The sequence below is a fragment of the Lutra lutra genome, chromosome 2, assembly GCF_902655055.1.
Source record: "Lutra lutra chromosome 2, mLutLut1.2, whole genome shotgun sequence".
Lineage (NCBI taxonomy): Eukaryota > Metazoa > Chordata > Mammalia > Carnivora > Mustelidae > Lutra > Lutra lutra.
The window spans coordinates 69026826-69097861 of record NC_062279.1 but is presented as its reverse complement, the minus strand read 5'-3'; the positions used below and the strand labels follow the sequence as shown (position 1 = coordinate 69097861).

Sequence of the window (71036 nt, the reverse complement as noted above, 5' to 3'; positions counted from 1 at the left end):
TTCTTAAGATTTTATTTATTTATTTATTTGACAGAGATACAGAGAGAACTCAGGAAGAGGGAGCAGCAGGCAGAGGAAGAGGGAGAAACTGGCTCCCACCAAGCAAGGAGTCAGATGTAGGGCTCGATGCCAGGACCCTGGGATCACGACCTGAGCCTTAGGCAGACGATTCATCAACTGAGCTGCCCAGGCACCCTCACCATGACTCGCTTTGGCAACAAAATGTGGTAGAGGTCACACTGTATGACTTTGGGGCCTGGGCTTTATCCTCCTAGGAGCCCCTCTGTGTGAACAAGTGCAGCTGTGCTGCTAGACAGAGCCTGCGTGGCCAGGGACGAGCTGGGGGAGGGGTGGGGAGAGGAGGCAGCTCTGCCAGCCCCTGCTAAGATGCCAGACATGTTGGCCAAGCTACCTTCTCCCCTCCAGCCCCCATGAGGCTTCCCAGCCAAACCTGTGTACAGAAGAGGCAAGCCCTATGCCCAGGTCTCAGAAGTGTAATCAAATAAACATTTGTTGGCATTTTTCTGTCACTAAGTTTTGGCTGTTTTATTACATAATAATAACCAACTGAAACAACTCTCATCTCTCCTGGCTTGGCATCCCCCTCCCCAGCCCAGAGCTTGGTACATTGGCTTGGCACCTTTGATGCGTGGATTCAGGTGAGAGAGGGTGGGGGGAGATGCAAAATAGGAACATTTGAGTACTAAAACGCCTTGAGCACATGTGACATCTTTTCTTCATGTTGACTCTGTTACTCCACGTCACGGTACAGCCGAGGAAATGTCACACAGAGAAGATAACTAATTCTACCCAGGTCATTCACAGGGACAGAGCTGGGTTTCACACCCGGGCAGTCCAGCGCCCTTGTGCTCGACCCTTGGGTTATACAACCTCTCAGATTAACCTGATGGTGAAGATTAAGAAGGAGTCTGAATGCTGGCCCTTGACAAGCCCCTTCCTGAGTAAGTATAGAAAAGACCAGTATAGGCTAATTACCAGGGGGAGGGCCCGGTGATGGGAAGCCTGGGACCTGGTATCCAGGAGCCTAGCTTCCAAGGCAGTTCTGGGCACACAGCCCCCAGAGCAGCCCAGCTCCCCTGCACCTGCAGCCTCCTGGACACCCACACAGATTCTTCTGGAATTCAGGGTTTCTCATGGTTTACTCATGTAGGTGGGCTATAGAGGAAGGTAAAGAGGGAAACCAGCTTAACCCTGGTTTTAATTCTACATAAACACTATGTTGGGGACACGGTGAATATCCAGAGGCCTGAACTATCTAGCCCAGAGGTTGGCAAAATGAGGCCCATGAGCCAAATCTGGCCTGCCATGTGTTTGTAGGACGTGCAAGCTCAGGAGGTTTTTAAATGAAGGAATTTTTTTTTTTCAATGAGTGTTTTTAATTTTTTAACGGTTGGGAAAAAATTTGGTGTTTTCTTTTCAGTGAATGTTTTTCAATTTTTTTTAAAAGATTTTATTTAGGGACGCCTGGGTGGCTCAGTTGGTTAAGCGGCTACCTTCGGCTCAGGTCATGATCCCAGCATCCTGGGATCGAGTCCCACATCGGGCTCCTTGCTGGGCAGGGAACCTGCTTCTCCCTCTGCCTCTGCCTGCCTCTCTGTCTGCCTGTGCTCGCTCGCTCTCTCTCCCTCTGTCCCTGACAAATAAATAAATAAAATCTTTAAAAAAAAAAGATTTTATTTATTTGACAGACAGAGATCACAAGTAGGCAGAGAGGCAGGCAGAGGCAGAGGAGAAAGCAGGCTCCCCGCTGAGCAGAGAGCCCGACATGGGGCTCGATCCCAGACCCTGAGATCATGACCTGAGCCGAAGGCAGAGGCTTTAACCCATTGAGCTACCCAGGTGCCCGTTTTTCAATTTTTAATGGCTAAAAATTTCGAAAGAATAATTGTGGTTTGTGGCACATGCAAATCATACGAAATTCACATTTTAGTGCCCATTAATACAATTTTATTGGAGTACAGCCAAACGCTTCCATGTACTCACTTGTGTGGCTGCCTTCCTGCTGCAATGACAGAGCTGTAGAAGGTGTATGCCCCACAGACCAAGAAATATTTACAAAGTGGCCTTTTGGAGAGCCTGGGTGGCTCAGTGGGGTAAGTGTCCAGCTCTTGTTTCGGCTCAGGTCATGATCCCAAGGTCATGAGATCGTGCCCTGCCTCTGACTCTATGGTAGGCATGGAGCCTGCTTAGATTTTCTCCCTCTCTCTCCCTCTGTGCTTCTCCTCTGCCTTACCCCCTGACCCCCTTGCACCCACACATGCGCCCTCTCTAAACAAAACAAAAAACAAAGTGGCCTTTTATGGAAAATGTTTGCCAACCTTTGTTCCAGAGAACACTTCACGTGATAGGATCTCAGGGAGCCTATTTTCTATATAAATTGCTCAAAACATTATGGCTATGGACAAGGTCTATGGGTAGACAGGTTAGATATGAAATATCACTTTCCCTGGTATCAGGTTGGGGAGCTAAAGGCAAGGTTTAGAGGCTGAGCTAGGATACTGTTGCGTGACCTTGGCCAGATCTTTCAACCTCCCTTAGCTTTAGCGTCTCCTTCCCCAAATGGTTAGGGGGCAGGGCTGGTATTCAGCTATCTGCACAGGTGAAAGCAAAACAAGATGTCAAAAACAGAGACTTCTAAAAAATCTTAAAAACAAAACACAAAAAAACAAAACAAAACAAAAAACCCAGAGACTTCTGTATCAGTGAGTGAATAACTGAGTCTCCATCTGGTTCCTCTGCCCCCCACCCTCGCCCTTCCCTAACATCCTCCACCAACTCCCCAAGATTCAGCAACTAAGGGGTTAACCTTGGTCCTGCAGACAGAGCTCTCCAAGATCTCCTGCCACCCCTCTGGTTGTTCAGGGCCTGTGCCTTATGGGTCCTTAAGTATTTTAAATACCATCCCTCCTGAGGGCCCCATAGTGCAGTCTACCAGTAGGATACATCCATTTTGTTCTAAAAACACATTTTCAGTCCCTGGGCTTAAAATCGGTCTTCTGAAGCAGTCATAATCTTAAATCTCAGTCCCCTGGTGAGCCATTAAAATGAAAAGAATCTTCCAAAAGATGAGAAGGAAGGCAAGAGTGTGACAGTTCCTGGACTCCGCCCCTTGGATTTTGTGCCACACATGGCACCCAGGCTGAGAAGATAGAGCTGACGAAGCTCACTCCCCAGGATCTTCTCAGCTTGTTCCTCCAGACAACTCCAAGCTGATGCATCTTTGAGAACGTGCTTGCCTCCACCATAAGAATTCCCATAGGAACGGGAGTAGAAGACAAAAAAGTGGTCTTCACCAACACAGAGCATGGCCAGCCAGCTGCTGCTGGCCACAGATGGGCATATCCCCATCCGATCACCATATTGCACAAAGGCAAAGTGGATCCAGCCAGCCACCCCTCCCTCTGCAATTCCAGCCTGCTCAGGGACGGCAGCAACCTGGGGATTGCCTCGCCTGGGAACTCGATCTCCATTTTGTCTGAGTGCCCTCTTTGCAACACCATATTTTCAGGAATGGAGATGAACCTCTGTAGTAACTCTCTGAGTAGAAGGGGCCCACCTGGAGCCAAGAGACTTGGGTTCAAATCCAGATTCTGACACTTCAGCCAGGGAATTCACCCAACCTGCAGGAGACAGTGAATGCTTGTCCTACAACCACATAGATCTGTCTTAAGTCTTAAAAGAGATAAAGCAGTAAAAGATCCCGTAAACATAGAGCCTTCACGTTCCTTTGTCTTCCACATCCTCTCTCGTAGGCTGCATTTGGCTCCTTGGGAAGCAAGTCCCAGTTAAGGTTAGGCCCTTAACTGGAAAAGGAGAAAGGGAGGGAAGGCATTACCCATCTCCCTCTCCCTTCTAAATGATGCAAACTCAGAGCTCTGGTGACCATCTAGACAGAGGACAAGGCTGAAGCTAACAGCTCAGAGGAACCATAGTCAATCCTGTTTTTTTTTTTTTTTTCAATCTGTTTTTTAATTTGGGAAAAGTTTAATCATACTCAAAGGAATACAAATTTAAAACTCGAAGATGCAATCTTCCACCTTCATGCATTCCTTCTCTGAAGCTCTTTTATATGTAGATCCAGGTTTTTCATCTATATAAATTACCTTCTTTCTAAAGAACTTCTTTTAATGTTTCTTACGAGACAGGTCTCACGGCATTAAATTCCCCTAGTTTTTGTGTGTCCAAGAAAGTCTTTATCTCTCCTTACTTTTGAAGGCTAATTCCACAGGGGACAGAACTCTAGGTTGGTGGTTAATCTCTCTCAACACTTTATTTCAGGGCACCTGGGTGGCTCAGTTGGTTAAGCATCTGCCTTCGGCTCAGGTCATGATCCCAGGGTCCTGGGATCGAGCCCCGCATCAGATTCCCACAGCTCAGTGGAGTTTCTGCTTCTCACTCTGCCTGCTGCTCTGCCTGCTTGTGCTCTCTCTCTCAAATAAATAAGTAAAATCTTAAAAGAACACACACTTTATTTCATTCCCACTCTCTTCTTGCATGGTATCTGAGGAGAAGTCAGATGGAACTCTTGTTTTTGTTCTTCTGTAAGTAAGGTGTTTTATCCTCTGGCTCCTTTCAGGACTTTTATCTTTGATTTTCTGTGATTTGAAAATGATATGTCTAAGAGTAGTTTTTTGGTCATTTTTCCTGCTTGGTGTTCTCTGAGCTTCCTGAATCTGAGAGTGATTTGGGGAAAATCTCAGTCATTATTGTTCCAGATATTTATTTATTTCTCTCCTCTGGAATTCCCATTACACGTGTTACACATTTTACAGTTGTCCCACGGTCCTTGGATAGTCTGGTTTTGTTTGTTTGTTTGTTTGTTTGTTTTTTAATCCTAGTCTTTTTTTCTCTTTGCTTTTCAGTTTTGGAAGTTTCTATTATGCTGTCCTCAAGTTCAGTGATTCTTTCCCCAGCTGTGTCCAGTCTACTCAAAAACCCATCAAAGTCATCCTTCATTTCTGTTACAGTGGTTTTTATCTCTAGCATTTCCTTTTGGTTCCTTTTCAGGATTCCCATCTCGGTGTCATATTGCCCATCTGTTCTTGCATGCTGTCTACTTTATTATTACAGCTGTTGGTTTACTAATTATAGCTGCTTTAAATTCCTGGTCTGACAGTTACAACACCCTTGCCGTGTCTGAGTCTGGTTCTGATGCTCGTTCTGTCTCTTCCGATTACTACGTCTTATAGTTTTTCTCTGGATGGCTAGGCATGATCATTGGGTGAAAGGAACTACTTTAAATAGTCCTTTATCGTACCCAGTGGTGTGGTGAGGAGGTGTGATGTAGGGGAAAGGTTGCAAACTCCGGGGATTCTATCTCAGCGTTTTAGTGAGATCATGGCTCTGGATTCTGCTTCTCAGTTTACCCCCTTTAGGTGGAACGGGATGGCGGGATTCCCTTCCCCCAAGTCAGTTAGACTCTGATAAAATCCTTATTGGGTTAGGCTGCATTAACTAGTTTTCTCTCAGGGCAGGACTTATTAAGAGTAGAGCTTTGGCATATTTCCACAGTTCCTAGGGCTGGGGCATCTGAGTGGTTCAGTTGTTAAGGGTCTGCCTTCGGCTCAGGTCATGATCCCAGGGTCCCCACACTGAGTCCTGCACCAGGCTCCCTGCTCAGTGGGAAGCCTGCTTCACCCTCTCCCACTGCTTGTGTTCCCTCACTTGCTGTGTCTCTGTCAAATAAATAAATAAATTTTTTCTAAAAGAAACAAAAACCAAAAACCAGTTCCTTTTTATCCCCTGCACCCTGCAATGAGCACAAGAGGATATTCATTTATTCATTCATTCATTTAACAGTCACTGTGAAAACCTGGTAGAGCTCCAGGGAGTAAAACTCACCAGTCTAGGGCTCCCCATAGCTGAGTTCCCTCAGGGATTTTAACTCTCAGAGCTGTCCGCACTGAGCCTCCACCTGGTTCGTTACAGTTCAGATTTCCCTACCCCAGCACTGATGCTGATGAGGTCCCCACCCTCGAGGTTCTGTCTCTCCAATTTAAGGGGCAGCAGTTTGTCCTGTAACCTCACTTCTCTTATGGACCTAAGATGCATTGTTGATTTTCAAGGAACCTCTCGACACCGTGTGGGAGTCCCAGGTGCCCTACATTCTCAACCACACTTGGGAGGGTTAGCTCTTTAGGTCTAGCAGGTGCAAGGAGGGACAAGGATCATTCTCCCCACGGCTAACCTCTTAGGCTTTGGGCTCTTGTAGGAACTTTGGTGGCACCTACCCACTTTTCAATGGGGAGTCTCACAGCCTCCCATCTTGGTCACCGGCTGCGTCCTCACCTCCAACCTCAACTCCTCTGAGCCACTGGAAGCCTTGCTCTGATATGGGACTCATTTGTGCAAAGAACCTGACTTCCCCGTACCGAGGAATATGACCTGAAATCCTTTACAGATAAATGAATCGGGGCTTCGCAGACCCCGAAATCTGGCCTTCACCTGCCTTCCCAGCCTCATTTTCCTCAGCCTCCTCATGTACACCATGTCCCCTCTGCTTCCTTTGCTGTCCCTGCTGTCCTTCAGCGGCCCAGGGCAAGGGGGGCTGGAATTATTAACCTGAGGTCACCACTCTTATTTCATGGGATTAGTTGCTGCCAAAACCAGCTGCCCACCCTCTCCTCCTCCACTGGGTGTGAACGGTTAAACTCGATTCCACAACTAGTGTGAGCTGAACTCAGGGGCCCCGTGTGCTTTCGGGTGCTTTTGGAGGCGTGGTATTTGCCACATAACAATTAGTGTCCCTCACCCCTCTGCCCTCACATCTCCTGCTCCTCCCACGTATCTGCCAGATCCATCCTGAGGTAGGAATTAGGAAGTGACACTCCCTGGCTCTGTGTGTGTGTGTATGTTATTTTCAGCTCACAGCCCCCATTTTCCATGCTGCTCACCCTGCCTCCTTCCTACAGCTCTAACCAGCCCAGGCTTCTGTCTGGAAGCCGTGGGCACTATGAGAGCACGCCACGATGGGGACTGTGGTGAGCTGCTTGGGGCGGCTGGAAAGCGACAGGGCGCTGACCTCCGGTGGCCAGCCCTCACGGCCATGAGAATCTACCCTGCGGAAACCCCTGTCTTGGGCTGTCCCGGGGACCTCTCCAAAAGGGGTCTGGCTCTGGCTGCTCTGCTGGGATTCGAGCCAGAGACAAGGGCTGTTTTTCCCCACATGGCAGTTGCTGGGCCTACGTTCCAGGCTCCACAGGGGAACTGCTGGGAGACCCCAGCATCATTTATGGGGCCCTTGCTGAAAGCAGTTCTAGAGATGCTCTCCCAACTCCCACAGAGCCCTGGGTCAGGCTCCCAGGGGAACGCCTAATCGGGCTGCACATGGGAGGAAAAGGAGGCCCAGGGAAGATTAGTGTTTGTGGTGCCAAGTCCTATGACCTAGATCTCAGGGGATGGCTTTGAAAGTCACCTCTCTTTCTAACAGGTAAGCTTGATGAACCTAGGCGGGGCTCACAAGACAGAGTCTGAAGAGTGTGTCCCAGAGTGTGGTCCTATAAACACTCTCCATTCCTTATCTTAACCTAGTTATCTCTGCAACGCACCTGTGTCCATATAAGGTCACACATTCTGAGGTTCTGAGGGTTAGAAGTTCAACATATGTATTCTGGGGGGCACAATTCAACCCCCAACACCAGGATTTCCCACACACTCCCAGGCTGGTAAAACCACCCCCCATAGTCCCCTTTGAAACTTCCTGAAACTTGGGTGTCACCGGAGGCTCTGCAACCCCTTTGAAATGCCCACTCTAAGCAACAAGGCCACACTGCCCTCCAGATTAAAGAAGGAAAGACCAATTCTCCCTTGATCCTCAGCAGCCCCTGGGCATTCAGTGTCCCACATTTAAGGGGAGCTGAGGCTCTGACACACGCAGAAATGTGTCATTTGTTTGGAGCATGACTTTGACACTGTCTGGTGGGAGTGACATACGGAAGTCACTGAGCAGTGAGCAGACCTCACAAAGCCCTTGCGGCAAGAGTATTTCAGTGGGTTTTCTCCCTCTTCCCCACACGCTCTGCGGAAGTGATCAAGGCTTTCTTGGGGAAGAATGGCCCTGTTGGAGCTCTCTCTTCTGACTATCCCAAAGAGCAGAGGAGAAATAGAAGGTTTCTTATTAAAATCGTGTGCCCAGCTGGCCCTCAACAAATCAGCCAAGTTGACATGAGCATCTTATTAACTAGAGGCTCACTCAAATGCCACAGTAGGGAGACTGTCCTGAGATATTACTGGCACAAAAAGTCACATTGAAAGGGTCTGGAAGGGTGGCATTTAGATGAGCCCAGAGAATCAGCGAGGTGAGAAGAGGAGGAGGGAACTTCCAGTTTGAGACATGAAAATCTAAGAAAGAATGTTCTTGAAATCTAAGAGATTATAGACATCTCAGAGCAGGAGAACATTCTGGAATACTCAAAGGAAGAAGTATTTCTTCGGAGCTTAGAAAAAGTCATTGTAGGACAAATCAAAGCAAATACTACTTTTAGAGGAGGTGGTAAACAAAGAATTCACTAGCTCACGATGCAATACAAGCTGATATTATAAATAGGTTTAAAGAGTGTAAATCATGATCTCAGTCATGCAAGTAAACATAGCTAAGTGAGGGATAATTGGGGTTCGAACTGTTCCGTGGGAACTGGTTTAAAATCTCACAAGCCAGCACTGAGCCCAAAGCCCAGTGCAAATCCTTCATATTTACCAACATGGTTCTAGTTTTAAAAGATCCTTCTGCTTTCCTGCTCTAACTCTTTTATCTTCTCTATACAAGTAACCACTGCAGTATAATATAATGAAAAAGAGGGTCACAGGCTTAAGAACCAGAGGGTCAGCTAATTTCTGGTTCTACTTCTCTTAGGGGTAAATGAGGTGAATTATTCAGTTTTATTTTTTACTTATGTAGGTAATTTCTACACCCAACATGGGGCTCGTATGCAAGACCCCAAGATGAAGAGCCACACGTTCCTCCTACCCCCAGCCAGGCAACCCTAGGTGAATCACGGAACTTCATTCTGTCCAAAAAGGGTAATGTCATCAACTAGATTTTTATGGATTATAAATGATCAGTGTGAAAGTTTATGTAAAGTGCTTGGCACGTGGTAGATGCTCAATAAAATTAGCTCCTTCCTCCTCGTCAGGATTCTCTCCTGAGGATTCTAGAGTACAAATGAGCTTTTCCCGGGGCAGGACAGACAAAGCACAGATGCTGGCTAGATGGAGTGATAGAGAAAGTTCATCTAAACTTACACCTTCATCCCACTTTTTTGCTTCTTATCTCCCTGATCTTGCTCCCTGGATGAATGGGACTTTCTGAGGTGCTGGAGGCAAGGAGGCCCTCCTTGTAAATCCCGTCCCTTGAGGTGACTTGGACGACAAAGGAGCTGACACGACCTTCCATTTGACCGAATGACCGAAGGGCCTGCCCACTCACGACTTTGAAGAGAAGGCATTCATCAAAAATTAGCAGTTTGAAGTACTCTTCTCCTTTTCCCTCAGCTCAGGGGTCATCACAGGCCACCCTTGTTAACAACAATCTCTTTTTGTGTATTGTATATTCTTTGCACACATATTTCTCTTCCTGCTCAGGAGACTGTGGGCCACAAGAAGACCGAGTGCCCACCTTTGTGGGACTCAAAGCCCCGTGAGAAGGAATAAAAGTTAACATTTCCTGTGTGGAAGTCTGTCTTTCCCTTAAACATTTAAGAATTGCTGAGACAGAAAAAAAAAAAAAAAAAAAAAAAGAATTGCTGAGGCAGGAAATAAAATCCTAAAAAGGGAGGGTTGGGGGGAGTTAGGCACCTGGGTGGCTCAGTGTCTGCCTTCAGTTCAGGTCGTGACCCCAGGGTCCTGGGTTTGAGTCCCACCCAGGTCAGGCTCCTTGCTCATCAGGGAGCCTGCTTCTCCCTCTCCCTCTGGGTGCTGCTCCCCCTGCTTATGTGCTCGCTCTCTCTTTCTCTCTCTCTCTCTGTCAAATAAATAAGTAAAATCTTTGGGGCGCCTGAGCGACTCAATTGTTAAGCCTCTGCCTTCAACTCAGGTCATGATCTCAGGGTCCTGGGATTGAGCCCCTCTTCAAGCTCCCTGCTCTAAGGGAGGCCTGCTTCTCCCTCTGCCACTCCCTCTGCTTGTGCTCCCTTTCTTGCTGTCTCTTTCTCTGTCAAATAAATAAAATCTTTAAGAATAATAATAGTAAAAAATAATAAATAAATAAAATCTAAAAATAAAAAATAAAGAATTATTATTATTATTATTATTATTATTATTATTATTTCTGTGGCAGGGTCTAGGCCTAGGGCAAGGGACCTGCCAATATCTTGCTTTATTCATCAGGACACAGGGATGGAGGAAAAAGAAAGTGGAAAAGAAAGACCGGAGAGTCAGGGAGGAAGGGACTGCTTTATCAGGAGGCAAAGAGATGAGTGTGAGGAGCGCAAGCCCAGAGGTTAGGTGAGGGAGCAGCCGCCCCCAGGGGCAGGGGCCTTGGTCCTGCCCACATGCCTGCTGGGCCCCACTCCACAGGCTGAACATTGGGCTTCAGACTACTGGGCTTTAGGCAGGAAAACGCCAGGACAAATAGGGCCTTTGTGTGGTTCTGCCCTGGAGGAGGGCTGCCTTTTCCCACCCGTGTGGGCAGCTCCCAGAGTCTGCTTTCCTCTGCTCCCAGCCTTGGGGGTGGTGGCTGTTCTACTTCTTTCTTTCCCTTCCCCAGCAGATAGGGGTCTCAAGGCAGCCTCCCTGGAAGGTGGTGATTTAAATGAAAAAAGGGAAGAAAAGAAAGAAAAGAAATGCTTCAGAGCAGGCCAACTACCTTCCTTCCCTGTCCCCAGTGCTCTCCCCTTGAGCAGGCCAGCGGCTAGGCCCCATCCACCCTTCTGGAGCCCCGGGAGGAACAGAATCACATTTGCTATCATTTGCTGTTTTAAAATGCCTTAATGCACCATTTCTTTATCCAAGATGGCTGACCCCGGGCCCCCTTTAGGCCACATCCCCTTTCCTCCCGCAGCAAGATGAAAGCTGCTAGGGCGACCAGCTTGTCGGCTTTGCCCCAGACTGTCCTGTTTTGCACCTCCTCGGTCCTGGGTCACCCTAAAGCTTCCTCAGGGCCACACCAGCTTTGGGGGTTTTCTGTGAGGAACATGAGCCACAGACAAATGGTGGGTGTGGATTAAAACCTAGTTCTGGCAAACTCCAGATCCCATTCTCTGAAAAATAAGAAATGAATTTGGGGGGTGGTTGGGAGATGGTGGAAAGTCATTAGTCTGTTGGAGAGTGAGTCCTTTCTTGGCTAATCCCTGCCACCCTTCCACCTGTGGAGGTTTAGAATGGGCTGGGGGGGGGGGGGGAGAGGCAAATGCATTCTTACAGAGCTTGCTGGGAGGTTCTGACCCATCCCCCACCCCTCTCCCTGAGGACCACCGGGAAAGGCCTGGCCCTTCAAACTGGAAGGATGGGAACAGGAGCAACTTGAGATTTTGCAAATGCTCTGAACCTTTGATGCCTGTAATCTCTCAGCAACAGTGGTCCAGCTTCCGTAAGATCACGACTCCTCATTTCCTATCCCTCCTCCCTGGGAGGGATTAGTCTGGGAAGATAATATGTCTCAGAGATGGCTCTTGGGGACATTTTCAGAAACATGATACCTTGCAGCCCGAGCTTCCTCTGGGTACAGCTGCAAGGGGTCACCCTCAAACATAAACCAAACCTGAAGCCCCTAAGAAATCTCTGTCAACCTTTAAAGGCCAGAGTAAGGGGCACCTGGGTGGCTCAGTGGGTTAAAGCCTCTGCCTTCGCCTCAGGTCATGATCCCAGGGTCCTAGGATCGAGCCCCACATCGAACCCCACATCGAGCCCCGCATGGGTCTCTCTGTTTAGCAAGGAGCCTGCTTCCCCTCCTCTCTCTCTGCCTGCCTCTCTGCCTACTTGTGATTTCTGTCAAATAAAGAAAGAAAATTTTTTTTAAAAAAAATTAAATAAAAGATAAAAAAAAAAAGAGAAATAAATAAAGGCCAGAGTAAAAACCTTAGGACCACGAACCAGGTAATATTTTTCTCACTCTCCTTGTGAATCTATCAATGCTTGACTGATGTGGAAATATTTTATTTTTTTATATATGTTTAAGTTGCCACCAGCAAATGCTTAGAGCATTGCTACATGGTTCTGAACCTCAGGCCAAAGTTTTCCCAGGAATCTTTCTTTTTTTTTTTTTTTAGATTTTTAAAAACTTTATTTATTTATTTATTTGCAAAAGAGGTGGGGTGGAGAAGGAACAGAGGGAGAGGGACAAGCAAACTCCACACTGAGCACAGAGCCTGATGCAGGGCTCAATCCCAGGTCCCTGAGATCATGATCTGAGCCAAAATTAAGAATCAGACACTCAACCATCTAAGCCACCCAGGTGCCCTTTCTAGGAATATTTCTTAATGTTTTTTAGCTGCAAGAAGAACCTACCTTTAGTCCTTTCTAGAAGGCCGGGGAAGTAGTTCTTTAATATCATATAATTTCTTTTAATTGTAAAACAGAGAAGTCTCCAGTCCTTTCCCTAACTCCAAGGAAGTGCTTTCTTGGGCTGTTGGGAGGAGAAAAAGCAGCATCTTGCTGGCTGGCTGCTGTCCTTTGGGCTTTCTGCCACGAGCCCCCCCAGCCGTCAGTTCTCATTGGTCTCCTGGGTCAGCTTTATCTTCCCAAGCCCAGCCCTTCACTGGCGTGTACTGAACATAGTACTGTGTCCTGAGCACCAGCTGGGGACCCTCCCATGCAGGTGTGTTCCTTGAGGTCCATCCATGTCTTACTTGACATTCGATTTCTCGGGTTGGTCACAGTGCCTGTCATGGGGTTGGCCCTCAATTACAGTGTTGTATTGCTGTACATAACATCATTCGACTTAACTTTCCTCATAATCCCAAGATGGGCATGTCTCCACTTACCAGGCGAGGCTCTGAAAGGTTCCCCGATTCCCCCAGACTCATGCAACCAGAGAACGACACATCAGCATCCCCGGGCTCGAAGCCATTGCTCCTCCCCCGAAAGCTCTTGTTTGCAGACTTCCTCACACAAAAAGCCCACACAGGGTGCCCACTGAGCTAAGTGCCAGGGACACAAAGAAGTACAAGACACCAACAGCGTACAAGAGGGACATATAAAGTGATTGTGTCATCTGAGTGACGGCGAGCGTGGGGGTGTGTTCTGCTGTTGGGAAAAGCAGCATGAAAGAGAGCTGGGTCATCTCTGCCCCGGTGCAAGTCAGGTCGGCTTTCCCAGAGCCAGTGACCCTTGAAATGGGCCCTCAAGCCTGAGAGAGGTCTCCAGGCAGCCGGCGGGAGTGGGGAGGCAGTCGGCCAGTTCCAGGCCCATGCCAGTTGGCTTTGCCTGGACACTGGGCTGGTGGGGAAGGGTGGGGGGGGTTCAGTTAATGACGGAAACAGAAGGGTCTTTCATGTCCCTCACCTGTACCACCACACCCCTTCATTTGCCCTCACCCAGGTATCTCTCTGACCTCAGCTTTAGGAAAGGATTTTGCTAAAGGAGCTCAAGGGGGCAGAACTGCAAGGTTGAAGAGGTTTAGGGTAGAATCGGGAAGGACTGATTTGGGAACTTTCACAATGGGTAAACCTCTCTGCCAGAGCCTCTGCGCTTAGCTCCAGGCAGAATGCAAGCGCTGGACATCCCAGTGCCCACCAGCCACCCCTCTGAGATCCCTCCCACCTCTGGTCACAGTGGGAGTCTGCAGGCCATTGAGATGTCCCTGGCACTCCAGCCCTGAACAGCAACCACCATTCGTCATCCCACAGTAAGTGATAGCAGACGGCAGGAAGGAGAGGTGGTGTAAAGAAGCCTCTCTGCCCGTCTCTGAAAACCTGATCAAGCTCCCAGAGCACGGTTGTGTCTGTTGGTGTCACACCACCTCCCCATGCCCTGCGCTTTGTCATTGGAATGAGAATGACTGGCAGAAACGCACACTCCATGCAGCTTACACGCTTACACACACACACACACACACACACACACACACGGGAAGCCACTAGAGCCCTGACATTGGTGGGGTCAGGCGAATTCCCAAGAGTCCTAGCTTGGGCAGGGAAATGACAGATGTCTGGAGGTTACCGCTATCCCTTCTTCCCCTTTGCCCCCTCCCCCTTCCACTTCCATCACCCGCCCCTCCTTAGAAAAGTACAAAATGGGGAAGGTTTGCTCACAGCCTCTGAGCAAGGGCCCTGCTCTAGGTCTACAGACCCTTCTCACCCAGAGCGTTCCTGCCATGGCAAGTCCCAGGTTCAGAGACCGAAAGTGGTGAGGTTTAGTGTTGTCAACCTTTTTGTTCTGTTTCAAGCCCCCGCCCCCCAAGCAGCCTCTGTCTGTGGCCGTTCTGGTTCCCTGAGAAGAATCACAAGCCTCAATGGCATGAATAATCGGGTGTCACAGGAGCCATGATGTATGAGTCTCTTTGACCAGCTTGCTCTCCTTGCACTAATACGTCATTCACGGTTCCTAAGCCTGCTGCACCACAGATGAGTGTGAATCAGACAGGAGAGGAGGTTTCCAGGGAGCCCCCTCCCCGCTAAAATATAGGCACTGCCTCTATTGTGTTTTCAGGTGCATGCCATTCCTGTCTGGCCAAGACAGGAGAACCTCATGCATGGGTGGAAGCTCATGACACCTGCTGGAGTCTCCAAGAACCCTGGGTCCCAGCCCCCCAGGGCGCTGTGCCCACTTTTTAAGTGACACACTAACCTGTAAATTTAAAAAAAAGAAAGAAACTGTATGAGTCACTGTCCTTTGGGGTAGAGGTAGGTAAAGCTCCTCTCCACTCCTTCCCACCTCTGGTTCTCAGGGGCTAAACTGGTCCTCTCAGCAGAGCAGGATTTTCTTGGTGGAACTTGAACTCAGTTCCCCTTTCGGCCCCGAGAGCACTGGGAAAACCAGATCTGCTGGTCCTGTTGGCAGCAGAGCCGTGCCTAGGGGATTTACTCAGTGCAGCTGAGATGCGACAGGCAGGCTCATCAGCGGTGGGTGCGCTGCAGCTGGGGGCTTTGGTCCTCCAGGGCCAGCAGGCTTCTGCCACCCTTTGTTTCACAGCTGCCTTCCTCCTCCTCCCTCCCCGGTGTCTCGGCTCTGCCCTGTTCTGTGGTTTATGGCTTCGTGAGCCCAGCTATTCAGGGCTTTCAAATTCTGGGGAACCACCTGCCCTTCCTCCCACCTGGGCTCTCAGCAAAGGCCCAGAGGGCACAAAGTCAATTTGAACTTGCACAGAATGCATTGGTTTCGAGGCTGGGTTTCTCTTCCTGCTGTTCTGTGCTTTCTAGACCTTTGACCATTGTTTGATGAAGGATTTTAACAAAGATCTCCCTTGCTAGAGGCTGCAACCACAGAAGAGGGATTCTGGGAAGACATAGTCATAGAACAGGGTGCTTGAACTTCCTGTGGGCTCTCTCTACAGAGAGGAGGCGAGAGAGGTGACCTGGCCCAACACCTTCACTGTGCACTGGAGGAAAGTGAAGTCTGCACCTCGTCCCAGGTCACATGGTGGCTTCTCTCCGAGACGAGAGCTGCCCCCAGCCCCCCTTCCAGAAACGGTCCTGCTCACCCTGTCCTATTTCCTATCTGGCTGTGACCAATCCCTCATGCCCACTACATCCCTCTGAACAGTGAGAGGGACCCCAACAATTAGCTGTTCACTGATGGATGCACTGGGAATCTAGTGCCCTTTCCATGCCCCTGATCTGCCTTGCGTTGCCCCAGGAACTCAGCAGTTGAGAAGAAACTCAAATGCACAGAGACTCACTCAGGTAAATAAAGTGGCTCATCCTTCCTAGACCCTTCACTGATGTGACCTGGGCTAGTCGCCCGCTGGACAAATAAGGAGAACAGTGCTGTGACTCACTCTCTTCCCTCCTGCCCTGGCACCAAAGAGGTGACCTCACCCACCGCAAGGCAGGAAAAACCGCTGGATTACTCACCTGCCCGAGAGCCCAGTGCCAGGCTGCTAGTTCTCCCTGACTGTGCAGGAGGCGACGCAGAGACGGCAGAGGTGGCGGTGGGCCAGGCCCGGAGCGGGACCCCACATGCGCAGTGGCTCCGCGTGCAGACTGTGAGCACGCGCAGGGGGACGTCCGGAGCATGCGCGGCTTCCAGTGCCCCCCGCCCAACCACGGCGGGCGCCAGGGACAGGATTGGCTTGGGGGCTGGTCCAGAGGGAGGGCAACTCTTACTTTGCCCTGTATACTTTGTCTAGCATGATGTTTGAAGTAAGAACAAAACAAAAGAAGCAAACAAAAAAACCGCAAAAAACAAAACAAAACAAAACAAAAAAAACCAACAACTACAACAAAAGCAAACTACCGCGGCGTAAGGAAACTCCATCTCTTCTCCCCGAGAATCCCAAATAGCCACGCTACAACCGCCTCCTTTCTGCCCTCCTCCTCTCTTGCTGGTCTACAGGGGCTGCGGGCAGACCCGGGAAATCAAAAACCTGGCCTCAACCCTAGCAAAAGAGTTGAATTCAAAGACAGAGAAGAAGATCTAGGCTTCGAGTATTTAGGGCCCTGAGGAATGAGGTCAAAGGTTCCATTGACCAATGGGCCAAATAGCTCGCTGGGTTCCATGGACACAGATTGCCCCCCAACCCCAAGCAACCACGTCCTTTCTTCCCCATCCACTTTCTCAGGCCTTCACACCCTGGAAACACAGGCCAGGATTTAACATCTAAATGACCCAGCGCGCTCCTAGTGCAAACAGTGCACTCACAATATGCGATACGGTGGCATTTTGCAGACCTGTTCTCACACTGGAGCCCCCTGGAGAACTTCTGCTGATATTGGCACCCCACCGAGCCTTCCTGAGGTTCACTTGCATCAGACAGAGTAGGAAGTGAGGGAGAAGAGGAGGAAGAGAAGAACTGGGATTAGCCTAGGTGTCACAGTTGAACTTTTAGTAAAACAAAAACAAAAACAAAACTGAGGGGGTGCCCGGCTGGCTCAATCAGTAGACCTTGCGAGGCTTGATCCCCGGGTCGTGAGTTCAAGCCCCATGTTGGGTGTACAAACTCAAACAAAAACAAAACTGAATTTATGATTGCTTTATTATTAAAAATCAGCTCCCTGGTGACTTTGAGATCTCCTTAAGAGGAGAGCCACTGCTGTGTGTCCCTGTAGCCAAGCTAGGCTGAAACACATCCCCAGGTCCTGGGTGCGTTAAGAGACTGAGGAAACTCAGACTTCCTTCAGGACGGGCCTGAAGGTGCTTGAGGGCTGCAAGAGGGAAGTGAGTGTCACCAGTGTTGAAATGACATTACAGACCAAGTTTTGGCACCGTTTCTAAGCATGGGGAGCTTGCTTCTGCCAGGAAGCTGGCTGTAGCCTGGGGTTTTCCTAGTTGGAGAGATTTCATGGCCTTTAGAGGGGATCTGGCAAGGCATTGTCTGAGGCACCTGCTTCTGGAAGCTGGAGGGCAGTGGGGAAGGAGGAACAGCAGAGGCTGCACCGGGTTTTCAACTTGGCCACCTGGCAAGGGATCTGAGATCAGGGGACAAAGAAGAGATTCAAAGGGAATGAACAAACCAATGGGAGCTGTTGGGGGTTGGGAGGGTGGTTCGGCTGTGAGGAGAATAAGGACCTAAAGGCAAAGACACCCCCAAAAACTTTCCCAGAGAACCCCCGAGCCTGAAAGTCCAATTTGGGAAATGGGTGGAGAGGAAATGAGAATGTCTTTTCAGCAAAGCAAAGGTCGGAAGTATGCAGAAAGATAATTATTCCTCTCTCAAGTAATGAGGCTTCCTCAGTATGGCAGAGACGGGATGGTCTTACAGATTTAAAAGGCTGCGTTTTAGGTTTCAGTTACAGGAAAGAGGAAAGAAACAGCCTCCTTCCATGGCCTATGAGCCCGGGATAAAGAGAAAGTGCCCTCCCAGCATCATGGAGCTGCCCCTGCCTGGGGCCATGTCAGCCGGTCCTCTCCCTGCTCAGAATGGGGACAACCGGGGACACTGGATGGCCTTTCCTAGGGTCTAGGTGGGGTAGGGACATGTCCTTCATCTTCTGGGCAAGGCTGAAGTTTGCCCAGTGGCCTTTCTGGCTTCTGGAAAACAACTTTGCTGGCATGCTTTGCTTTACTGGGCTGGGGACCCCTATTCCATAAGGGAGGCATTTCTCAGGCTCTTTCTGTTTACCCCAGATGCCTCAGCTCTTCTCTGGACTCCCAGGGACATGCGTTTAGTGGTGCAAATCTGTGGTCTTCTAAAGTGCAGATTTAGTCTGTCTCTCTCCTGCTTACAATTCTTTGATAAATTGTTGTCCCCCAGGATACAATTCACATGTCCTCCCTGAGCTTCATACCTCCTTGGTCTCCCTTTTTCCTGCAGCCTCACCTCCCTGCTCCCCAGACTCACCACCTGGCCTCCCCGCCTTGAACCTCGCGCTCTGGAAACAGACACGCTCAAGCCCCTGACCACGCAGCATTGCTCTGATTCAGGAGTTTGCAAATGGGGCCCCCGCTCAGACCCCCTTCACTTCCTGCCTTCCTGACAAAATTCTACCCCAACCATCACCTCCTCCATCCTTCTCTGCCTCCGATGTCCCAGGTGGGGACTTGTCCTTATTTTCAAACTCATCTCTCTGCCTTATGATTATTTTCATGCCCCCTCGCCTACTGGGCAGTGACTGTCACAATTTCTCTAGGCCAGATCCTAGCACTGTGTCGGGCACACAGAAAGGAAAGACAGAAGAAGGAGAGGAAGGTACTACATCAGTTGCTAAGTTTGAGGCCAAAAGCTTTTCTAGGGCAAAAATATCTGAGGTCAGGGGTGTCTGGGTGGCTTAGTTGGTCAAGCGTCCAACTTTTGACTTTGGCTCAGGTCAGGATCTCAGGGTCCTGGGATTGAGACCCCCGTGGTTGGGCCCTGTGCTTGGCAGACAGATCTGCTTGAGATTCTCTCTCTCCACCTGCCCCCCCACCCCACTCGTGCGCTCTCTCTTTCTCAAATGAATAAATAAAATTACCACAAAAAAAGAATATCTGAGCGGGATCTAGAACAAGGCAAGGGAAACCCTTAATCTCAGATCGTGTTCATTCTTTCAGCAGCTAAAGGACGAGGCCTTCTTAAATTTTTAAATTTTAATCTAGTTTTTTTGAAGGTTTTATTTTTACGTCATCTCCATACCCCGTCTGGGGCTCAAACTCATAACCCTGAGATCAAGAGTCGCCTGCTTTACTGACTGATCCAGCCAGGCACCCCCAAGTTTAATTTAATTGTAACTTTTTTATTTGAATAGAGTTGACACAAGATCTTTTTAAATCCTGCGCCTCAGTCCCAGCCTTGCCAAGGCTATGCTCCTGTTCCTTACCACCCAAGTTCCCTCACGGCCGGTAGCTTCTGTGTTCGCTACTACCATGCGTGAGAAAAGCAGTGGGCCTACCCTTGAGGAACTTAGAGTTTGGGATGAGAGAAGACAATTAACTGGTAAATTAAATCGACTTCAATCACAATCAAACCATTGTGCAGGCTGTGGAGCAAGGGGATAGATACGTGGCTCTCAAAACTGAAGCCCATCAATGAAAGATGTGCCTTTTCTGGAGAACAGAACCTAGAGCCCGTGCCAGACAAGGTGGCCAAGCCATGCTCTTCCTTCTGCAGAATCATCCTGGGTTCTGCGTCTCCAGTGCTGTGCAGCTGTCTGCTCGGTCCCCTCCCCGAGGGATGGCGACTACAACATAGACCGTATGAGGTTGCAGTTCCTGAAACCCTCTCTCTGGGCTCCTTAAGTAGATGCATATGAAAATGTTTGCTGGGATGCAGTGTGGGGTAACAAGACATGTGAGTAACAACAGTGTCTGTCAACAGGGGAAAGGAGAACAACGTCTGTGCATCAGTAAGAATTAAGAAGCTAGGGGTGCCTGGGTGGCTCAGTTGGTTGGGCAGCTGTCTTGGGCTCAGGTTGTGGTCTTAGGATCCTGGGACCAAGCCCCACACTGGGCTTCTTCCTCATCAGGGAGCCTGCTTCTGCCTCTCTCTCTGCTTGCCACTTCACCTGCTTGTGCTCTCTCTTTCTCTGTCAAATAAATTTTATTTATTTATATTTTTAAAATCTTAAAAAAAAAAAAGAATTAAAAGCTACATGTACACACAGCAACATGGAGAGATCATAAAAACAAAACAACAACAACAACATAAACAGGGTGTAGGGGCGCCTGGGTGGCTCAGTTGTGAAGTGTCTGCCTTCAGCTCAGGTCATGATCTCAGGCTCCTGGGACTGAGCCCGCACACTTCCTGCTCAGCGGGAGGCCTGCTTCTCCCTCTCCCACTCCTCCTTCTTGTCCCTTTCTCGCTGTATCTTTCTCTGTCCAATAAATAAATAAAGTCTTAAAAAAACACACACACACACAGGGTGACGAGTGAAGACATAGAAGGGGATTCACAGGAATGCTATAAATTACGTGAATTACAAATACACCTCCAAAACAATGCTACCTGTTTTACAAGGATAGATACACACATATCTACACACATGCATCTAAGAACAGATATCAAGTGTGTTAGGGTGGGAGCCTACTGAGGAGAGGGGTATTGAAAGTGTAGAATAGATATGAGGGAAAATAAAATAATGTCCAGCATGAACAGTCTTTGCACAGATGGATGATAACTGTGTGCCACAAACTGAGTATGGTGAGCTTTATTCTACGCTCCTATGGCCCAATGCAGAATAAGACAATCCAAAACCGACCAACCAGTAGAACCCTGACTCAGGACACTTTACATAGGAATGGTGATTGGGTACCATTTTTTTCAGGGGTGATAGGAATGATTCCAGCCAAATTCCCATTTTAAGGTTAAGGAACCCAAGGCCCAGAGAGGGCACGTTAGTTGTCCTAGCTGCACAGCAGATGGAGATTCAAGTCCCTGGCCTGTACTCCGCATCTCCCTCTCTGTCTAGTTGCCTTTTCTGACCGCTCAGCCCAACCTCCCTACAGTGTTTGTGTAAAGGGCTGGGCCGTGTTTATCTTAGCACATGGGCGCCCTGTCTGAAGTCATGCACTGGCGTTCACTGGCCGTTCCTGCATAGAGTTCAAGGTGAAAGCCTCCCTGGGAGCTGGGAGGCTCATGTTCCATTTTACTTTGTTGTTTTGTGTTTTTTCTCTTTCCAGGACAGCTACTTTAGAGCCCAGATGAGCTCACCGACTCACCTGGGCAGGTAGGTGCAGGACCTGGACAGTGCTGTCATGGGAGCTTGTGGTGTTTGCAGGAAATGATGTCACTGCCGTGCGGAGGGCAGGCACATCGTTAAAGGAAGGACTTGTCTTCCCACAGCCCGCTTGGCGTTCAGTCTGCCCATGGCACGTCCAGAAGCCCTGCACGGTGTGGTACAGTGTGTGGATGTTGACAGTCTTGCTGGAACCCACAGACCCATAAAACTGCAAGCAAGAACACTGAACAGGTGTTCATGTGGGCGGTTGGTGGAGGTTTATGACAGTACCTCTCCTGAGAGAGGGGCGTGAACACTACGTCTCAGAGAGCCTCTCCAAGGAGCAGCCTTTGAGATGGGCTTCTATTACTACTACCCCCAAATCCTCCATGGCCCAGTTTTTAATTATTAAATCATCACACACACACACACACACACACACACACACACACACGGAAACTGCATCTATTATAAGGTTGAATTTTCACAAATTCCACATACCTATCCAATCAATGCCTTGATCAGATTACAGAATATTCCCAGACCTCAGGAGCCCCGCAATGTCTCTTCCGGGTCACTGTCCACCCTCCCAAGGGTTGCCGCTGTGCTGACTTCTAACAGCCCAGATGAATTGTGTGTCTCCTGTTTTAACCCCATCAGCATCAGAGGCAGTAGATGTCAGCAGGTGAGAAATTGTGTGGTGGTTGATTAAAGTCCTTTTCAAGTATTAGTTCCCTTGACCCCGTTGTTCTCTCATGAGACAGGCAGGTGACAGGCAACGCTCCCCTCCATGCGCCACAGTGGACTTGCTTAGTCACAGAATCCTGCGATAAGTCAGCAGAAACCCAGCCTTTCGTCCAGAGCCCCTGGCTGACTCTCAGCTTCCCTGACACCATCTGACCTCCACGGGCATCTTGCCACCGGCTGTAGCTCTTTGCTGAGCCACCTGGGCCCTGCCAGGAGGGCTCCCAGGTTTGAAATGTCACGTAAGTGCCTGTGACAAGCTCCTGGCCCTGGCCCCCAAGAGGACTCAGTGGGGACAAACTCAGAGCCTCAAAGATGCGCTCGGTTGTGGAAAACAGCCAAATACTGAGGCATGTGTGGAAAGCGAGGGTCTGGTACACTCAAATCACTCCTGGAATTTCTCTTTTAGAAATTCATTTGAAGCCAGATGATAAGCCCTAGTTCTCTTACCCTGCAGATGAATCATCTTTACGAGGAAAGATAAGGGTGTGTGACGACCCATCATTTTTCACACACATGCCCACCAGAGCACAGAGCCCCAGCCAGTTGTCATTAGGCGCACAGGACGTAGCCACAATAGACTTCCCTAGTAATCCCAGTTAACCTTTTACTGAGCATCTTCTATGCACCAGGATATAATTCTCATTAATGACATCCACCAAAGAGCATTCTTCCCATGTCTCCCTTTTTACAGAGGAGAAACTGAGCCTCAAATGGCAAGTGGCTTCACCAAGGTAAACAAATTAGGAATAACAGAGTTGGGATTTGAATCAGGTCTGTCCAGAACCAAAGCCTGTGCTCCCCTGTCAGCCTTCACAGGTCACTAGGAAGACCAGGAGGGAGGCAACCACTAAGACCAGCAATGGGTGGGCTCTTGGAGCCCCTTCTGAGGAGATGGCTGAAGCCACTGGTGTACGATGTGAGCCAGTGGAGCAGAGAGGTGGGCGACGTTGGGACTCCCCCGTCCCTCACTCTCTTTCGAGAACCATATTAACATCAAGGAATGTGAGCCCTGACGGGAACTTGGAGGGCATGGAGCTCCGCCTTCTCTGGAAGAATGAGGAGATGGACATGTAGAGAGGATCTATAACTGGCCCAGAGCCATTCAGAACAGGATGCGGGGTCTCATGAGTGCCAGGGGTCTGCTCCTTTCCTGTCTGCTGGTCTCCTTTCTGCCAGTGTCAGCTGATGCTGGGGCACGGGATGTCTTTCTCCTTTCTGTTCTGCCTTCTTGGCAACCAGCATGGCAGCTTTTATGTGGGGGAAGGACACCCTCACCCGGGTGGTCACAGGGCAGCAGGTGACCCTACAGCAGAGTCAGGTGCTGGGCTGTGGAGAGAGCCTCTCTCCCCTTATGCTTCCACTGGGTTGTGTTGACTTGAAGGAGACTCCAGACTCAGTGTGTTCCCTTGGCCTTTCCCTGAACCACACCTGCCTGCCATGATGTGGAGGGCACCTCCCCTCCCTGTGAGCATCGGGCAAACGTCTTCCCAGAGAAGGGACACCAGAGTCCCAGGTGGGAGGGAATCTCCTGTAGCCTTTGGCCTCCAGGATGAAGTCATGGGCCTTGGAAGTGAATGCATTTTATAGATCCAATAAATTAGATACAACTCACCTATTGAGGATCCATCAGGTGTCCTGGAGCCCTGCCTTGCTCACTGCACTGGAGGAGGAAGCAGAAAGAGAAGCAAATCTGGGTTTAGGGAGCTGCCTGACGTCACTTGGCCAGATAGGGACAGAGTCCAGGTGAGGACCCACTAGCCCGAGCCAGCAGGCTGCTGTGGGACATGCTGGCCTCCCTGCCCGATTCACATGGGTCTGTGAAGCCTTCTTGGTGGGCCAGCCCCTATCGCTGGAGGCCCTGAGTGGTTGCCAGGTACAGGATCTGACCTCAAACAGTGATAACAGCCAACACTGTCTGACCACACTGAGCTATTTAACCCTCTCAGTTGCTCTGAAGCTGCTCAAAGCTATGACAAGCATAGACGATGGGTCCAAGGTCCAAGGCCACATAGCCATTAAAGAGCAGGGCAGCCTGTGGGCTAGCTACCAACGCAGGGAGACACCCCGCCACCATGTCTGTCTGCCCAGCATCCCCAGAAATGATCCAGGGCCTTCACAAATCCAAGACGAGGGGCTCAGGTTTGAAATGCTTGGGAGCTGCTTCTGCCAGCCCTCCGTGCCCAGGGGTGTGGCCAAGTGGGTCTGGGCAGATGCAGGCAGCCCTGCAGTGGGGTTTTGGCCCCCTTGGGGAGAGCTGCCTTCCAACAGGCCTCTGCAGAGTGGCCATGAGCTTCCCATTCCCATTCCTCTCAATGTCAAACACAGACCTGGTGCCTGCAGCACTCAACAATGTTTTTATCTTTGTTTTTGTCCCTCTTCCAGCCTCTAAGGACCCTCTTCTCCCAGAAGGTCCCTGCACCCTCAGTGGGGCCTTCAGCTGGGAGTTCCTGAGGACCACACCATCGCCTGTCCAATCCAAGCGCGGGCATGTGCAGAAACCCGCCAGTGAGGGGGGGGGCACTGGGCAGTGGTACCCCTCTTAGGGGCCCCTGGATCCACTCAGCAACTGAGTCTGGGTCAGCCATTTCATAGATTTGAAAAGTCTTCCAGGTGGAAGGAACCAGGAGGGCCTCCAGCCCAGAGAGGTGGACACGTGACTTTGGTTCCAGACCAGGGAGATGGACACGTGGCTTTGGCATGAGCTCCTCCTGTACCTGAAGGGTTATCTCCATCTTGTTCTGGAACAACACAGAATAAGATCAACCCCACTACCAGATTCTTACTATCCTCTTTCAGTTTAAACAGTCTTGGTGGCTCATCCTCGGCATGGGACCCAAAACTTGACTGTCCCAGTCATTCTCCTCTGTCGGACCCAGCTCATCAACGTTCCTCCTGAAAGGTGTCCCAGGGCTATGGACAGGGTCCAGATGTGGACTGACCAGCCAGACCTCATACTGGGTGCTGTCATTCCATGAATGTGACGGAAGACGGGGCTTTAGGTAGCCACATGAGACCACTGACTTACACACTCCTCTTTCATTTCTCTCAGAATGAATTTCTCCACTGAATCATGCGAGTGACAAGTTTCGCCTCCTGCTGGGTCCCGGGGACCGTGGGTGTGTGGCGAGTAACTCAGCAAAGCTGTGAGCTTCTGGGGAGAAAAGTACTAGCCAGACTTCAGTCTGTTATGATCTGGTTGGGGGAAACAGGGGCTTGAGAAAGGGCTGAGAGCATCAGACAACTTAGCCAGGTGCTTATCTAGTGACTTCTTTCTATTGTACTGGAGTCAAACCTGACCCTGGGAGTAGGAGGCCCTGTGGGGGCGGGGAGGCCGTTCTGCTGTCTGGCAAGAAACCTGCCCTGCAGGCAGCCCACCTCTTCTCTCTCCTCCCTAGGGATGAATCAGCAGGTGGGAAGTACTGATGCCCTGGGAAAGAAGAAAATACAGCTGACCATTGAGGCTGACGTCTCTCCGCTCAGCCAGAGCTGAATGGAGGTACTGTTCTTCCTGCTGGGGCAACTTCCAGTGCTGAACCATCATTTTAATCTGAATATAGCTCAGACCCTTCTGCTGCATGTGCCCAAACTGGCAAAGTGGCTCTTCCTGAGAGTGGCAAAAATGTCCAGATTCCCCCAGCAAATGTTCCAGGCTGATGGGGAGCCATTTATAGCAAGAAGTGGCAAGAGGTAACTTATTCTGTACTCACTGCAGAACCGGGGCCCAGTCCTCCTTCCAGGAAGAGTTTCCACACTGTGAAACAGGGTGAGGGGGGCTATTTTCCCACGCCCCTCCTTCTGCTGGCCTTCTGAACACGGCACGTGCGCGCTAGCCTGCCATGCAGCACTGAGTCAGCACCCTGGAGAGCTGCCCCACCCCCTTCCTGACCAGTGAGGTCAGCCCAGATGCCGGCCTGCCCCACCCCAGCACACAGCGAGGAGCAACGGCAGCCACTGGGCAAAGCTCCCAGGACCTGAGTTGCAGTGATGCTCACGAAGGCTGCGGAAAGCTCCAGAACCCAGGAAGAACAGGATTCCAAAGAGTGTGTTTGCTGACAAAATCTCACTGTGGGCACTCATATGGCTGTGGCGTTGTTCCTTGTGTGTTTCCAAATTGCTTCACAGACACTGAATTATAATCTTCCTAAAAGGCAGCCCTTGGCAAGACTTGAGTGAAGTGTCACTTCCTACGTTCTTGTGGAGCCATTGTTCCAGAAGCCCTGATATTGCATCACAGAGAGCTCCAGACTCAAAGGAATGGCCAACGGTATAATTGAAGGTGCTTTTCTGTCTTAAGATCCAAATCAGACCAACTCCTCAGGGTCTTATAAGGCTCTCCTCCTAACTCGGCACTGAGCTCAGAAGAAATTTTCTGCATCAGTTGCTCAGGAGAAATCACCTGCATTGCCTTATAGGGGCTAAGAGAGGGGCCCGGCCCAGAGAAAACTCATCAGCCCCCTCATCAGGACCCCAGTCTCTGGCCTCTCTCCAGCCCACTAGTTCTCAACAGCAGGCTGAAAAATGGATCCCTGGGGAGTTAAAATGCAAATCTGGGCACCCCACCAGAAAGATTCTGAGCTGGTATAGGTCTAGAGTGGGAACAGGAATCATCCACCAGCCCCAGTGATTCTGTTGCACTCCACACTATGGGAGGTGGTGTGCCACTGACCTCTCAGACACCATCAGGGAGCTCACCACCTGCAGCAAACATCCTGTCCTCCTTGAATGACCCACTTGCCCAGCTCCCCGTTGTCCTTAGTCACACAAGCAACCGGCCCCATGACCCCTGCCAGCTTCCCATTGGTTATCAGAAGGCAAGGGCATATGGGTGAATCCAGCCTCCCTCCTGGAAAATTGAAAGCAGAAGGGGAACACTTTTCCATTGGACTCACGTGCCCTGTATTAGGAAAAACAAACTGAAGGTAGTCTCTGATACAGAAATGGCTCACATTTACCAGAGTCACCTGGAAGATGGACGCCTCTGTGTCTGACCTCCAGAATGGAGAGGACTTTTCTTCTGGAGCGGTGGAGAGTGAACATTACTGGTGCCCTCAGGGTGCTGAGCCTTAACCTCTGCTTGCTGCCACAAAGCTGGGGAGGGATGTTCCTGGCACAGTGGCATTTCATTTTCCCAGAGGAACTCCACTGCAAGTGAGGTCTCTTGTATGGAAACGTCAATGCCATGGTCCACCCATGGATGAGTTAAATAGGTTTTTTTTTGTGAGTTGGCCTAGAAACCTACCTACAGTGTGTGACATAGTTGCTCTGGGAAAGTGCATTCTCAACTCCTCGTCATCTACTTGGCAAGCAGGCTCGGGGAATATGACCGGCTTATGACTCAGCCCTTGTGTGTTTCCAGGGAGGTTGGGGGCAAACTCCAGGCCTGATTCCAAAGGCCTGGCATCAATGCATCAATAGGAACCTCAAGCAGATCCTCATTAAAAGACCCATGCACCTTCGTGCCACAGGCTGACAGTGAGGTTTTACCTTGCTCCTGGTGGGCCCTGGGTCGAGGGCCCATGAAGAACTGGCCTGTGAGTGCTGCCTGTGGCTGTGACCTCACCTGCAGTGGTGTCCACCTGTCCTACCTAACCAACCAGGAAGCCAAAACTTCATTGCAGAGCTGTGTCTTGGAAGACAGAAAAGCCATTTTCTTCCACTACGGGAATGTTACTTTTGTCTTCCTGAGGTGATCCAGTGAGCCATAAGGCACTTTACTGGAAGATATTTGCAAATGGGGACCTCCCCCAGGGAAAGCACTCTCTGGGTTATTTTCAACCATGCCATAAATTCAGTCCAAGCTATGCGAGTTTACTCCATAGACGCTAAGTAGAGGGACCCCGCCAATCCAATGGCCTCCATTTTTGTGTGTGTTCACAGCCCAAATAATTTTAAGAAGTATTTAGTGAATGGAGTCCCTGAGTGGCTCAGTGGGTAGAGTATCCAACTCTTGGTTTTGGCTCAGGTCATGATCTCAGGGTCATGATATCAGGGTTGTGAAATCAAGCCCGGCATTGGGCTCCACGCTCAGCTAGCAGAGTCTGCTTGAGAGTCTTTCCCCCCATGCTTCTCCCCCTGCTCTCTCTCTGTCTCTCAAATAAATAAAATCTTAAAAAAAAAAAAAAAAAGTACTTAGTGAATAACCAGATGCAATGTCCCTTATTCTAATTTGGTTTGTATGTTTCATGCTTATATGTGTTTGAGGACACATACCAAAAAAACAAAACAAAAATCTCTTCATTTTTTCACTGTGGGGGCAGGATTGGAACGTGAATCAAAGGTATAAGAATTGAGGCGTGCCTAGCTGTTCAGTCTGGTAGAGCACGCAGCTCTTGATCTTGAGGTCATGAGTTCAAGCCCCACACTGGACATAGAGCTTACTTTAAAAAAAAAAAAAAGTATATGAACTGAGACTAAAAGTTTAAGTTTCAATAGAAAATTCTATGAAATTGCAAAATATCATCATTGCCAGATGGAAGGAGGTAGGATATTGTACCCCTAGAGGCAGAAGTTGGTGAATTTGTACACTTTGGAGAGCTGAATTAATAGTTCCACCCAACTATTCTGGGGCCTCCCACCATAATGCATAAAGAAGCAGAATTTTGAGTGAACATTGGGAACAACTGTGGCCCCTTTAAACTCAACATGTCTCTTCAGGGGAACTGGAACACAGATTCCTTGTGAAAGCCATAAAATAAAAGGATAAAAAGAAAACTACTTGAGACCCACTGTGAAAATAGTCTTCTTTTTGGTTGATGTCAGTAACCTGACATAACAGGTTGAAGGTGTAGGAAGGGGTCCAATGGCCCAATCAGCTTATAACAGGCAAAACCAGGCTCTCAGTGCCTGCAGGGCAGACAGCCACTCACAAGGACATCATCTACTCTACTTTTTTTTTTTTAATATTTATTTATTTATTTGAGAGAGAGAGCGAGAGCGCACAAGCAGGGGGAGGGGTTGAGGGAGAGGAAGAATTTCAGGCAGGTTCCACGCTAAGCACAGAGCCCCCATGCGGGGCTTGGGCTCACAAACCTGAGATCACGACCTGAGCCGAAAGCAAGAGTTGGGTGTTTAACCAACTGTGCAACCCAGGTGCCCCTCATTCACGCTCTTGTTGGTGCCTGACCCTGGGATTGTCTAAACCACTTCAGATGAAGTGCAACAGTAGCCAGGACTGATTCTTGATAGGAAGCCCCGAGGTGTGAGGAGCATCTTCCAAACAATTCCCCTTTTTCCTCCTGTAAGCACCAGCACTGCATTTCAAATAAAATCACTCCTCCCTCCCTCTCTGCGCATTCCTGAGGCAGCCAAAACGAAGAAACGAGCTGTGATTTCCCAATACTGTCCTGAGCCAACATGCATGAGGACACATAGGAGCAGATCCAGACATGCTGGTCCCGCAGAGATTACACAAATCTTGGCCCCAAACATGGAATAATGCGAGCATGTACGAGGTGAACATTCCATCGATGGCTTGCCTGTCGGATGCATGCTTGCCTTCCCACAGGCCTGGCGCCAGGCCCGCTCTCTAGACCTTCAGTTCAACATGGGTTCCGGGCTACCAAGAAGACGCACACCAACAGCCCAGTTTGGCTCTTGTGCCTTCTGAGGACAAGACCACTGTATCTCAAACCTGCTGCCCCTCCTGCATCTGGGCCTTTCTGTGTGCAGGAAATTATATATTCTTCCACCAGGATATCTCTCTCTCTCTCTCTCTCTCTCTCTCACACACACACACACACACACGTACACCAACAGAGTAAGCTGAGGATGAAACAGAAACTCCCATAAACAGGAACTTTATTAAACTACATGTTACATAAAAGAACATATAAATGGACCTTTAAATACATTCAGTTCATCTTAAACAAATTTATATAGAAATTTATTTACATTTCTCCATTATATACTTAAATTATTTTTCAAAGCTTACTACCAATAAAAGGTAATAGAATGATCACCTGCTCATACAGATGCATACACATAGGGTCCACAGGGCTAAGTAAAACACCGCTTCTCAAGAAACTCAGCTTATTAGATTCCAAAGCAACAGCAAGTTCTGAAGGTGCTTTCTTTTGAACAGGCCTTTGACATGAGGCCTTTGCTATGCAGGTGCTGGGGGTCGGTTCCGAAAAGCTGGTCCTGGGGCAGATGGGTCCTTGGTTGTTTAAAATGACTCAAATCTTGGAGCTGGAGGGACCCTTAGAAACCACCACTGAGGCCATGCGCCCACTTCCGAAGACTGGGAAACGGGCTGAAGGAGGAGTGGTGATTGGCCAAAGTCACATAGCATCAGCGACAGAGCACGGACAGGGTCCTATGTGGGGGTCCTGACCCCATTACTATCTACAAACTTCTGTTTTTATTGTTTAAGACTGATTTATTTTAGGAATGAAGAGAGGGGCAGAGAGAGAGGACGAGAGAATTGCAAGCGGACTGTGCTGAGCATGGAGGCCAATGTGGGGCTCGTCCCACAACCCTGAGATCTCGACCTGAGCCAAAACCACGAGTCAGTTGCTTAACCGACTGAGCTACCCAGGTGCCCCACTACCCACCAACTTTTGATCTCTTTCATCCATTTCCACCCACCCACAGGCCCTATGTTTTGGACATTGTTGTCTGCATGGTTAAATACATGATTTCTCAGGCTTTTTGAGATGGTAAAAAACAGTGCAGGATTACCATAACCATCTTTGTGGGGCCCAGGAAATAGCTACCTAAGGCCATTTTTATAAGAAGTTTTGTGGTCAAGTGCCTTACTTTTTAACCATGAAGTTTACCATTTCAATATAGCGGATGTATGAAGCTCAGTTTCAATTTATTTGGATGGAAGGCAACATTCTACAGCAGGAAGATTGTAACATCAAGCACATGGATTCCCTGAAATCCATCTACCACTGTTGGGTCTAAAATAAGGTTTCACTAAAGTTTCAATAAGTGACCAAAAGTGAAAAAAGGCAGGAAGCAACTTTAAATACAAGAAAGTTTCAAGAATCCTCTCATTCCCTAATTAGTCTCAAAAGGAAGCTGTGAAAAGGGCAGTGAGTAGAAACAGTACATATTTTCTTTCTTTTGAATAAAGCTTTTTTTTTTTTTCAAGATTTTCCTGATTACATAAAATCGGAAAGGGGGGGGTTGTTTTGTTTTGGTCTGTGATTTGTTTTTTCTCGGTATTTAAAAACCACTTTACGGAAGGAGACATGTTAGCGTTAGGAAGTATCATCAGTGACATAGATACACAGCCTCTCCAGGCTCCATGTCGGGTTAACAAGGGAAGGAAGGGCTGGCTGCGGGCAGAGAGAGGAGGGAGGGATAAGACTGGGACACAGAAGGGTTTATTCTTCCCTAACTAGAGCTAACCCAAGTCCTAGCAGCCTTCACTCAGTTTCAGAACAGATACACAAATGGGAAAACACGGAAGGGAAAGGTGTGCTCCGCTGAAGAGCTCCTGATGCCTCTCCATGAAGATATGCCCCTTCTAAGTTCGGGGAGATCCGGCATTCTGCCAGGGGCTGCTGTTCGTCTGCAGGGAAGGCACTGCCCCGGTGCCTGCCCTGAACACAGGAGAGCATCCGATTTCTATCCACCAGTCTCACTTCCCCTCCTGCTCACACGCAAACCCTCACCCAGAGTCACACACGGAGAGGTGAGCAAGGCAGAGCGCCTTCAGGGAGACAGTGCCAATCACAGAACACCCAGGGCTTGCAGAGAAGTCTGGCTGCCAGCAATGGACAGGATGTGGGCAGGTGGAAGGCACCCTGAGACCAGGAAACACAGGAAAATAAAAATGTCTTCTTGTTCAGGGTTTTGTCTCTTTTTCCTCGGAGGCATTTCGTTCTGCAAAAGGAACTAAATAAACTACTTCATTTTTATAATATTTAAAAATAAGCTTGACATATAAAAACTGGCCAGTTTTTTTTTTGTTTTTTTTTGTTTTTTTTTTTAAACTCTGTAGGGAAGACTGTCAGCTTACACATCTTCATGGATGGGAGGGGGTTCCTCCAGGGTGTGGGAGGGAGATGCCAGCAGTGAAGAGTAGCGGGCAGCCGCCCAGACTTGGGACTTTACAGTAGACGTCAGCGCAGCTGGTGGCGGTCCACAGGCCTCCCGGACCTCACCTCTGGTGACATGAGCGTTAGCCGGCAGAACGCGTGGATCACTTATGCAGAACAAGGACATTCGGTGCCGGCCCTTCCCAGGAGTCAATCCTCACGATCAGACTTCACTTCCGTAAGGGATGGAGGATTTTCCCTAGCGTGGTCTGATCGGAGTTCCTCAGTCTGAGGGAGGCCCTTTCCCCAGCCCCCCGGCCCTTCCCAAGGGCCTCTGTGTTGGCACTGGGAGCCCCAGCAGACTCTGGACACTTTTTGGGGGTCCGGGCGCTACTGGCCCGCCGCAGGGTGCTGCTGTCCTTGGGGGCAGCATCCTCAGGGCCACCCTTGGGCCTCAGCTGACGCTGGGAAACCGTCCGAATGATGCCGGGGGCTTTGGCCACAGGAGAGGAATCCGCTCTCATGAACCGAGAGGAGGAGGCAACTGTGTTTCGGGCAAAGCTCGGCACAGGGGGCGGGACGCGGGGGACGCTGGGGGCCGGCGGGGCCTTGGGCTCCTCTTCGGGGATCTCTTCCTGGGAGTTGGAGCGGCAGATCTTGTTTTCGTCGGGCTTCTGCCTGGGGACGTTCCTGAGAGGCTTGGCGCTGGGCTTCTTGAGAGAGCCCTTCTGCTGCAGGGGGGGGTCCTTCCCCGACCTAGCGCTGCTGGAGCCGCCGCTCACCCTCGCCAGCCTCTGCTCCTCCGTCCCCGCCGCTGCCCCCGCCGAGGACCGCTTGGGCGACACGTCTGAAGTCCCCCGCATGGAGCTCCGGCGCGACCACGGTGCGTCTGTGCTGCTGGGGGTCTCCCGAGGGGGCCGCTTCCAGCCCACCGAACCGCGGCTCGACCTGGAGATGGGCACGACTTTGCGCATGCTCTCACTCTCAGAGGCGGTCAAGGTCCTCACAGGCTTGGGCGCCGCCCCCTGGGACCCCTGGCTCCGCCGGACACTGGCGGGCTTCGAGGTTCCCTGAGACGCCTCTTTGAGGGAGCTTCTCTTCGGTGCTGTCACATCCTTCCCTTTGGCAGGTCTGTCCTTGGGAAGGCTGTCCTTGCAGGAGGGGTGGCTCTTCCCAGAGACTGGAGCCGAAGCCTCCCCGAGGGGGCTGGAAGTGGGGTGAGAGGAGACCTGGCTGCCCGTCTCCCCAGCGCCAGAGGACAGGGAGCCATCCGCCCCGGCCACCTCCCCCGGCTCCGAGCAGTCCAGGGTCAGTGAGCAGTCGGTGGCATCGGAGATGTAGAACAGAGGCCCAGGATCTTTGCTGTCAGGGTCGCTGCTGCCCACAGATACTACAGCCTTGCTGCTAGGATCCTCAGGGGCAGCCTCATCCCCTTCCAAGGCTGGGGTGAGACCAGCCGGGACACCTTTGTCCACAAGCATCAGGCCGTCGTGGCTGGCACCGAGGGACTGCACGCTCCCATCCCCCAGAGACGCCAGCTCCACGGGACTGAGGTCATTCAGTGTCAATCGGGGCACCTCCTCTGGGCTCTTGGATCCCTGAAGGTCGAACTGAGCCAGCCCTGTGACCAGCTCATGCTCCTTAATCCCCAGAGCCAATGGTGAGAGTGGAGGGGACTGGGCTGGGACGAGGCCCACCGGCTCACTATTCCTCTTTCGGAGGATGCCCACTCCACTGCGCCGAACTCGGGGGATAGGGGGCGTGGGGTCCTCAGGCCTGGGGGCCAGGAACTGCTGGCTCTGCCAAGATGAGGGTGGCTCGGGGGCCCCCCGCTGGCCCTCTGAGGCCTGTGGTGTCTGTGCTCTGCTGGGGTCCTGGGCTCTCCGGTCCTCGGGCTCCAACCAGGCCATCGTGGGCCGGGCCTGCCGGGTGCTGCTCCGGGGCAAGCTGTTGAATTTGCTGGGCTCCTCGGGGCTGCCGGTGGAACTCTCCAGGAAGGTCAGCAGCTCCCGGTCCGCAAACGCACCCAGGGAAAGGCGGGAGCGGCGTGTGTTGGGAGGTCGGCAGGAGGGGCTGACAGGCCTGGGCTGCAGGAAGGGGGAGAGGTCCTCCTCACCCTTCTTGGTCAGCTGCTCCACGTCGTTCTCACTGCTGCTCCGGCAGAACCCCCCAAGCTCCCCAGCCGCCCAGGAGCGACGCTTCTGCTCCAGCTCCTTCAGCCGCTGCAGCCTCCTCAGCTCCTGCACTGCCCGGTCCTGGTTGTCCTGAGGGAGGGGTGGAGAGAAGCCCCAAGATGCATTAGACCCGTGGGACCTGTGTGCAATTCCACAGCCACCTGCCTTAAGACCTCAAGAAACAGGTATGGAGGACAGCCTGGGTCCCAAACTTCACCAAGACAATCACGTGTTTGCAAGAAGGTGGGTGTGGAGAGGGCTAGCTCTCCCAAGGCTGCCTGGAGAGGACCCCACCAACCTAAGGTTCTCATCGGATCCGTGGACCCAACTTACAGCTTTCTGGTCAAGGCACTGTCCCCTAAGTGTGGGCTGTGATTCCACACATGCCTGCCACCTCAACTCCGAAGAAACCCAGCTTGGCTTCTAAGTAGGGCATGATAGCAAAGACTTCCAGGAAAGGGCTATTTAGTCAAGGACAGAGAGAGGGAGAGAAAAAGAAAAAGGAACTTGAGACCATACCTCCCTGTTGCTTCTGTGTTGAATACAGCTACACATGCACACACACGTGCAGCACATTCTACTTAATGGCTTGGATGCGTAAGTATATACCCAAGATATGAAGAGACGCCAGTCAAATCTCTGCTCTCTGAACGCTCCCTGGTAAGGAAACCCCAGAGATGCCAGGATGGCTCTGTCCCTCATGCCCCACCCCACTCCCACAATCAGACAGGAGGATTTGCTTTACAAATCCTTCCACTACCCTTTGCCCTGCTCCAAGTACCCAGCCCTCCCCCCACAAAGCCAAACCAGAACAAACGCACATACTAAAGCACACTTTACCCCCTGGCTGTGCACTCTAACTACATTTGTAGGGCACCTGGGTGGCTCAGTTGGTTAAGCGTCTGCCTTTGGCTCAGGTCATGATCCCAGGGTCCTGGGATCGAGCCCCGCATCAGGCTCCCTACTCAGCTCAGCAGGAGTCGGCTTCTCCCTCTGCCTCTGCCCCTCCATCACTCGTGCACATGTATGATCTCTCTCTCAAATAAAACATCTTTTAGAAAACATATAAATATATTTGTGTCACCTAAATGTGTGGATCCCACAGCCCCAATCTGTTATTGATAGCACTTTTTACTCGAAAATCAGTTTCCTCAAATGGTGGATTTCCCTTCCAAGTTTCTGTGAGGCTCTGGCTGGGGATGCACGGCCCCTCCTTCTGCTCTGGCTCGGCCTCTCCAGTGTCCCAGGTCCCCCAGGCCCTCTCCTCCAAGGCTGCCTGGGGTGGGGGTGGGGGTGGGAGTGGGGCTAGCTCCTGGCGCTCAGGACAGCTGGACCCAAAGAATCACGCAGGTGGCCTCTTGGGCCTGCCGAATTCTGACAGGGAGTGAGAGCCTCAGAAAGAGCCAATTTGGCCTCTACCTCCCACAACCACCTCCCACTGCTGAGCTCACTGCTTGGACAAGGTAGAGGAAACGTGGCTGCAGGCTTAGCCTCCTTCACTTAGCTGCAGAGAGAAAAGAAGGCTTGAGAACTCAAGAAACTCAGCTGCGGGCAAGCCTGCTTTTAAATACAGGGAAAGGGGGACGCATGGGTGGCTCAGTTGGTTGGATGACTGCCTTCGGCTCAGGTCATGATCCTGGAGTCCCGGGATCGAGTCCTGCATCGGGCTCCCAGCTCCACGTGCTTCTCTCTCTGACCTTCTCTTCGCTCATGCTCTCTCTCTCTCTCTCAAATAAATAAATAAAATCTTTTAAAAAAAAATACAGGGAAAGGGATAAGGCACAAGTATTTAGCTCCTCCTCACCACCTGAAGTGAAGGGATCTTGTTTTGTTTTTAACTGACAGATGAAAGTTGTACTTGCAAAGCCAAGCGCCCCAGAGTTCTCTGGCTCCTACACTGAACTCAGAGACTCCTGGAACTGGAGGTCAAAGGGCAAGGAATGCTGCTGTGTCCCTGTCAGCAGGAGACTCCTAACTACTGGAGAACTTCGAAGCCAGCTCTGGCTGAGGACACAGCATGGTCCCCGTGGCGCCAGCCGCCTGGCAATGGCCGTGGTGCTTGAAACAGGTCAGAGAAGGCCTTCCCATCCTCCCACCGCAACACAGGTCTCCGTGAAAGAGGAAATTCTTTCCTGGGAGCGGTGGGGGTGATGAGGAAGACGTTCAGGGCCTTCAAAGAGATTTGTTAGTATCAGGGCTGCCATCATAAATAAACGTGACTAACACAATGCTTTCGGGGCATCAAAGCCAGTGTTGGTACGAGCAGCACAGCCTCCAAGGAGGCCAGACGAATCCCAACCGAGAGCCCGGCGGTGCTGCCCGCGCCAGCCTTCCCTGAAACCGTGGAAGTGCCGAACCATCTTTCTGCCAAAGGCAGAGGGCTGGGTCTGGAAGAGGAAAACTGAAACTCCACACCACTCAGAAAGCACGGGAGATGCCATCAGCCATACCTGAACTGCTTTGTTGAATTTGACACAAAAGTCTCTAAATATCTGAAGGCACTCATCCAGTTTCATGGTTTCTTTGTCTTCGCAGAAAAAATCTATAAGGGTGTGGGCCTCGTCCTGGAGTTCCTGCTGCCAGCGCTCCAGTTCTGTCAGCTTTTCCACAGCAAACTGCGGGAAAACACAAGCACACACTGAAGGAAACAGGCAGCCGAGGAGGCGCGGCGCGCGCCATCTGCGCTCCCGGGTTCAGCTTCAGGTCTCGGGAAAGGGGAAAGTTGACCGCAAGTCTAACACCCTCCCAGTCAAAAGGAAATTATTTCAACCCAAACAAAGCCCTGGGGAAGCAAGGTGAACTTCTGTGTGAGACCTGGAGGCCACCCAAAAAACTAAAGAGCTTTCCTCTACAAAAGGCCGCCGACGAAACGGTCACTGAAAAATGACATAGGTGTAAAGAGCTGGTTTGATTGAGGAAAACTCATTCTGCGTCTGTTCTTCCTTCTCTGAAAAATGAGTCTTCGGGATGTCAGAAGGCCCTTGTATGGACAAGCTGCGGGAGGGAGTTTGAGGGAGGGAGTTTAAACCTCACCTCAAATGACCTATGTCAGGGTCAGGATCACCCCCACAGGATGGAAGCCCCCGTGCCCAGACACATGCCCCAACCAAGGCTACTTAACCAGGGGGCTTATCCGAGTCAGCTCAGAAGCACTGTCCACAGTCCCTGCTTGTACAGAACTCTCACGCAATTCAGTATGTCTGAGGTGTAACTACCACTAATATATTTTTTTAAGATTTTATTTATCTGACAGAGAGAGACACAGCAAGAGAGGGAACACAAGCAGGGGGAGTGGGAGAGGGAGAAGCAGGCTTCCTGCTGAGTAGGGAGCCTGATGTGGGGCTCGATCCCAGGACCCTGGGATCATGACCTGAGCCAAAGGCAGATGCTCAACCACCTGAGACACCCAGGTGCCCCACTACCACTAATATTTTGTTACAACCTCCAGGAGATTCTGAGGAGTCCCGATGGTTAGTAACTATTACATCCTACAAGTCCATCCACTTCTCATGTTCACTTTCTCCTAATCCTTTGAGGACAAAACCTCCAGTGCCTCCACAGATTAGGGCATCGAGGCACCCAGGTGGCTCAGTCTAAGGTTAAGTGTCTGCCTTCAGCTCAGGTCATGATCTCAGGGTCCTGGGATCAAGCCCTGCATCAGGCTCCCTACTCAGTGGGGAGCCTGCTTCTCCCTCTCCCTCTGCTCCTCCCCCTGCTCATGCTCTCCCTCTCTCTCCTCTCTCTCAAATAAATAAAATCTAAAAAAAAAAAAAAAATTGATTCAGGTACCACCACCACAAGGAAGCAGAAATGAAAGAAGAGTGCTTTCCTCTGGTGGGCTGCCAACCCTTTCAGGCTGGGGAGCTATGAGACGCACAAGCACCCTTCCCCAACAGCAGCATGTGACATTCACTGTTGAGCTGAAATGAGGCAGCGACCGCTTAGAGGAGCCATAGGCCCGTGGGGACTGAATATTTAGGATCACGCTCAAGTATCATGTTACTTTCTGTTCCACTGGGGAACAAGGCTTATATGAAGAAGGAATGTGTGAAGTACATAATAAATCACAAATATCATGTTTTTAAAAAGGCTAATATTTGAGAAACTTCCTCTGAGTGGAGGGCTAAGCCTCAGAAATATGAAGTTATGGGCTGCCCACCCTCAAGGAGTGGAACTGCTGCTGGGACATGCTTGGAGAGTGACGAGCGATTCTGAGACTCATCGCCTCCCTCCCACTCCAAAACACTTTCCCCCTTGCAAGTCCGTTTCTTGCACCAAACACATTCAAGAGGTAGTAAGAAACCAAAACCGTTTAGGAGACCGAATACCAGAGAAAGTAACCATCTGAGTCAGTAGCCCAAGGCAGTGTGTGTGTTCACGCTCTGTTATTCTTTATGGAGAGAAGGGCATTCATGAAAGGATAAATCTTTGCCTGTCATTCTTCCACAGGGGGAAAGGTGGATTCCAGCCAAAGATAACTCAACGGCAGAAAAATAGGACTCTTGACAAGAACCTACATGGAAGCTTAGCTCCACCTCCCATGTCTCATCTCTAGATCCCGTGGGGATGGAGAGAGAACCAGGAAGGAAAAACTTACAGGCACTGCAGTCACCCTGAGGACTCCGGAAAGTGAGACATTCTGAATGTGGATGTGGAAAATCACCAAGCTCAGAGGGGGTTTTTTGGTTTGTTTTTTCTTTCTTTTTTTTTTTTTTTGCCAAAGTTAGTTTTCTGCCCAGTCAGGACCCCAAATGACAAAGTCCAAAGCTACATTGGCCAAGCGGAATCGAAAGGAGACAAGCAGCTGTGCTAGCAAATTCGACTTTTCACATCTCACTTGCCTGCCCCAGACCCAAGTTCCAAACCAATTTACTCCTTCTTTCTTGCCCAGAGGGTCAGATTTACAAAGCTGCGTTCTTGTTTTTTTTTTCTCCACAAACGACTTCAATCTTTCCCCATAGCTAAGAGCACAGTCCCGTTTTCAGACTGGCATTCAGAGCCCTTCATGGCCCGAGCCTACCCTACTTTACAGAATTACACTCCCTCCCCTATGTAAAAAGGAACTGAATATAAAAAAGAAAAATAAATAGCTGCTTGGGAACATTTTATTTACACAGATAAAAATGACTCCTAGAAAGAAGCTTTTATAGTTAAAACAAGGTTGCCTTGAAAGAGCATTCCGGGGTTGCAGCTGGGACAGAGCTGTTTTCCATCAGATGCCTTTCTGTACTGCTATGTAGCATAAAATGTGAATGTTTAATTTAAGAGCCAGGGAAGGAGACATCCAGAATGCTCCTCTCACTCTGGGATGGGCCTTCTCCCTCAGTTTCTTGCTTTCCCTCATGTGTGCTCACTGCTGAGTACTTTCTTACCTACGGCTAGGTGTTTCTGTGGTGGTGTCTGCTGTGTTGTTTCACTCTGGGAAAAAATCTGTGCATGTAAAAGAGAGTATCTGTTTGGTGATAGTGGAAAGAGAATACAGAACCCATGTTTAGGAATAAAAATACGCTCCCTCCAGAGCCAAACGAAATGTTTGCCGATGGGAGCTGAAACGTAATATTTGCTTGCTGTGGCTTAATTACAAGTCAACGAGTGAAAGCTCAGGTGGGACAGCCTTCGGAGCACACTGTTCCTGCCCCCAAAGGCAGCCCCACCATACACACCGCCCCCTCGCAAGGCTCGAAGCGCTGATATTTAAGGTAGCCTGTCACTTTCCCTGAAGACTGAAAGCATGAAAAGCTGCCACCAGTTTTTTGTTTTGTTTTGTTTTTGTTTTTCAAATAAGGAAGATAAAAGAAGTTATGTCAGACTATGTGATTTGTGAGTCACAATGAGCTGTCACAAACATGTCCACTCTGCTGGTTTTTTTGTTGATGTTATTCAGAGCGGCTCCCGACACACCCTGTGGGGCTGATGTATTTGGGGTGTTGATAGGCACAGCTCTCCTGTGTGCTCCCGTTCTCGATAGAAAACATGCCAAAACGTAGCTTATTTCTTCAATAAAAACAAGTGAGGGAACAAACAAGCCCGAGTTCTCAGGTGTCTACGGTTTCCGTGGAACTTCGTTCTGCCGTCCAGAGATTTGATTAGGAGGCAAAAACTCCTACACCACGGCTGAGAAGCCAAACCTGAGTTGCCAGGCATCAGCTGCCAAGTGCTGGCTCCAGAGGCTGCTATCAGTTCCCCGCAGCGCGGTGTGCTGCTGTCGATCACGCGGTGATCAACGGAGGCCAGCCCTTGGCTCACACCACATTCGACAGCTCCTTCTAGAAAGCCAACCGTGCAAAGAGTGGGCACTGAAATACAGAGGTCCTTCTACTGACCCAGGGGAAAAAATTATGAATGGGAACCTTCTGCTTCCCCAAAGCCCTGCAGACCGAACCAGCCCTGGCAGGAGCAGCTGGAAGCCAAAATGAGAGAGATGGACTCCGATCGCCCACAAACCTGAAGGAAATCTTCCATCTGCTGACAGAGTTCACCATCCCGCTGAATGTTTTCCCTCAGAGATCTTGTCCTGATGAAGAGCGAGTGCAGTTCTGCCTCCGTGTTATCCAGAGATAATCTACAAGAAGAAAGGGGAAAGTGAGCAGGTGGTGCAAGGAAGCCAAACGAACTTTATTTTCCCTTATATTTCACAAACTCTATTTTCACAGTAGACGGTGTCTAGCTAAACTTCCCCAGCTAATTCTGACCAGAAATGTCAGCTCAAAAACGTAATGGTTTATTTCTGTATTAGTATATTTCTATACTAGTCAGAGGAAAAAATATTACCACACTAATTTCTTCTAGAAATTCAAAACCAGAACAGTTTATATCCTATAAGATGCTCATTCTTTGGGGGAGAGGAGAGAATATGAAATTCTGTAAATGGAAACTATGAACTGTTCAAAACTTTGGCCTAATAAGCTCACTTTGGGAAAGACATGTCATCTGTGGTAAGATGTTCACAGTCAATAACACTGAGACACTGGCCAATGACAGGGCTTGGCCTGAAGAGCTATGATTGGTGTATTTCTGCATCGGGTTCATAGCTCTTATAATCAGATATAATCACTCAGATAGCAAGCACAGGACTGGAAGTGGTTCATTGGAGCCAGCTTGCGAGAGGCCGCTGTGGGCGTGGGCACCCCTCCCGACTCCTCACTCAATGAGGCCACACCAGTGGCTTGAATCTGCCACGGTAGCAGTATGCACACCATGGAAATCAGCAAATGCTACAAACAAGGACTTCTTTCCAGGAAAGCTGGTTATTGAACATATACCACTGGATACAGAACTGTGTTAAAAAACACAGAACTCAAAAGCGCTTGTGTACACAGATTACAGCCACATTAAAATGCACACCTATACTGGGATCAGCAGCAAATTAAAGTGATGTAAACACAGCCTTATGTCTGGTAGATACTTTCTCTGTGAGGCTGTGTGACTAATTGAAAACAAAATCCTTTCCCAACCCTTGGTATAGTTCCAAATGCAATAGAAAATAAACGTACCATGTTAGATTCTACAAGGAAACGGCCCTGAAGTTTGACTGATGTATACCAACTCCCAAGGTAAGAGGCTGTGCTGTTTGAGCTCTATCTTTGGGTGTGGAGGGATTTGAAGTTCTTAATCCATATTGTTTTTACACTGATGATATTCATTGAAAACGACTACAGTGGTGTTTTTTTGATTAAAAATACAGATTAATTTTTCAAAACCCCCAAATTCCAAAAGTGCACACACACCTCTGTGAGCAAATGAAAGGGAGGTCTGAAAATTCAACAAGACAAAACTCTTTAAAGTTATAAAATGTTTTAAAGTTATAAAATATTCACCAGTTTCTTAAAAAGTAGTTTAGGGGCACCTGAGAGGCTCAGTCGGCTATATGTGGGCCTTTGGCTCAGGTCCTGATCTTAGGATCCTGGGATAGAGTCCTATGTCGGGCTCACTGCTCAGCAGGGAGCCTCCCTCTCCCTCATCCCTGCCCCCTCTGCTCATGCCTTCGCCCTCTTTTTCAAATCAACTAATTAATCTAAAAAGTCATTTGAAACAAAACCGTGAATTCTCAGAATTCATTTTCAGTCTTCTTCGCTTACCTAGCAGCCTCCTGAACATGGTGCAATTTTTCAGAAAAGTTTAGAAGAATGGCATCTTTCTTTTGGGCTTCCTAGAATGAAAACAGAATTTTCTCTACTGTATGTATAAAACTGAAGGAAACAATTATCCCAAGACTGAAAGGGACTTTAAAGTTCTTGTTTTTATGCTTGATATATTATTCAAAGCAACTCAGTGAAACGTGAACTCTTATATTCCTCAGTTAGTAAGATTTACCAGAACTCCCCTACTCTCCAGATATATTTAACTTCCCAGAGCAACCGATCCTGACGTGAAATACAACTCATGGGCACACAAACTCAATGGAGGTGGGTGGTGGCTTAGCAGGGCCCATTGTTGCTGCGAGAATCCAATACATCCTCCTTAAATACCACCCATACCTGTGAGGGTGCCTTTAAGTGACGAGATGCCTACAGCGGTTAAACCAGTTTGCAAACTGAGTTTAAGCCTAAGGTGCACAAGCCATGGAGGCCTTTGGATTCTTCACCTGTTCAGGGGACACAAGGAAGGTGGATACCAAGGGAGCAATTACCAGTTCTGGAAACGTCCCCCCATGGGTAGGGACCAAGTGACACAGAGCACCTGGCTCCATGGATCTAAAGGGACTGACAGAGAGCCGCCTGGGTGGCTCAGTTGTTAAGCGTCTGCCTTTGGCTCAGGTCATGATCCCATGGTCCTGGGATCGAGCCCCACATCTGGTTCCCTGCTCGGCAGAGAGCCTGCTTCTCCCTCTTCCTGTGCCTGCTACTCTGTCTACTTGTGCTCTCTGTCTCTCTGTCAAATAAATAAATAAAATCTTTAAAAAATAAATAAAATAAAGGGACTGACAGAAGACTCACTGTAAGACCCACGGGATACGGAGCACAGTTTCTGCTTTCAATGTCCTGAAAATCAACTTATTAAATGAGTCCTGAGTTCAACATGTCCTTTGTCTTCTGAAGAATGCAGTAATAATTATGTGTGTTATTTATAGAGCACGTACTATGGGCCAAACACTGAAGTAAGCAGTTTATGGAATTATCCCCTTCAGCCCTCTTGGTTACCTGTTTGGAAGGATCACTAGCCCCATGATTAGAGGAAGAAATTGAGGGTCTTAACGTTTAAGGAACTTGTCTGAGGAAGTACAGCTAATAAAAGACAAATCAAAATCCCAGTTCTGTCCTGTCCTGAAGCTCACACTGGAAGCCAGCCCAGCTTCCTCCCCAGCTTACAGCTACATCTACGTGATGGCTATCAAAACAACAAAGGCTATCCAATGAAGGAAAAACAAAGTGGTACAATTCGTAATTTGAGATAATGTAACAACAGACTTTTTCACTTTGTAACTGGTTGTTCTGGTATCCCAGAGCCCCAGCCAGAATCGAGGTGACGGCCAGGGTGCAAATACCAAGCGCATGCTTGTCACAAGGTAGCCTGCCTCAGAGTTCACAAAGGGGAACAACTGGAAGTGATCTTTTTCACTGTTCTGGCTCCCTCACTCTCTACACATAACCAGTCACAAATCTAGTCAGCCCAAAGCTGGGAATGTCTCAGCACCCAGGCCTCTGCCCTCCATCCCTGTGGCCGAGACTCGGAGTCTCAGCTCTCTCTCTCCAAACCGTCAGAGAGCCACCTTCTGCCAAGAGGGGCCCCATTTCCAGTTCTCTCTCCACTCCCGCCTATCCCCCACAGTGCCTTATTTTCCGAAAAACAAAGCCAACCTGGCCAGGCCATTATCCTGGGCTCCGACTTCCACTGGCTCCCCACTGCTAAAGCATGAATCCAGATTCCTCAGTATTTTGGATGTGGATCCTTCCTAATCGGGCCTCACCAACCCTGACCCCTGCCTCCCCCAACCTCTATTTCCCTCCTAGTCTACAGCCCCAGGCATTGGGCAACTCAGCTCAGAAGTTGCAGGGTGCTTCTGCAAATAGAACCTTCATGGAGCCCACCTGGTCCTCTCCTGTCTCTGTGGGATGCCACCTAATACCTGGGAAAAACCTCCCCATCGAGGTCTCACACTCATTCTCTCTTTCTCTCTCTCTCTCTCTGAATTCCCACTTCCACATACCTGTGCAACAAAGTGCAGAAGATTCATCCCAGGTTTGTTTGCTTTTGTGTCTGCCAATTTGAGCAAAGAAGACAGTTTAAATCCTACTGCATTGCCAGCATACCCTCCCTAAAGAAGACAAATCAGAAAAAAATATATATACGTATATCTTCAGATGGGCAAATAAACTTAGAAACACAACATCTTAATTTTTTTTTAATTTTACTTACTGCATTCATGATGTTCCCTGCCTGTAGCACCAAGTGTAATATTGAATGTAGCTCCTCACACAGCATCAACTCTGTCAAAAAAGAACACACCACAGGACCTTGAGCTTCCGTGCACAAAGAGAGCCACCACAACCAAGTTCAAGAGGGCCTGAAGCAAGCTCTGACCCTAAACCACGTATTAAGACCGGAAAAAAACAAATCAAGCCACACATTCTGTGGTGTATCTAATGTGTCATTTGCTACTGGCAATCCGTGTCCTGGTCTTTAACTGGGAATGGATACATATGATGCTTCAGTGTATCACAAAACACTTCAATAAGGAACATTTTCAAGGAGTGGAAAATGCAAAGGCCTTAGGAAAAGCAGAGCACTGTGTTATAGGCACAACCTCTTTCTTAGCAATTCTTTATTTTCTTTCCTTTCTATCCCCTCGCCTTTGAGATTATATTTATAGAAGATGGAAACTAATGAGAGCAACATTTTGCTTAGTCCACGAGCTATGAGGAGATAAAAAAATAAACAGGCTGGGATGACATGTAAATGACTTGCAAAGCACTAAACCCTAGGGGCCAGGCACCCAGAGACTCAGTCCACTTTATTCAAATCTACAAATTTCATTTGGATTGGCTTAAGGTTTATAAAGGAGCTTTCATTGTAATATATCTTTAGTTCTTTAAACACAGCAGCTTTTGCACACACATCTATGCAAATTAACATTATTAAAAATTATTAATGTATTTCAAAAGCTAAAAGCAAGGTTTGATGATTATTAAAATTACAGTATATATAGATAATAAAAAGCTACCTATGATCTTAATAACTTTATATTCTCCATTAAGTGCGGTATTACTTTCAAAAAATTACACTTGGATCACTGCCTGTATTACATTATCTAAGAAGGCCAGTATCTGAAGGTTAACCAGATAAGAAATGTTTCTGCCGTGCCCACAAATTTGCATGGCTCACTACAAGAACTATTCCATCTCCATGTGAACAGGAGGAACGGCCCTTCCAAAGTTGCTGCAATAGCCCTGGTGTGTGTGGGAAGAAATTTTAACAGGCCTCCCTATGGAAAGAAGAACACTTGCCCTGAATTCTGAGACTCCTCTCTAAACTGAAGAAAATACGACGGGCTGAAGAGCAAAACTTTATCTCAATACGGGCCAGAGAAACGGAACAGGAAAATCAAGTAGGAATCAACAGCTCTACAATGCCTAGAAGTCCAGAAAACAACCCAGAGGAAATCGGGCTGGCACTGGACATGGGATGCAGAAGGATGTGAGGGGTGGAGAGCACCGGAGACGCTGCGGTGGAGATGAGGGGTGCCCACAACTGGGCTAGGCCTGCTTGCTCAGCGCCATACATGCCTGAGGGCAAAACCCCATTGCTTTGGAGGGAGGCAGGAGAGCAATTCCAAGGAGTCTACCTGGGCAGGCAAGTCGTTCAAAGAAATGGAAACGACCCACTCACCCCTCTCAAACACAAATAGCCCACCAGGAGTTAGAGACTTGAGGGGAAGCAGGTGGGAAAAAACAGAGAGCAGAACCATCAGGAACCTGTAGAAGGGCACACTGGAGATGCCCAGGAGGAGTCAGGAGGAAAGGAGGAATGCTGCTGAAAAAGCAGGCCTGGACACCAGAGGCCAGAGGATGAGGGAGGATGTGGCTGGCCTAAGTGCCCAGGGTTTGTGCATGCGCGCGTGCGCACACACGCGCGCGCGCGGGCGCGCACACACACACACACACACACACACACACACACACAGCATGCACACGGAAAGCTGATCTGGGAGAGGAACAAGAGCTAGCTACAACCAGCAAGGTTTACTCTGAAGCTGGGGATGAAAGAAATCTTCTTTTATGGGAGGTTACTATGCTAATTAATTGATTGGTCAATTAATCAACTAATTAATTAGGGAGGAAAGTAAATGGAAATAAGCCTTAACTGTCTGTCATCCCACGTAATATCTCATTTCCCTTTTTAGGGTGTAGCAGAATTAGGATTTCACATTTCTCATTTCAACTAAACAGTTTTTTTAAAAAGAAAATGCTACCAGACCACTGCAGCCACCATGGAAAACAGTATGGAGGTTTCTCAAAAAATTCAAAATAGAATGACCACACGATCCAGTAATTCCACTACTGGGTATTTACCTCCAAAATATAAAAACACTAACTCAAAGGGATACATGCAACCCTATGTTTATTGGGGCATTATTTACAGTAGCCAAATTATGGAAGCAGCCCAAGTGTCCATCAACGGATGGATGGATAAAGAAGAGGTGGTATGTATACACAGTGGAATCATACTCAGCCATCAAAAAAGAATGAAACCTTGCCACTTGCAGCAATATGGATGGATCCAGACGGTATAATGCTGAGTAAAATAAGTCAAAGAAAGACAAATTCTATGATTTTGCCCATACGTAGAATTTAAGAAACAAAAACAAAGAAAAAAGACCAAAAAACCAGACTGGACTCTAGAGAACAAACTGGTGGTCACCAGAGGCAAGGTGGGTGGGGGATGGGGGAAAGAGGTGAAGGGGATGGAGAGTACACTTCTCGTGATGAGCACCGAGTGCTGTGGGCCACTGCTGAATCACTACATTGTACACCTGAGACTAAGAGAGCACTGTGTGTGAACTACACTGGCATTAAAAAATAAACTGGTTTTAGGGGTGCCTGGGTGGCTCAGTGGGTTAAAGCCTCTGCCTTCGGCTTGGGTCATGATCTCAGGGTCCTGGGATTGAGCCCCACGTCGGGCTCTCTGCTCAGCGGGGAGCCTGCTTCCCCCTCTCTCTCTGCCTGCCTCTCTGTGTACTTGTGATCTCTCTCTCTCTGTCAAATAAATAAATAAATCTTTAAAAAAAAAAACCATAAAAAAAAGAAAGAAAAAGAAATAAATTGATTTTAAAAATCAGAAGAAAGCTTACTAAAAAGAATAAAAACTAAAATAAAGTGCTCCCACCAAAATTAATAAAAACAAATTACATGAAGCCTCACGTGGTCACTTACCTTTAGTCGCGGTTCTTAGAATTGTTATGTCTGTGTATAGAGAAGAACACGAAGGTAAAAATTCCTTCTTTAGCACCATGGCTTCAATCCGAAGTGAATAGCTGAAACATAAAAAGTAAAACTGTAGGGGCACCTGGGTGGCTCAGTGGGTTAAGTGGCTGCCTTCAGCTCAGGTCATGACCCCAGGGTCCTGAGATCCAGCCCCGCATTAGACTCCCTGCTCGGCGGGAAGCCTGCTTCTCCCTCTCCCACTCCCCCTGCTTGTGTTTGCTCTCTTGCTGTGTCTCCCTCTATCCAATAAATAAATAAAGTCTTGGAGAAAAAAAAAGTAAAACTGTAGCATTTGATGTCACTGATTTTAAACCCTTTCTCTGTGAGGAACAGTGATGGACAATCCTTACTTTGGCACCTGAATCAAGTAGTGCAGAAAGGAGTCCGCCAGGGACAGCTTGGACACATCTCCACTAAATGTTTTCAGTTTCTTTATCTAAAAGACAAACAGAGAATAGAGAAAAAAAAAAATAACTTGTGATTAAAATACATTATTTTAAATTTCATCTTAGAATCCCTGTAAGAAAGTAATATTTCAGTACTAAATTCAAATTAATAAAAATGTAGACCCAAGAAAAGACAGAAAAGGAAATCATCACAATGACTATGTTTTTTTGAAAGAAGAGAAACCAGACAAATGAGAAGAAGAGCTGTGTCATGTGTGTGGGTATAAATAACTTCAGTCTGTCTGGAGAATTAGAGACATAGGAGTCCTCAAGGGAAGGGTCAGTTCTAAGGATGGAAATGTTCTGTAAGTTATAAACTGGAAAGGAGATCATTGGGAGAAAGAGGAGGACACTGGGTCGTCATTCTAACACGGTCCTCTAGGTCCCTAATGAAAAAAAATCTCAATATTTTGGATATTTTGGATATAAAATACTCGGACTAGGGGAGGGCTAAAAGACCTTTCTGTGGCCAAATCCCCCCTCCACACAGAACAACCTTACACCAAATGGCTGCTGTGTGCTTAGGCAAGAACACACCTGCTGTCCAGTGGGAAGAGAAAAAGGAACAGGGCTTAAGCAGCTGAGGGGTCAATGTCAAGACCTCCCCTTTGAAAATGACCAGGTAATAAAACAATGTACGTTCAGATCCCATTTCTAGAAATTTTACAAGAGGCATCCACTGCGACCCCCACTCTCCATACACACACCACAGGTGTGGAGGAAAAGACTAGAATGTACTCCCCCTACCTACACAAGGTGATAGGTTTATTATTTTCTTCTGCTGCTCATTTTTGTGTCCTAAAATGTCTGTATGAACATGGATTACTCTTGTAAAAAATTAAACTCAACTCAAAATTATCCTTTTAACCACAGCAAAGAGAAACAAGAGTTCTGACCCAGGAATACAGCCGAACAGCTAGCAGTGGGGGATGGAAGCAAAGAGAAAGTTCTCAAACTTCATCAGAGCAAATCAGCACCTCCATCACGCAGAGAACTGGACCAGCCCAGCGACGGGAACTTTTCTACTATGTCCACTGTCGTAGAGCGTCTTGCAACAAGAATACTTTACGGTAAATCGAACCTTGGGACTACGAGTAAAGTAGACAGCCCACCTCTGCAGCTAACTGTTGCCAATGAGCACTCACCATCTTTCATTAGTCTTTTAAAGCTTACTCTGTTCCATCCCTGGGATCATGGCGGGTGCCCATAAAAATAACATGCCTTTTCAGTGTCTTGAGAAATAGGAAATGACAGCTCCAAAACACAGAGCAGAGAGTTCTGCAAAGATCCACAAACTGAAGTGTCTACATCAACAATCTGAAAATACAAAATGTCACAGGGCCGATGGACACCCCAGACTTAAGTCTGATGCTTAAGACTACATTTTTTAAAAAATGGGCAGAAAATAGCCATTGGGAGAATGGCATTACTTCTACCGTTAGGGCCCCAAACTGAATTTCCCATTTTTAGGCTTATTTGACTTAGGGGCAGATGGAATTTCTGGTTGAGCTAAACTCAAGTCAGTACCTAGCTGCTGAATGGAGAAAACCGTAGGAGGAGGTCCTGATCCTTTCTGAACTAGAGTTTAGCAATTCACTATATATGGAAAGGGGCAGAGAGAGGTTGTCCCTTTTCTAAGACCATCAACTCAGCATGTGCAAAGCTTCTGAAAAGAAGAGTGCAATTTTCTGTCTAAAGCATATAGAATAGGTCACACTAAATAAACCTGGTAGGTATTTCTATTAAACATGTGCTCAAGCTGTAACTGAACAATGATTAATCTCCTTCACTTACATAAAGAGCTAAAAATGTTTATGGATTTCAAGAGCATGGTGATGGAAAGATAGTATTTAATTTAAATGCCATGTATACAGTCGTTAATTCCATTTCAAAATGAGACTCGTTCATTAAGAGGGATTATTGTACCTTCACAGTGGTAGGGAGGTAAGAAAGAGAGGTGAACAAACCCTATAATTATTGTACATTCTCGTCATCATCAAAAAGCATTTATCACACATTGTTAGGCATAATTTTGTTGGCTGAGCCAGGTGACTCTCGTTATGACCTGGCTGTGCCCAGTTTCTGTCCTAACAGCAGAAAGCATGCTCCTTAAGACGCACACATTCCCAAGGGCAGACCTCCTTCGTCCCATCTAATTCCACTCACACGGCCTCAAAATAGCGAGATTTCCCACCAACAGGTTCACCCAAGAGAAGACCCTGGGGTTTCCTCTCTGTCATTCTCCCCAACAAGGGGCAGAGTTGGTATAGAAGGTTGGGAGGAGGGGATAAAAATGTCAGAGGCGGCGACCAACCTGCTGCCTGAGAGAACAGGAAATTTCTACCCCCTTCCAGCCCTCTGTCCCTGAAAGTGACACAGGGGTGGGGCCCCACCCCCAAGGGAGGGAAGGGCTCTCAGGCTGCATCTGGGCTCCCTTCTGACCATCCACCCGGCTCCTGCACCAGCCTCTCCCTTGTCCCCTCTCTGCCCACAGGAATACTTTCCAGGGCAAAGAACCCCCTCCCAGGGCTTTTATTTCTGGGCCTGCCTTCTTCCTCTCCAAGTTTTAACCGTGCAAACATTTAGGGCAAAATGAAAAAAAACATGCCAGATTAAAGATCTGTGGGGAAGGGCAGAGAAATCCTGAAAACAAATTAACCTTCTTCTGGCTTGTCAGCTGAGAATGCATGACTGAAAAGGGCTGTTTCCGCTCATATTTTTCAACATGCTGATGAGATGACAGTATCACTCAAGCGACACTCGCCTGGTGCTCGCTCTGGAGCAGGGGCGATGAAAGAGCTGGAGGGAGGCCCACGGTGGTGCGGGGTGGGGTTGTGAGAACCTTTGCCCTTCCTTCCTCAAAGGGATGCGGCGGAGTGCCGCAGAAGGAACTGTGCTGGGGTCAGATGAATCACGTGGAAATCCACTTTCCCCTCTGGCCTGTTGAGTATGGGACACACAAGCAGAGTTCCAGCGAACCTGCGTGAGCCTCAGTTTCCCATCTGTACCCTGAGGACTGTCTGACAATGTGGCCGAGAGGATTCAGTGGCAAAGGCACCCCAGATCATCAGAGCTGCAACGGAGTGACCTTCTACGTGCCGGGCACACCGGACTACACACTTGATCCCATTATCTCGCCCAACTGCATTCTATTCTGCCCTGCCCAGTGCCTGGAACACAGGGACACACATGCTCCGTCAATGTTCAGTCCCTTCCTGTGCGAAAAATGAGCACAGAACACTACACCCCAAGCTTAGCGACATGTGGTTACACAAACACTGGTGCACTTATTAACATATATCTGCCACATTCCTAAATCTCTCTCACTTGGCCCTGGCTCCCCCTTGGCCCCATCCCTATCCTCCACCCTCTACCCTAGACTTGGGGGCTGGCCTTGGTCCGGGTGGCTCTGGGGACCACGGAGCACTCAGAGCGAGGCCAGTGGGTCCCCGCAGCAGGCATCTGTCAGAAGGTGGCTTCCACGGGCACGGAGACGCCCTTGCAGATCCCCGCAGTGGTTCAGGGAGGGGAGCCAAGAAGCCCTGGAGATGGTCAGGGTGTTCCCGCTGAAGGAAGCTCCCAGTTGAGTGTGGAGGGCGTGGTGAACTGAAGCCCAGAGTCGGTAATGTAAACAAGAAGTGTGACCAAGCCTGTCGGGTATTCAGGCTAAGGATGACCCTGCGGCAGGACAGGGGGACAGGAGAAGCAGCTGCCTTTGGCTCGGTAGCAGAGTCTCAGGGCTCTGTCTCATCCCAGCAGGACGTTGTCTCTGGGGTTGGCTAACTGTCTGGTGGGGAGCGAATGCAGCACTCGGGTGGGTTTCAGTCGTCTTTACCCTTAACACCCCCCCTTGAATTATGTGCCACACCCCCAGCTCAACAACATGGGAGGCTTGACAGCTAAGTTGCTTCTTTGAAAAATCCCCGAGGCCTCTGCAACCTTTGCATTCTCTAATCACCCCTGAATTTAAAATTAGAAACGAAGGTATTAGGAAAACCTGTACCTAATCTCCCACCTCTTCACTGCGGCACGAAGCTGGCAGCCTCCCCCAACCCCGCCTAACGTCCCTTTCATTAGAAATTTAGAGCTTTTTGGAGCATGTCCACACGCGCTCTCAAATGTGACCCTCACTGAAATAAGGCATGAGGTCAGGCAGGAGTGAGCACCACAGCAAGTCCTAAGGAGGAGGCACGAGAAAAGCCCAAAGGGGAGTAAGATTTCAAGAACAATTCAATCTTTTTAAAATCCAAATTAATTAAACCCTAGCCATCCTAATTAAAGAACTCTGAAACTCTCATTCTCTACATTAAAAAAGACTAAGGGCTGTTCGGTGTTTAAGATCCAGGGTAAATTATGATTTAACATACCTTTCCCTCAAGACTTTAAGACCCTTTACGGTCATTAATAAATGCTGGTAATTAATCTTGACTTAGGTAAATTACACTTAATTTGCAAACAGAAAAGCTGACACAGAGAGAGAGGTTCAGATTATCAAATATACCTAGAATCCTCAGTTAGCTAGTATGACCCTCGAGTTGGCTTTGCAAGTTTATCACAGATTGATGTAAAAGTAGTACAGATATATACTCCTCTTGTTATTTATGGCACTAAAGTCAAATGCCATAAATTATGTGTGGCAAGAGGAGTGGGATGGGGAAGAGAAGAACCAGCTGTGTGGGTAAAAGGGTAGCTTAAACTTTTTACTTTGTAAGATTTTACATTATTTAAATGTTTGCAAGCACATATATTCATGTCATTTCTTACTAAAATTTTCCAGGGTTCCCTTCTTCAGAAATAAAAGGCAGTATTACAATTTTATAAGATTTTACAAAGCTTCCAACCATTCAACGGCTCAGTTAATTCAGTCCCCCCAAAAAGATGATTAACTTTATACTGCAGTACTAAACCGCTATCACAGCAATTTCCCCCTTTAAGTTAATTACAGAGACAACATTTCTTAGCAGTTTACCTACTTCTCCAAAATTTTAAAGCATCTTTATCCAAAAGCGATTTCCTTTTATTTTTGTGTGTATAAGGTATACATATTTATAAAATAACTTGGATACGGCCTCAGCAAGAAGTGTCATTGGCGATGGAAAAGGAAACCAAATTTAATTGAGGTCCCATGTGCCCGGTACCACGCCCGATGAATAACTAAGGGTTTGGCATCCTAGCAAACCCTCACTGTACAGGTGCAGACACTAAGTTCACCAGAGTTAGGAAATTTGCCCAAGCAAGGGGACATCTGTTCCCTAACTCCACAATTTATGCTCTCTCTACTAAATCACTTTTTATTACTTGTATATGAGAAGACTCTGGCTCTAGGTAGCAGAGGGCCCCTCCCAGGTTGAGTTCTGACACTCTGAAAAATATTGAGCTTTGATCATCACTCCTACCATCTAAAACTCCTGTGCCAAATTCCTTACCTCCTCTGACTCCGGCAAAAGCTTAAGAAATTCTCGCAAGGTCTCTGATCCATAATGCTCACTCTTTCCCTGATGAATATCTTCTACAATGGACTGAGGAGACCTTGAAAAGACAATTAATTAGATTCCATTTCACGTCTGTTGGAGTGCCAAAGAAACACAAGTCAGTGGAAACTAAAACAAATCACCTTGACCCTTTGCCCATCCCACCTTCTTCCCAGTCTGAGGGACGCGCTGTGTCAGCAATCACAGGAGACCCAATGCCAGGGAAAGCGGGGGTCCCAACACACAGCCCAGAGGCCCCTACACCCAGAAGCCCACCCTTGGGCATCCCAGAAAAGCTGAAAGTGGCAGCAAACCATAGGAGTCTTCTCTGGGAGAAGAAAAGCAATCCCCTTTGGTCGCATGGAACCCTGGCGAGCCTCTCCTCTCCACTTTAGAACACTGGCATTTCACCACTGTCTTCTGACCAGTCCAACCTCCGCTGAGGGGCAACACTATAGGTGAATTCATAAATTCCCCGGCATGACAGGCTTGAACAGATACCCTTAGGCAACTCTGCCTGTACTTCAAGCCACTAGGTTATGCTTCCATGCAGGAAAAGAGCAGAGAGCGACAGGCACTCGCACACTTATCACGCCGTGTGTTGAAGGAGGGTAGGCAGGTATGAGGAATGAATTTCGCTAACGTTAGAAGCTGAATTTTCAGCTCAGCCACACCCACAGACTGATGCTGACACCAGGGATATGCCTAAAGTTGCAAATGTGTGCAAAAACCTTACTTCTTAAATTGCTTAAGAAATATCCCAATGTTCATGCTCCGTTTTGCATCCAAGACAGTAATCTGGAAAAGAACAGACACACAGAAGACTATTACAAATGAGAAGACTTGGGAGGGAAGAAGAGAAGTAAAGCCTATCAAAATACAACACTAATTATGAAAGAATAACTTCCAGTGTGTAAATCTGGTTATTAATCGGCATACCTAACACAGTTTTGCAAATCTTAAAATATTATCATCTCCCCAAATTTCCTGCAATGATCTATTTCGTTAACTATAATAATACATATCTATTTTAATCTTACATAACTTTTTTTTTTTTTTTTTTTTAAACAGAGTGAGAAGGTGTGTGTGCACAAGCTAGGGGCAGGGGGAGAAAGAGAGAATCCCAAGAAGGCTCCATGTTCAGTGCAGGGCCTGACTCAGGGCTCGATCTCAGGACCCTGAGATCATGACCTGAGCTGAAACCGAGAGTCAGACACTTAACTGAATGAATGACATAGGCGCCCCTTATCTTATATAATTATTAATGAACAGTGTATATTAAAATTGTTTAAATTTAGCTATTTCCTCTTAGAATAATATAGCCTTCATTTAAAAGCTCAAATTTGAAAAACAGCTGTGTTAGCATAGTCAGATCATATGAGATTTGAACTAAGAAAGCAAAAAATAACTCAAGCAACTGCAGAGTTCCAAGCCCTGCTTTAGGGATGTAGAAGGACCAGTACTGTTATTTTAAGAAATGTAATACAATTAATTTTTTTCTAAAAGATAAATTATTTTTCACTGAGAAAGAATATGTGTCCTTCATATATTGTCCTTCAGGGGAAAGTAAGAAAGTCTTCTACGTTTTATTTACTCAGAATTTAAAAAGGAAAACTGTTGTGCTGTATTTCACCAAGTCTAACCATGCATATTAACATCACTGGAATCAGGATGTGTCTGACAATGCACAGTATCTTTGACTTAATGAAATATGGTGCCATTCGAATATACTGTCAAAACCCAGATTTGGGCTACAATAGGTTTTAGCTGTTCAAAATGAAAAATTGGGCAGGGTTTTATCAGACTAGAAATTAGAAACTTTGCTCGGCAGGGGGTGGGGAGGATGTTGTTATTAAAAACAGAAGCCGGGGCATCTGGGTGGCTCAGTTGATTAAGTGTCTGCCTTCGACTCGGGTCATGATCCCGGGGTCCAAGAGTCCAAGAGTCCAGGAATCCCGGAATCAAGCCCGCATCAGGCTCTCTGTTCAGCAGGGAGTCCGCTTCTCCCTCTACCCCTCACCTCCTTTGGGCTCTCTCTCTCTCTCTTAAGTAAATAAAATCTTTAAAATAAATAAATAAAATCTTTATAAATACATACATACATACATAAATATTCATACAGAAGCCATTTCTTTCTCTGGAAGGGAACATCCAAGATACATGGAGGAAAAGATCACCGTAACACTGCCATAGGTTTTGTTTTTTTTTTTTTTTCCAACTGTTTTTTGGTAAAGGGAGACTAGCTAAAACAGGAATGTTGTTATGATTCTCTTCCTTTCCAAATGTATGTGATTCATTTGTGAACAAAAGCGAATCAGGCTTCAGATTAAATTCCTGTTCTCTAGTCCTGCTTGTAAGTTTCTTAGCAGCAGCGAGAACTGTTAACCAAATTTAATGGCACTTCTTGGCTATAAGGTTAAATTTTTACAGGAGTGTGGCTGCCTTCTTTTGAAGGCTGATCTTAAACAATCACATTATTTACTATCCTAGGGGTTTATTTCATGTTCCTGCAATCACCTACCAGCCATAAAATAAACTCCCGGACGCACAGGGCAGGCTCCTTATTGGAAACCTACCCAGGGACTGCAGTTCAAGCTCAGTGTGAAAGGAGGGGAGAAAACGGGCAGAGAATAAAACCTGTCAAACATAACACCCTTTAAAGAGGAAAGTGCATACGAAACAGAGGAATCTAAATTTAGTACGACAGAAAACAAGTGTATATTATAATCCATCAATTAAAAAGCCACAAGTAAGAACACGTATACTGATACATTAGTATTCGTAATCAAAGGACTCCCTCGGCACTCACCTCTACCGAGAATGAGGAAAAAACTTCTTTCTTATTTCTCTCATTAAATCACCACCTCTTGCTCTATTTAACCCTGGATGGCAGCACCCTCTCCCGCCCCCAACTCCAAGCCCCACCCATGACCCCCTGACACTGCATGTCCCCGACCTAGGTTTATAGCTCCTGCCCCTGGAAAAGGAATGGAGAAATTATTCTTTTCGCTCCTATTTGACAGATAAGGAAACCGAGATGTCAGTGATGTCATGTTATCCCTTTCCCAAAGCAACACGAGAACTGAAATGCTAGTCTGGGTCTCTCGGGTTCCTTCTCACTCTAGTTCCTGTGAGTTTGAATATCGCTAGGATACAGGAATAGAGAGAAGGGGCCAGGCTTCCCCACCAGCCTCGGACGGTATCCACTCCAGGAATGGGGGCAGATCTAAAGAAAGCCAACCCTAGGGCCTGGCCAAGTCCCCTGGCAACTCCAGAGCTCTATGTGGGAGATGATGGATAGAAATCATATTCTCACAGCTGAGACAGCCTCTAGGAGCTGCCATCATGAGTGCCCCTTGACTCGGGGTAGCAGCTACAGCCTGGGGCAGCGGCTACCTCCACCACTTGAAGCAAAGCTTCAGAAACTGGACACCAGTTTAACAGAGGGACACCTGGGTAGCTCAGTCGGTCAAGCATCTGCCTTCTGCTCAGGTCAGTCCTGCATCTGCACTGGGCTCCTTGCTCAGCCGGGAGCCTGCTTCTCCCTCTCCCTCTGCTGCTCCCCCTGCTTGTGTTCACTCTCTCTCTGACAAATAAATAAATAAAACTTTATAAAAAAACTTTTAAGAGAATTCAGCAATACTCCTAAAGAAAAACCTGGGCTGGCCATCACTGAGCACCTTATAGGGCAAAGAGAGCCCAGAGCCTTATCCAAACAGCAGGAAAACTGATAGCATTCCAGGGGCAGTCCTGCTCTCTCCTGGCATCCTCTCCCTTGCCTAGCATGAGAGCTGATTCTTCCTCACAGGCTGTCACACCGGATCCTTCTAAAGCAGTGTTATAAAAGTGTTTGTTAAAGTCTTTTAAAGCGGGTTGTCACTTCACATGCAAATTAGCTTATCTTACTCCCCAAATGCTTGCCAGCTCAAAGCTGGACAATTCAGGAACCTGTGTGTGTGGGACTGGGCAGTGTTCTGGAATCCCCCAGATCACCAGACTGTGCTCGTGCAGGTGGCACAGGCCACAACAGACAGCCTCAGGAACAAGGATGGCCTAACCCAGCTCCCTCCCTGCCCACCAGTTCTAATCGACCAAAATCTTCTTTTCTGGACACCACAGGGCAGGGAGGCAGGACCCCCACTGAAATCAGGGCCTGTCACAGCAGGGACAGCCCAAGTACTACAGAGCTCACAGGCTTTCCCGTCAAGGGCCACCGAAGAGTTACGCCAGCCTGGGAGAACGAGGGAACAAAATACAACGTCCTGTGCCCCATTCACGTGGTTCTGAGGACTTCCCACTAGGATGGGAGGTGGCCCTGCTGGAGAACCAGTGTCCCCACACACGGCCTGGCTGACCAGGGCTGTAGGGTCTCCCACTGAAACACTGAGACTACAGCACTCCAGCAGGGCTCTGATTGGTTCCACCGCAACCCTTTAAGCACCCCTCTTTTCTTCTATGATTCCAGAACATTCATCCACAAGCAATCCCCTACACAATCTGCCTCCCATAGTCTTTCAAGGAAGAAGCAGCTTTTGTATTTTAGTTGTGGTTAAAAAAAGAAAAAAAATGTATTTTTTAAATGTATTTAAAAAAATGTAATTTTTTTAAGTAATCTCTACCCCAATGTGGGGCTCGAACTCACGACCCCGAGATCAGGAGCGGCATACTCTACCGACTGAGCCAGCCAGGAGCCCCCCTCCTGCACCATTTTTAAATGGTCAGTGTCAGGAAGAGCACGGACATTGTGGTCCAGCCATCACCACCACAACCCCACAGAACTCTTCCCATCTTACAGCACTGCAGCTCTGTACCCATTAAGTCCTAACTCCCCCTCCTGCCTTCAGCCCCTGCCAACCACCTTTCTGCTTTCCATTTCTGAGTCTGACTGTTCTGGGAAACTTCACACCAGTGGAATCATATGGTATTTGTCCTCCTGAGACTGGTTTATTTCACTGAGCATGATGTCCTCAAGGCAGTAGAAATGGTTAAGCCATGTTTCTTTCTTTCAATAGGTCAAAGACGGCTTCCCTTTCTAAGTACCACTAAGTAGTGGTTATTTTAATGCTATGTCAAATTTGGAAAAGCAAAATTTAAAAAAATCTTCCTGTATCCTCTTATAGAGACATAGCTTTTGGTTTTTGATGTTTTTATTTTGTTTTTGTTTTTTTTTTTCATTTTCTTTTTCATTTTGGTTGGCTGCCAACTGGGAAATGTTCCAGCCTGGGTCGAGGCTGGGGGACGGTGGGGGTGGGGATAAAAATCTAGCTGAAGCTTCTTTTTTTCCCCCCTCCTTTCAAATGTATTTCAAATACTCGTCTAGTTCTATAGTTCTGGATTGAGCATGTCCCAGAATTCTGGAACATACTGAAAACATAACAAAAGTTGAGAAAGAATAAATTGGAGTGAGAGAATAAGTTATTACTGTTCAGAAAATTAGAAAAAGCAATCTTCCTTCCATCCTCCCTTCATTTCTTCTTTGCTCTCTTCTCCTAATAAGGAATTTTAGTTATTTCTCGTAAGGTAATATTAATTTTAATTATAAAATTATTACAGACAGCATCTAGAATGATCTCATGTATTCCAACATTTGTGGGTTTTTTTCCTTTTTTATTTCACTTTTATTGAGGTATAATTAACAAATAAAATGTAAGATATTTAAGGTGTGCATCATGCTTATTTGATATACGTAAACATGGTGAAAGGACTCCGCTCCCCCCACCTCACGGTCATCTTTGGTTCCTCCTTTTCAGTGAGAACATTTAAGTTCTTTTCTCTTAGCAAGTTTCTATTATCCAACACAGTGTTATCAACTGTAGTTACCTTGTTTTATACTACATCCTCAGGCCTCGTTTATCTTGTGTATTGTCAATCCTGCTTTTGATCATATTGATCTATCATACTAATAAACACTCCCTTTGCTCCCTTGGTTCAGTTCTTTTTCAGCTCAGCTACCTTTAATTTCCTTTAGAGGATATCAACTAGCTAAGACTGTCACTTTTTTTTTTCCTTTTAATTTTATTTGAGAGAAAGAGAGCACAAGCAGTGGGGAGGGGTAGAGGGAGAAGCAGACTCCCCACCGAGCAGGGAGCTTGATGTGGGACTCAATGCGAGGACCCTGGGATCATGACCTGAGCCAAAGGCAGATGCTTAACCGACTGAGGCACCCAGGCACCTTGTCCCTTCCTTTAAGAGCATTGTAGATTCTAATGGGAGACATGAGACCCAGCTGACCAGTGTGAGCGATGCTGAAGGGGCTGGGAACAGCGGGGACAGGCAGATAGAAAACATCTCAGGGAAGAGGTCAGTGAACTCTGCAAACTTTGGAGTTCGAGCTGACTTGGGTTATTACTAATCCCCGTTATTTAGTTTTGTTATTTCTAATTATTTTATTACAGTTTAATTATTATTATAACATTTGTAGCCTCCTCAGGTTAATTTTTAGGTAACAAAAACACAAGGTTAGTAATATTTCATAACCTTGCCTCCCCTCCCCCTTACTAAATGTTCTAATTTACTCAATTGAGTGTTGTTCTTCCTAAATTCAGCCATTCCAGAACCCAGGTCTTCCTTATCTTCCAGCAACTCCTTTGTCTGGGATATAATGAAACTTATTTGTAATGCTTTATAAGCCCTTTCAAGTAGGAGCCAACCACATAATGGCAGGCCATTTCTGCAGGAGGTTATTATGTTTCAAAGGGACATTATCTGATCCCTGAGGTGCTCCAAATCATGGCCTGTGTTTCCAGGCTCAGGATGGGTCCCTCTGCAAAACGTGCTCGTTAGGGTATTCTCCACTTCACGCAGACAGGGAGTGGGAACTACTACTTTCAACGCTGGATTCCATTTGCTCCTTCTGAGTAAACTGGAAAACTTATCACTGGACCTTGTGAAACTATCACTCTGCTGAGTCGTAATTTCCTTAGGAGAAGGTCTAATGAGGGCAGAAAATAGCATGTACTGTATTCTTTTACTACGATATATATATATATGTATGTATATATATATATACGTATATATATACACACATATTTATTAATTTATATATTTTAAAATTAAATATAATATATAATTATTTATGAATTATTTATAAGTATTAACATATTTATAAATATTTTATATATATAATACTTCTAACCATGTTGGAGATAGCATGAAAAATTAAAAATAATTCTGGATAACCCTTTGTTATGTGACGATATTGCCTAATACACACTTAAATCCATCCACCTAAACTACTCATCCTACTTGAGTTCTAAAGAGTTGAAAAGTTAGATTATCTTATGACACACGGTCATGGTGGTTTAATTTTTCTTTCTAGCAGCTTCTCTCAGATTAGGACCTACCAGTGTTAAAAACAGTCACACACCCATATTCATCGCACCATATTCACAATAGCCAAAAGGTGGAGGCCCACATATCCATCAATGGATGACTAGATCAACAAAATGTGGTATATATACAGAGGAATTATCACTCAGCCTTAAAATTCTGACACGTACTACACAGGTGAACCTTAACGACATTATGCGAACTGAAATGTTCCAGTTGCAAAGAAACAAATACTATATGATCCCACTTACATAAGGCACATAGAGAGGTTAAATTTTTAGAGACAGAAAGCAGAAAGGTGGTTGGTGGGGCTGAAGGCCGGAGGGAATGGGGAGACAGGACTTAACGGATACAGAGCTGCAATTCTGTAAGATGGGAAGAGTTCTATGGGGGCGTGGTGGTGACGGTTGGACCACAATGTCAATGAGCTTCCTGACACTGAACGGCACATTTATAAACAGTTAAGACGGTAAATGTAATGTGTATTTTATCCCTGCTACTTCCCTCCCTCCCTGAGTGCTTTTACCTGCTCTTGAATTAGCAAACCTAAAGCTGTGAGTTCCAGCAGCCCCTGGAACTATCATTTTCCAAAATCAATTTACTTATATTACATCATATCATATCATATATTATGTTATATTATAAAAATATTTATAAGGGAGGCCATGCATTCTAACCTGGTAGCTGCCCCCTCAGCAGTATTGTGAGCTAGACCCCCTTCTGGTTGTTACAGGTGGTTTCCTGAGAGGTACACTCCATTTCCCGCTGTACCCATCCACTCTTTCCTTCCAAATTCTTGAAATTCAGTAAGGAGAGCTAGGAAACAATGGTGAGAAATGCCCTACGGTACAGCAAGGAGTCTCTGCTGGAAGCTGGGGCAAAGGCCAGGGTACTAAGGAAGTGACTTCTTGCTCCGTCCAATACTGAAAGGATCCACTAAGAAATAAAAGGGCTCTGCAGAAAGGGAAGAACAGGGAAGGTCGGAGTTCAGCGGGCGAGGGCATGAGGGGCTGTCCTCAAGACTTCCTCTCAGATTTATTTCACAGTTCACATTTAATTCTAATCCTAGCATTCTCTGCATTTTATAGTTCGTAGACTCCTGGCTATTTCAACAGGGGACTACATCACCAATTTCAAGTGAATCCTCCCAAGTGAACCCATGGAGAGAAGTTAACCTGTTCCTGAGCCAGACAGAGGAAAGAGGTCAATACTGTTGGCTCGAGAATTCAATTATGTAGAGGGGTGCTACTTCATCCTGGAGCCCTGCCCACTCTTACCAGAGTCACTCCATCTTTGACCTATAGCCTCTGCTCCTGTATAACAGATTTTAAAAATGATACATTGTTGCCCACCCCTCCACCCCGCTTTCCATTTTTGGTGTTCAACATTCTTTCCTTTCAATCTCTACTTCCCTCAGTACTTCTGCTAGTAAGCAGAGGTTTCTCAATTTACTTTGTTTCTAAACAGAGTACTTTTAAATGCATGTTTTGACTCAGTTTCCAGAATATATGGTTATTGGCAGCCCTGAAGCCATGCTTTCGAGGTGAACTTCTTATAACCTGCTAGCTTTACTTTGTTCTCCGTGTAAGGCATTTACAGCTCACTGGAAATGTTTCGTAGGAAATCCACGTAAAACCAGCTTTACGCTTCGAACTCTCTGGAAATCTCTATTCCACAAAGGCCACGGCTCAATCCAGAGCTCTAGGAATGAAGGCTCCCTTCTAACACTTAGGGAAGGAAAACTAGAGAGAAAAATACTGATAAAATCTTCAAGACATATATTAGTTAAGGGTGTCTTTAACAAAGGGCCTTCTGTCTCAGAAAGTTCTAGTTAATCTCAGTTAGTGGAGTTCAGGAACTTGGGTTTTTATTTCCACAGAGACTAACAATGTGGACTTCGGCAGAACTGCTCCACCAGGGGAAACCGCAGCAGATGTGCTGGAGACAGGGCAGTGCTGAGAGGCCAAAGAACGATGGCCCCACATAGCATGTTCTCAGGGTGAGGTCATAATCCACCGGGATGTCTGGGAGGATGTGGCATGCGCGCTTCATACACTTTCCTGCTAGTCAGCTCAAGCTCATCATGTAAGGCCCTTTCTATCATTTCCAGAGCACACGCACTTGCATTATCTTATTTCTCAGTGATTTAGCAAGTTTAGAAATGTACACACCCTTCCAAACACAAAACAATGCAGTGTGTGCAGGATTATACCCACCCCCGCCCCAACCCAATCCATTCTTACCTCTTCCCTAGCCTCCCTGAAGGATGAATTTAAGGCTCCTCCTCTCCTAGAAAGGGAAGACTTGGTAGTAGTATCTTCTTGTTGTCCAAAGAGCTCCTCAATGGTCTTTGTGTCAATTTGGTAGTGATGCTGCTGCCTGGCGGCCAAAGTCCAGATATTGGTTTTGCCACGAACTTGCTCCTCTGGAATGGTCTTCCAAAAAAAGCTTCTCATTCGCTTTTTCTTACCAAGGTGGCTATAGCCATTCAGGTGAGAAGCTGGGGGTAGTCCTGGAGGGGGAGGTGGGAGCGGAGGCCCCCCGGGGAGTGGAGGTGGGGGGGGAGGAGGAGGAGAGGGAGGAAAGCCCTCCCCTGAATAGGGACATGGTGGAGGTGGAGGTGGGGGAGGAGGAGGAGGAGGCGGCCCTGGTGCTGTTTCCTGGATCATGAAGCCGGCTGCCGTGGTGATCGTCCCATTCTCTTTATCGCTGACCAAGGAGACACAATTCATAACATGCATAGTACTGTTGCCTTCTAAGGAGATAATTTCTTGGCCTTGGGGAAGCAGACACAAACATTAAACTTGTGTCATACTTTTTCACTCACTGGTCGGCTGCCAGAGAAAAAGGCAACAGGGTTGTGTGTCATCTTCCAAACCTACAAAGATAAAACAACCTTACATCGGTACAAGAAAACGTCTGAATGCCAGCTAGTTCCCTTCAGTGCCCAGCGCTGGTCTTCCTGCGGCGGCTGGGTATTACAATCCATGAGAGGCAACACATCCAAAAGAGCATAAAAAGGGACTAATACTTTTCTAAATGTGAACCAGACAAAATTTTACTGCCTGGAAATGCTGCCAAAGCAGCAGCACCAACAACCCCAACCTGGAAACCTTCCATTCATCAATAAAACACATATTTATTGAGAACCTGCTATAGGTTCTGCAAGCATCGCTCACTTTATGAATAAACTACTTGTTCACTAACTGGCTTCTCTTCCTTAGGCAATGGATACCCGACCCTTAGGGGAATTACCCAAATGGCTGAAGCATTAGGTAGTCGTGGACGACCCTGCTTTCCTCCTGTGTGGACGTGTCCCCTACCAGTCACTTGGTCAAAGGGTATCCTCTGCCTTGCAGAGATGAGGCAGGGCATCTGGAAATGATAAAATAGCAACCAAACTCATTCCCCCAGACTCAGGGCCACCATGTTCCTGCTCGCCACAAACAGAGAAAAGAACACTAGGTGGTAAGATTAAATGTTGTAGCTCAAATCAAACTTTACTGCTTACATTTTAGACAAGTCACTTCACCTCCCTAGACTTCCGTTCTGTCCTTTGTAAAACTAGGAGGCTGGGATCCATTCCATGACCTCTCTCATTGCTGCCAACACTATCACTTTAGATTCTAGTTAAGCCACTCTGCAGAAACAACCACAACTTCGCGCCGACCCCTTTGGCTTCTTCTGTGACACTCTCAGCAGAGAAGACACACACACACACAGATATGCTGCTCGCATCATACCTGCCACACATCTATCCCTGAGCCACACAGTCTCTGAGTTTTATTTCTGGCTTGTGTTTTCATTGGCCTTTAAATGTCTGTTTTTGGCACTGAGTTGTTATGGACCTGATGTGGAAACAGAGGTCAAAACAACTACATTTCTTCAGACTTAAGGACAGGTTAAAGGAAAATGTATAAACTGTCTGATAGCACTAATTCAAATATTATGAAATGCTTTACACAGAACCATGCATAAAAGGCAGGACTGCCTCGGGAAGAAGAGCAGAGACTCTAGAAATAGACCATTTTTTCCTCAGATCTCGGTTCTGCTCCTTCTTAGATGTGCAGTTTGAGGTGAGGGAGGCTGCTGAACCTATGTCTCAGCATCCTTATCTATAATATAAAAATATATTGTTCCATTGGTTTGCATAAGAATAAATGAGCTAATACATGTACCAAGATACTATTAACAATAACCAATGTCGTATGTATATATGATTTCTCTTCACTTTCACAGGTACTGTATTTTCTTTAAAATATGTATTGGGTTCATGGATAAAACGTTAAGTTACTCCTGGCTGCTAGAAAAATACCTTTAATAGTCCTAGTCTTTGCTTTCTACGCTACTAGCTTTGTCCTTCTTCAAAACTCAGTGATTATATATTATGCTATCTCTAAATTATAAGAACATGGGTGCCTGCTTGGCTCAGTCACTTAGCATCTGATTCTTGATTTTGGCTCAGGTCATGATCTCAGGGTTGTGAGATCGACCCCGGAGTTGGGCTCCCGAGTTGTGCTCCATGCTGGGCGTGGTGGAGCCTGCTTAAGATTCCTTCTCTGCCCCTCCCCCGCCAAATAAATAAATAAATAAATAATAACAAGCACAAATGTTTTTATGAAACATGAAAATTTAACTTTTGAAAACTATGCATGTGTAGAAGACGGTATTGTCAGCTACTAACTGGATTTTCTTTTTTTTTTTTTAACCATTTTAACCATTTATAATTGTGTATCAGCGACACTAAGTACATCTGCAGTGCTGTGTAGCCATCCCCGCTGCATAATTTTTTAGAAAGTAAAACCGAAATTATTTAATCCAAGCCAACTTCTAGTTCACTTGCGATGCAACTGGCTTTTAAAAGGAGTCTGCATAATTACCATTAGGGGCATAACTAGGCTGTTTTCATAGCTGGCACCCCTTAAGCAATGACTCATTGTCAATTACAGTTTATAGTTACATTTGAACTCTTCTTTTTTCAAGACTGCACAGGTAATCTTGGCTGTTTATCCCTTACATAGTTTAAAATACTTCTGTACATAAAACATCTCATGTATTAAAGAGTTGCTAATCCTCCAATTCACCTCCAACTGCAGATATGCTGACTCGTTTACAGATCATTCCCGTTAAGAATGGCGATAACCTGGGTGGCTGAGTTGGTTGGACGACTGCCTTTAGCTCAGATCGTGATCCTGGAGCCCAGGATCGAGTCCCGCATGGGGCTCCCGGCTCCACGGGGAGTCTGCTTCTCTCTCTGACCTTCTCCTTGCTCATGCTCTCTCTCACTGTCTCTCTTGCAAATAAATAAATAAAATCTTTGGAAAAAAAAAAAAAAGAATGGCGATAACCTTAAAAAAGTCTCCATCCTACAAAGCAGGGACTCCCCCCGTGCTGCGTAAGTCTATCCACAGATGTGCCATTAAAACTCACACAGCAAATAAGGAGTATGTGTGTGTGAGAGAGTGAGAAAGACTCTACACTCAAACCAGCACTCGTTTCTGACACTAAAGCTCCAAAGGATGCGAGTCCTTTTGAGTACCGCCCATTGCACACAAGAAGTACAAGATACAGGCTTGTCAAAGTAAAAAGTGACAAGTGTTAGTGAGGAGCCCACTATAATTCTAACCACAGCCCCATCTAGAGAAAGAATGTTATTTTTAAAAGTCCAAAGAACAAAATCAAATTTACAACACTGTTACTGGTATGTTGTCTGGCTCATTTTTTCCCAGGGTAACAAATAAGGGTCCTAGGCCCCCAGCAGCTTCTAATGAATAAATTCTCCAGCAATGATTAGCTAAGATGCTAATGCTTTTACTACTGGCTTCAATAGGGCTTTAATAGGGCTTTCCCTTTGGGCAGGATTTCCAGTGTCAAAGAGGCACAGGAAAAAGAGAGTGCAGACAGACATTCTAACCCTTTCCACAGTCTCATAACATATTAAAACGGAGGATAAACAAAGAACATTTCATTTACTAGGGTACAGTTCCCAGCAAAGATGCAAACGCATACCCTCCAAGTCTGCTACCCCACAGGTAATGCTGCAGCCCTGAAAAGCTTGCTGCTTCTCACAGCTGCCAACTGCCAGCAGGGACAATGGAATTAGTCTTGGCTCTGTCTGGAAAATGTCAAGGGTCCCATCTACCTTCCCAGGGCAGCCAGAGACAGGTTTGTATTTAACATCCCACCTACAGGTTGGGGACCTCAGCAGCAGGGAGAACAGCTGCTAAGGCTGACAAATGTTCAGCCCTGAGTAAAACAGAGCTGTCACCATAAGGCTCTGAAGATGAGAACTCTTCAAGCCCCGAGTGCTAATCATGAGCCATCAGGGGTGTGTCTAAGTGACCGACCCTCTAGAGAGGTTTTAGCTCAACAGAGCATCACTGAACTATACATTTTTAATTCACATGCTGGGGCCATGTCTCTAGTCTAGCTGGTCAGCCAAAATAAGTCTTAGAATGCAAATGTTCCTAAGGGAATTCAAAGAGGCCCTCTCACCCAACAGCTAGCACCACTTTGCTTGTGGTGTTAGACACATGAAGGGAGTGAGTGGCAGGGAAGATGAGAGAATATGTACGTTTCCTTTCTCAGTACATTTAGGAGGAAAGCAAGCTCCTCCTGTAAGACCGTTCAGAGCTCAGGTTTTCCTGAAAGACGGTTAGTGGGGCCTGACGGCCCAGCTGCTCGCTCACCCTCTAGGTCAACAAAAATCAAAAGTGAACCCCAAGGAAAACCCTCCAGAAAACCTTTCCCCTTCATTTCTGACTTGTGTCACAAATGAGGTGGGGGCAGGAAGGCCCGGCCCACACCCTCCTAATGACAAATGGGGGCAGAACAAGCCAGGTTTGAAAAGCAGAGGACAAAGGAGTGTGGGGAGGGTACAGGCGATTCTAAAATATGGAATTTTTACCCTCCACTAATTCCCCGGGGAAAAGCCCCTCCCCGACCGCCTATCTTTCAAAACCTTTCTTGATCGTTAAACCCAGAATGTCAATCATACAGTCGAACCAGAGCCGGCAGCATCCAGCCCTCCTCCTTGGCACTGCACGCGGCACCGAGAGAACCCCAGACTGTTTCCAGTCAGCGTATTTAAGCCGCAACACAACATAAACACTTCACGGATGCCCCCGAGTGCAACACCCAGAGAGTAGAGAGAGAACGGTTGTCTCTGAATGTGCATTTTCAGTTTCTATCAAGGTCCCCAAACCAAGGGGGAGGGGGAGCGCACGAGCGCCAAAGGATGCTCTAAAGAGAGGGAAGGAAGCGCTGGCCACTCATTCCAGGAAGACAGCTGTGGGTCAGTTGAGGGGGTCACAGACGGCCGAACACTGGAGGCAATTTCTGTGCAAACAGATGTTTGAAAACTGACTCCCAGGTCCTGAAGAAATTCGGCGTGGGGGCACCGGGGGGCACGATTGCTTTCTAGAAGTCTGGACGCAGAGTAGTTTTCCTAGGTCACAGCACTGGCCGGCGATCCGCCGCGTTCTTCCGCCCCCAAGCCCCAGGTCCTGGGTCCCGCCCCAGCCACTCACCCAAACGGCCCGGGATGAGCCGCACAGAAGGCTCGGGGGCGCCGCGCGGATCCCCGAGAGCAACGCGAGTGGGAGGTCCGGCGGCCGCGCGCAAGCCCCCAGCCGCGCGCGTCCTTATCTGCGCCAGGCCTGGAGAGGCGGTGGGGGAGCGGGCGCCCGTGCGCCGCGGAGATAGACGCCCACACGGCCGCGCAGGCTCGGCGGCGGCTGCCGCGGCGGGGCAAGGGCGCGCTCCGCGGAGAGGCCGCTGCGGGCCGTGCGGGAACAGGCGGGGCCGAAAGGGCAAACGCCGGGGAAGGACTGGACCCTCCGCCTCCCGGGAGCGCCGAACGCCCCGCGGTCCTGGAGCACAACCGACCCGAGCTGCCGCAGCAGGCGCTCGCCCCTCCCCGGGCCCCTTGGGCGGGCGGGTCTGGGCGTGTCGGGGGGGGGGGGGTCGCCCGGCCCCGCCCCCTTGCCCGGAGGACCCAGACTTAGGGTCCGCCCGCCCCCCCCGCTCCCCCCCCCGCCCAGCGCGGTTCCTTGGATACCCGCCCCTCCGCCCCGCGGCCCCACGGAGCTCCAGAAGCCGGGTAGGCTGCGGAGGCTAACGTGGGAAGGTTATCTCAGTGCTTGGAAGCCAAAGAGGGGATCTCCTAGTTCGCGGACTTGGGATCTGCCGGGTCCTTGTACGTTCGCGGCGACACCTCCCCCACGTCCGGGGTCTGGGTCCCGGGCGCGGAGGAGAAAGCCTCGCGGCCGCACTGCGGGCCAACAGATGGGAGCCAGGGAGAGCACGGAAAAAAAAAAAAAAATGTAGAGGGGAGACTCCTGGTGTTTGGTCGGAGGATAAAACCCGAGAGCCCGCAGTCCCGGAGCTGGGGGCACCGTAGTGGCTGGAGCTCATCCACCAGCCCACCCGCTTCCTCCCCAAACTTAGACAACTTGACGGCGAAACTTCCAATCTGAACTTCGCACCGCCAGGACGAGTTTGCAGTAGCAAGAGGCGCCCTGTCCTCGGTCCGCATCACTCCGACGCGGTCCTCGCCAACCCCGCACCCACTTTCTGGAGCGGCAAGTCCTGGCTCCCCGCTGGCCAGTGGCGCGCTCTTGGACCGGGCGGGGATCAAGTGGGGGCGCGGTTTATCCAAATATCTTCGCAGCTAAAGCTCCATTAGCCGACCCTGGTCCAGCCCCGAGGCGGTCCGTGACCTAGCTCGTTCTCCGGACGCGGGTCCAGAGCCGCGCGTCTTGGCCTCAGGAGACCTATCGCTGTCCTCTGCAGTCTGGGTAGTGCAGGCACCAAAGTCACCCGAGTGGGTGCGGAGGGAGCGCGCAAAACTCCCCAGCCCTTCCCATGGAGACGCGAAGGCAGCCGAGACTTGGCGCCGCAGCCCGGGGTCCAAGCTGATCCCTGCCCTTGGCCCTCTGGAGCCGGGGTGTCCGGCTCCCGGTTCCCCCCGAGCGGCGGTCGCCCCGGCCTCGGCCACCCGGCTCCCACTCACCCGCGGCCCGCGCTTCCCACGCGCGCTCCTGGATCCCCACTGCGGATCTCAGCGCCAACGCCTCTGCCGGGTCTCTGCAGCCGGAGCAGGCGGCTCGGGACGGCGAGGGGGCAGGGCGACGCGGGGCGGGGCTCAGCCGCTGCCCCAGGTAACAATGCTGCAGACAAGCCCGCTCCCACAGCCTGCCGCAAAGGGCAGCACGCCCTTTCCTGCTCGGCCCCTTCCCTCCTCCCACCCTCCGAGCGCCGGCGTCGGCGCCGCGGCGCTTGCTTTCACCTATCCGGGGCCCCGGGGGCCTGGAAGACGCCCCCGGGCACGCTGCTCCCCGCACCCGAAGGCGCCCGAGGGAAGTAGGGGTGGCGGGAAACAGCGAAGTACGAGTGTGAAGAAGAGCCAGGTATCCTCGTGTAACCAGCGAGGGGAGGCGCCAAGCCGCTTCTGAACCTGCAAGTGCTTTCCACCAAGCTGCCTCTGCCGCAACCTCCCCGCCACCCTCCCCTGCGCACACGCACACTCCTGCACGCACACCCTCGGCGCGCGCGCACACGCACACACACAGGCGCGCGCGCCAGGCTACCCTCTGCCCCACGCTGGTTTCTCCCTGGAGTACTAGGCAGGCTTTGGAGGGGGGAATGTCCCAACTCTTAAAGCCAAATCCCAGCTGAGCGGGAGCTGCCCAAGGTCACCTCTTCTCTGGGTCCTGCCACCGCGTAGGTTTGTTACTTTTTTTTTTTAAATCTCCTCAGTGATGATGGTAGCAAGGCTCTTTCAATTATATTTAAGCAAAGCAAAGAAAAAAAGCCACTGCAAGTGAGACAGCATGAACGGAGGCTGTCCGGAGACTGACAGGAAGAAACGGGGGAACAGTTTAATCGCATCCCCCCCCCCCCCATAATTTGTGAAACCAGGCAGTGAGACACATAGTCAAAGAAAACCTTTACTGGGCAAACCAGCCGGTCGGAAATCAGCTGCAGGGGTGGAGAGGCGCCCTGGGTGGGGATGAAGTCATCCTTACCTTTGACTTGGTTAACAGATAACAGACCAGTTTTCCAGTCTCTGGTGCCCGATGACTTCTGTCTCTCCTCCCAGGTCTTCAACCCCTGCACTCCCACAACTCGTTCTCCATGTGGATGGAAACAAGTGAAGCTATTAGAGCAAAAACAAAAACAAAGCAAAACAAAAGCAATAAACAAAATTAATACCAGCCAAGAGCCCATTTATCAGCCATAGACCAGGCTTACATTACACGTGAGGAGTAGAT

At 48.3% G+C, this 71036-nt stretch overlaps 1 protein-coding gene across 4 annotated transcripts; it reads right to left on the bottom strand.

The window, feature by feature from the left end:
- Window positions 1–30827: 30827 nt before the first annotated feature.
- On the bottom strand, window positions 30828–70261 carry FHDC1 (FH2 domain containing 1). Of its 4 annotated transcripts, none has more exons than XM_047717676.1 (12): window positions 70052–70261; window positions 63006–63640; window positions 54170–54231; window positions 53389–53491; window positions 47867–47952; window positions 47466–47566; window positions 44452–44522; window positions 44243–44350; window positions 42174–42244; window positions 40540–40657; window positions 36546–36710; window positions 30828–34185 (listed from the first exon to the last, which is right to left on the bottom strand). In XM_047717676.1, the coding sequence occupies exons 2-12, from the start codon at window positions 63501–63503 to the stop codon at window positions 32152–32154; spliced, it is 3417 nt and encodes a 1138-aa protein (XP_047573632.1). In that variant the 5' UTR covers window positions 63504–63640; window positions 70052–70261; the 3' UTR covers window positions 30828–32151. The 4 variants fall into 4 exon arrangements, with proteins under 4 accessions (XP_047573632.1, XP_047573630.1, XP_047573631.1 ...); XM_047717674.1 differs by lacking the exon at window positions 70052–70261 and adding an exon at window positions 69776–69972; XM_047717675.1 differs by lacking the exon at window positions 70052–70261 and adding an exon at window positions 68292–68649.
- Between the last annotated feature and the right edge of the window lie 775 nt (window positions 70262–71036).

What these genes read in the sequence shown, in the direction of transcription:
- FHDC1 (XM_047717676.1), bottom strand. Translation starts at nt 63,503, where the DNA reads ATGCATGTTATGAATTGTGTCTCCTTGGTCAGCGATAAAGAGAATGGG. An exon ending in CATGTTCAGGAGGCTGCTAG is followed by an intron (nt 40,658 to 42,173) that starts GTAAGCGAAGAA and finishes TTCTTCTTGTAG; the next exon opens with ATTATCTCTGGATAACACGG. An exon ending in AATTCAACAAAGCAGTTCAG is followed by an intron (nt 34,186 to 36,545) that starts GTATGGCTGATG and finishes CCCCTCCCTCAG; the next exon opens with GACAACCAGGACCGGGCAGT.